The sequence below is a fragment of the Trachypithecus francoisi genome, unplaced genomic scaffold (assembly GCF_009764315.1).
Source record: "Trachypithecus francoisi isolate TF-2019V2 unplaced genomic scaffold, Tfra_2.0 Lachesis_group0, whole genome shotgun sequence".
Classification (NCBI taxonomy): Eukaryota; Metazoa; Chordata; class Mammalia; order Primates; family Cercopithecidae; genus Trachypithecus; species Trachypithecus francoisi.
This window is the reverse complement of record NW_022681453.1, coordinates 174616448-174688536: the sequence shown is the minus strand read 5'-3', so window position 1 is coordinate 174688536 and position 72089 is coordinate 174616448. Positions and strand designations below refer to the sequence as shown.

The following is a 72089-nucleotide window of genomic DNA, read 5'->3' as shown; positions in this document are numbered from 1 at the left end:
AACTAGGAAATAAAATGAGAACCAGGAAAACTCCCAGCACCAGGAACTACTCAAACATCTGCTGGGATAAATGGGCCTGGGCATTTTTATCAAGTCTTGCTCAAGATCCATATCCTAGGAGTGGGGTACTATCTTGCCTAGACTTATATTCCCACCAAGACTGACCACAAAATGGGCAAGATAACCCCCCCAAGGGAAGTCATACACTGTTGGGAAGGAGGGTGAACAAAATAGCACCTACATCCTTGATATTCCCAAGTGGCAGAAACAGGATTCAAACCCAGCTCCTTCTGATAGCATATCCAGAGCCCTTTTCCAGATGTTTGTGGAGGGAGTAGAAGGGAGGTCTAGGAAAACTAATAAAAGTTTCTGGAAGCTCAGCATCTTTAACTAAAGTGACAAGGAACAGAGCCATGCTGGACAGAGAATAGGAGCTTGATAAATTCTTGTTGTATAAATAAATCAAAAAGATGTATAAGAAAGTCAGAGGAGCTGATATTCTGACTCCTATTGTCCCTGCTTTCCATCCTTGGGGGAACAGGCACCTCTTTGTCATCCTCAAAGCTTATCTGGCTGAACCATGCATTGCCTAAGGATCTGAGCAAAATTTAAAACCTGAGCTTTTCTTTTCTTTATGAAACTAAGGCATTACCTGCATGTCCCCCATGGGACTGGACAGTGAGTGGCCTATCTGGTCAATGTGGGTCTAGGCAGACATACACAGAGGAATTTTCCTTTGTTCAGAGATAGAAGGTAAACCACAGCGCCCATCTACTGCCTCCTGCTTTCAGAGGCAATCTGAATGATTCCCTTAAAAGAAAGTGTCATAAATCTGGCATCCTTTGCTTTCTTGATAATTCAGAATCTCAGAACCCACTGAAATAAGCCGATGAAAAGGTGCATGCTGTTTTGGTGAAAGAGGGAAAGAAGAAGGATTATATAATTGGGGGTGAGAAGAAGGATGCCATTATCAAGACATGAGATTTCTCTGTTGGAGCTTACTTGGCTCTGAAAATATAAGAGGAGACTTTTCATCTTGAAGGGATTACTTGAGTTTAATGTAAAAAATAAAGATTGGAGGAGCTGTAGCTTTTCTGTCGACCCCACTGATCCTGTGACCAATGGTATTCACAAAGTCATACATCATTGAAATTGGAGCAACTTGATATTCATTTAGGTTCAAAACGAGGGCTCAGCCACGAGATTAACAGGCTGGGCAAACTGCTAAGTTCATTACTGTCATTTGCAAGGTCAAACTCAAACATGGGTAGTTCAAAATTGTTCATTGATGAAAGAATAAGGAAGCTGCCAAGATGAACAATCATCAGGGAGACCCTAGAACTCACCAGTCCCTGTTGAAAAAGCTGAATATCTTCCTAGGTGAGAATGGAACTTTAATAAGGACCAATCACATTATTGTAAGAAACTCAAAGCATAACTCATATGAAATATTTTATTTTTATGACTATCATTTCAGAGCTTATATATCTTGTTTTGTGTCTCTAGCACAGAGCCATGGAGAAACAATCTAGACTTCCTCTTCCTTGTGAATTAAAAAGTATATGATGAGTCTTCACAGAAGAGATAAGAGGTAATAGAACTCAGTAACCTTGAACTCAAATGATCTTAACCTTCAGAGACATCACAAGTCCTACAGATCTTTTTAAATAATGAAAACATTTTGTAGGGAGGACTTATAACTTGAGTTACACAGAGATGATTTTACTATTTTCAGTAATGCACTTTAGATAAAGACCACAGCCCAAGGGGTATTCCTGATGAACCAACTGTTATAGACATAACAATTAAGATTCATTATGAAGATCCAATTAGGGAAAAAGTAGAGAATTTCGCAGTTTCCCATAATTCATGAGGTGCTCAACTTCTTAACCTTTCTTACAACATGGGAGAAACAGACAAGGTTACAACTCGAAGTAATTCCAGACACGAAGTTTGGCAGAAATGCTGTCTCTCTTACACTTGCTATCAACTCTGTTTCCTTGGAAGTCTGGAAGGTCAGGAAAGTCAGTGAGTAATTTTCATTCAAAGGGAACCCTAGACTGCGTTCTTAAATACCTGATTTCTATTTTATAACTATGGACTATGGACATAATAAAAACTTGCTAAATTGTCATTTAAATAGAGAAAAAAGTAAATTTTGAACAAAGAAAAAAAAACCTGAGCTATTATTTAATAACTAATTATTTAACTATTATTTAACTAATGTAACAGTGGCTCCTTTAATCATTGAGCTGGTTAAGATATAAAATGATCTAGCTAGACAAGATTAAATTAATCCATTTATTCAATAGATGCTTAGTGAGCACACGCTGTGAGCCAGACTCTCTTCTCCCAGACACTGATGACACAGTAATAAACGAGACAGACAATGTCTGCCTTCATGGGCTTTCCCTTAAGAGGGGAAGACACAGTTGACATCTTACCAACCAACTACATCACTTTTTATATGTTTTGCAAAGGGCACTGGAGAAAAACAAAACAGATTAATCTGATAAAGCATACATTCTTTGGTGCCTATATACATTAATAAAATAAATCTTGGTATTTTATGCTTTAAAACTTCTTTACTAGATGTTTTCTTTCTACTCTCATTTCCCTTGCCATTTTAGGCATTCATTTTCATTTTCTGATTAAATAAATGTCAACAATAACTGTATTTCTTCTGGAATGGACTGTGCATCTAGGATAATCTCGAAGTACTTTAGTTCTTTTTATTCTTGAACTTATGTCTAAGTATGCTGAGCATTTAAGACTAGAGTCAACGATTCAATCCTGCAGCAGTTTGATTGAAAGCTTTGCTTTTACATATAACACAAGTAAAAATATTCACTTTCACTAGGTTACCTAGCAATATATAAATATATGTTTTTAAAACATTAATATATTTTGGCTATAGTACTTAAAGCACTTTATTCAAAGTCATGACAGTAGAATAGTAACAGAGAAATGAATTATAAATCTAACTTAAGAATTGGGTTTAGCTTTGGACACATCAAATGGCAAGGCTGTCTCTGAATTGTATCAGACTCCATTTCTTTCCCATTAGTGGTGATAACATTTCCTGATTGACAGTTTTTATAATAATTTCTGATACTGCCATAAACTCTTTAAGTTCCTTAATGTTCTTTATTTATTAAGAGTAACTCTTGACCATCCTCACAAATAGGAACAAAAATCTTCTGGCAAGGGAAAATGTAGTCATAATCCACAAACCTAAATCTAACCTGAGATTCAATCATTACCAACCCTTTGACCAAAACTGCTTAAAAAAAAAAAAAAGGCGGGGGGGAATGTACACTGAGTTTTCTTTCCTTTGATTTTTGATTTTTTCAGTCATGAAAATATTTCAGTCAGTAAAATGGCCTAGAAGCAAACAAGAAAATAAGAGAAGGAAAAACCTCTGCCTAATACACCGGCTGAATAACAAATTACAGTTGACTATACTGTCACAGCCTCCAAGACTATTATTTCACAAATTCACTAGAACCCTCAGAAAGGTGTGCAGGATTGCTGTGCTAGTAGAAAGAACATGCAACCCTATCTTTCTAAAATTCCCATCTCTAAGTGAAGCTATTTAATCTCATTTCCACAGCATCAGAGTACTGGGGGAATGGGAAAGAAGAGCAAAGCTAAAAAGACCTAGAGAAACACATCTGCAAGAACAAGAGGGAAGGCTACTTGCTGTGAGAAAATGGTTCCTAATGTCTTTAGCAGCACTCAGATTCTTGAGTTCAACAGAAAGCCATATTTTCCACTAAGATACAAAGAGGAATGAAAACACAGTATTTTCTCACCTGGGGAAACTGAACGCAGAATGTGTATTAGGTGGCCATAAGGAATTACTCTGGATTTTTTTTAGATGTTAGCATAGCATGATGGGTATGAGATAGTTTGTCCTTATAGTTGAGAGTTGTGGGCTGAGGTAGTTAGGGGTAAAATGTCATGTCTGACACATTTAAATAGGTCATCAAAAGCAACCTATAGCTACATAAAGTGAGTGTGACAGCATGACAACAATTTGAATAAAAGTAGTAGGTTTGTGGGTTGCATCTTTTCTTCTATTCCTTCAACTTCTCCACTTGTGTGAAAATTCTCAAGCTAAGGAGTTGGGGGAAATACAATAGAAAAAATGATATTATGGCTTCCAATTGAGTGAGAAGTACGAATATACAACTAATTATAAAACAAGGTAGAGGAAATAAGTATCAAAATATAACTTCACTTGTTTGTTTGAGTTTTAAAATATATATATTAAAATATGTCTTTCCTTGCATTGTCCCCTTTCCCTTTCTGAAGTCCAGCAGTCAGAGGAGTGCAGCAACAGGTTGGAAAGCAGAGATTGTGCAACACACTTCCTGCTTTGGCTTTTGTTTTCTAAAGTCTAAGCTGATTGAAGAGATTATTCTAAAGGCAAAAAGAGAGGAGAAGAAAAGCCTCAAAGAATGAAAAGGGCACAGGGGAGGGTCTCTTGAGTAGGAGGGCTGGCACTCTGCCTCTTTAAATGTCCCTGGCAGATGATAAAGCCTCTGAGGTATTATTGCTAGGAAGACCATATCCTAAGCTCTGAGGTTCACAGCATTGTCAAACATTCCTTAGATTAGTATCAATGGTATTCTTCCAAAGAATAATCTGAAAATTGCTCTGTTGGAGTGACCTCTCTACTATCGTTCTTCTTACATGCTCAACAGTTCCCTAAGTCCCAGAGGTAGCCATAAAACTATATGACCTAAAGCCTCCCTAACCAACCTCTAATATGTGTGGCCTGCCCCCAGCTAGTTTTGTGTTCTGTGTCAAATTTTCACTCCAGTTCTCTGCTGAGGGAGTCCAGATCTTAAATTCACTTGGTGTTGAACTTTGACAAACCACACTTGGTTTGGACCAGGCTTGGTATATCTCTACCTGCTGAATTATCAATGTATGTACCTCATTGGGAGGTCCCTGGGTATACATACAAAAGTAAGCATGGCCCAGGATCTGCTGCTAATGCATTATGCCCTTCCCACCCCTGTAGGAATCATCCTGGGGTTTATGATAGCATCCTGGGCCCCAAGTCTGACATTGACGCCATTATCAGATGAGGCTTTAGGATTTTTGATAGAAGAGTGAGTATGTAGAACGGGTATGTATTGCTGTGGCCAGAAAGTTGACTTACGTAGATTGTATTTCCAAAAATACCTACATCTATGTTTTGGATTCCAAATGTTCTGCCATTATCTTTACCATAAAAGGTAAATCTATTCCCCTCCTCCTTGAAATGAAGTTGGCCTTTGTAACTACCTCAATGAATAGAATGCTACGAAAGTGATACTATATCAGAGGGTAGATTTGAACAGGCAATACAACTTCCACTTGTCTCTCTATCTTGGAATGCTCACTCTCAGAACCCAGCCACCATGTGGAGAGAATACTCAGACTATGTGAAGAGGGAATGTGTAGATGTCACAGCCAACAGCCACCATTAACCACCACCAAGAATGTGAGTAATAGTGATTTCAGATTATCCTAGATCACAGCTGTCCATCACACCCACTTCTTGAGTCTTCAATCTTAAGCTTCAGACATTGTGGATCAGAAGCAAACCATCCCTGCTGTTCCCTGTCTGAGTTCTTGACCCACAGAATCCACAAGCATAATAAATGGTTGTTCTATGTCACTAGGTTTTAGGATCATTTGCTACACGGTAATAAATAACCACAACATCCAAAAAGCTGTAAATGTCCATGGTGTAAACTTCCTTATAATTCCAACATCTTTTTTTTCAAATAAGAGTTTAATAGAATACTAAGAAAAATCTTGAAGGATAACAGGTGCATCAAATGAGCATCCACATAGCATGGGCACATATCCAAGAGCTGGTTGCATATGTAATTCTGAACCTCGGCCTTCTCCAACATCAGATGTGAAGATCAGAAGAAAGTCACTTTCTTCCCTTTCCCACAGATGGAAAAGGTAACTCGGGGACCACTTCCCAGAGAAGCAGTTCTCCACGTATATATACATGCACAAACCAGAAACTTTGCTTTCCAAAGCCACCCAGAGCTTCTTTCCACAGCCACAATCTTATCCAAGGAACTTCACAAGCACTCCCAATGTGCAGGACAGATTGTAAGTGCTAGTGGTATACCACTGAAGAACTTGCTTGCTTGCCTTGCTTCTATTCTCCCTCTTGATATCACTCCTCCCTATCCTCTTTAGTAAATAACTTTGTGATACGTGGAATCACTGGCCACTATTATTTACCCCTTCCTGTATCTGTGCCCATTGGCTGTGAATTTGCTCTTCCTTCTGCTGGAAGAAAGAAATATTTCCCAGCTCCACGGTGTTAAGCTTGGCCATGTGACTTGCTTTGGCAAATAAATGTAAGTTAACGTGGCAGTCTGCCAGTCTGAGCTCAGGGTTTAAGACACAGCACATTTCCACTTACCTCGTATGTCTACCATCTCTGTGAGGTTACTTCAAATGGTATAAACTAACAACAGAGGACTGTTGGAGTTGATTTACTCTGTCACTAGTACCCTAGAAAGGATGTTTGTTTTCACTACCTAGATTCCCAGAAAACCTCTTGTTGCTGTCTCACACATGGCTACTCTGCTTTCCTTTAATTCTGTTGAGCACTCTGTATCCTTACAGTAAATTTCTTTTTTGCTCAAAGCTATGATTTGAATATTTGTGTCCCTCCGAAATTCATATTGAAGCTCAATGTCCAACTCATCAGTATTAAGAGGCCTTTGGGAAAGTGATAAGTCATGAAGGCTCCACCCTCATAAATGGCATCAGTGCCTTCACAAAAGGGCTTGAGAGAGGGAGGTCCTCCTTCATTCTCTTTCCTTCTCAGTCCCTCCCACTCCTTCCACCATGTGAAGACACAGCAACAAGGTGCTGTCTTTGCATCAGAGATAACAACCCTCACAGACACCAAATCTTCAGGGGCCTTGATTATGGACTTTTCTGCCTCCAAAACTGTCACAGGTACATTTCTACTATTTATAAATTACCTAATCTAAAGTATTTTGTTATAGCAGCAGGAACAGACCAAGAAATTCAAGTTAATTGGTATTGATGTCTATTGCTGGCAAAGAACCATTGCTTATACAATGAAAGGAACATGACTAGGATGCTTGGAAAAAAATGTTTATTGAAAGAAATCTAATCCTCTTCAAACAAAGGAGCCTAGCTCAGAAATAGGCAACTCGGGAGTGGAAAAAAAGAATAAAGAACTGGATGTTAAAAATTCAACCTTTGCAAACTCTCTGGAAGATGGGGGTAGGGCTATAAAAGGCACAAAATTTGACCTTAACCAAAAGACCCATTGTGCTTGACATTTATGCAAAAGCCTCTACGTTCACAAAAATGAGATTTGAACCATAGCTGGCCAATTAAGAGAAAGAAATCCTCTGTAAATCAGTTACAAGCTTTAGCTTTCTGCTTGCCAACCACAGTAACTGCTGAATCTCTAATAAGTACTCAAAGTACATGTACACATACACACACACACACACACACACACACACAGAGCAACCCTTCCTAGCAAATGCAGCCTCGGATCAAATTAATCAGAGAAACCTGAGTGATTTCACACAACGTGACCTGGGCTCAACACTGTGATTATTTCTGGGGCTGTTGTATGTTATGTTATTTTTATACTAGTTTCAACAAGCCTTGCTATGTTTCCCAAGTGTAATCAATCACATTTCATTATTTTCAAGTCTCTCTCAGCTGTTACCCTTGACTTTGGGGTAACTATATAGAATTTCACAGCCCAAGCAAACACGCAGGCTGTATGGCATTTTCATTTCATTTTCATTTCTTGGCAGGCTGTGGAAAATGGGGATCAGTGGCTATGTTCAATCATTCATCCTGCAAGAATAGCATTCTTCATCTGTTGCTTTTTTTCTTTGCCACAGAACTCTTCCCTTCTATTTTTCTGCAGTTTATAAGACATGAGATTTTACTAAATTTTAATGTTAAGACAAAGCACTCAAGTTTGACCTTACATTCTCATTTTTCATTTTATGAAAAACAGAGCAAAAGAAGCATAAAATGGATTCACATTTGGTTTGCCTCAAAATACCTCCAGTTCTGAGTTTCAGTATTCTATAATACATTAAATAGTTAAAGCTAACAGGAAAAATCATCCCAAACCTAAGCCTATAATGAAAAACACATTTTAATACTGTTATTCAACATTGTTCTTAAACCCTTTTCTTTCTCACCAGAAACTATACCATGAAAGGCAGAGAAATCTCTCTTTATAATTGTAAGTCTGAAAAAAATGGAAATTTCAAATATATGTTTCTCTATAGAGAGATCCAGAATCCAAGTGAGCTAGGAAAAAATTGCAGACCTGGGAAAAAATTAGCGTGAAGTATTTCCCTAAGTGGTAGAATTCCTATTTAGGGTGAAGGGGCATTCCCAGGGCTAAGGATGCATTAAAAACAAGTCAAAATATTGGTGGAGGAGCAAAGATTGGGAAGTGTATGTACATTTTTATTACCTAACATGTCTAGTCTGCCCCATTGGTGGCTCCTAATTATTAGGTGTGTATAATACAAGGTTACTACTATCTAGTACATTTTAAAATGTACCCACTAAAACATACTCAGTGTATGCAAAGCACTGTTTCAATTTCCAGAAGACTAAGACAGAACTGCGTAAGATCCATCTCAGTTTTCACAGAGGTTACATGGTAAGGAAAGCAATCACCCATATACGAAGCAGATAAGCGCCACACAGCAAGACATATAAAGGACTTTCTCGTGTCAAAGGAAGAAGGGAAGAGGCACATGATGGAGAATCAGGAAAGGAAAGCTTCATAGATGGCTAGATTCTGAGCTACCAATGGAAACCTGCTGGCTAAATGAGGCCCATGCATGGGTTTTGTTCAGCACATGTGGTATTTTAAAAATATTTTCTGTAAATTCATTGAAACTTCTGAATATTGCATTAAAATATCTAGAATTCTGGCTTCTCTTGCAAAATCTGAAAATTCTAGGTCTACATTCTAACCTGGTAGTAATTACCTAGATGAGAATAGTGGCTATCCCTTTAAACCAGATCCAGGTTTTCCAGTTGGCTTCAGTCCCCACCACTCCCTGTTGCACCCAACCCATGGCCCGCTTTATTCCTTTCTTTCATCTGCCTTACTCCTACATGAGTCTGTCTTAAAAGGAACATAGGATGTCAATACACAGAGCTAGAGAGGGGAGACCAGGGCAGAGATACAGGGGCAGGGCATTTTAGGTTACACTAGGAGAACTGTGAACAATCTGCTTGGGCTTAAGAAGGAGATAAATTTAAAAATAGACAAATGGTAGCTGGGACAGGAGAGGCAGCCAGGATAAAAAGAGTTGACTTAATTAGGTCAAAATGTGAAGTCAATTAAGAATGTTAGATCTGGGAATTGCCACCATCTTATGTCATTTCCAGAAGGATTAATCGTAGGTGAGCAGAACAGAGCTAGGATTATATTGCAGATGTTCAGGTAAAGCGACAGAAGGAATTGGAAAGAATGGCATGGACTTGGTGAACGCTGAGGAGATAAATAGGGCTTTGGAACTGCGTAGATACGGTGATTGGGAAGGAGTGAAGTGGGCAGGGAGAAAAAAACCAAAAACATCTCTAAGGCTGGGGTCACAAGTTCACGGGTCTTCAGGGAGAGTCAGGTAAAAGAAATATGCTAAGTGGCAGGTACAAAATGTCAGGGATTCCACGGTGGAAATTTTTATGAGCTGGGGAATGCATATTCAAAATCAATTTACAAAATCAAACAAACAAAAAACAGTGTGCCCATCAAACAAAACATATTAATACAACAGAATTAGCCAGCCCACAAGTCTCGAAACTGGTTAACAGAAAAGTCATGATTATACATCATTCTGATAGACTGTCCATCAGGCCAGAATAGACACCCAGCTAAAGTGTAGCAGGAAAGAAAGGCATGACTTTCAATTTGCAAATTAATGAATAAATGATAAAATCTTGGGATTTTGGATCATAGGATCATGAACTCATCCACATGTTGATGATAGCTGAGTCTACAGAAGATGAGAGAACCAAGGGGAGAGGTAGGAAGAGAATAGATGCATCCCAATGACTGGTTCTTAAGGAGCACTGTATGACAAGAAAAACGAGGCTGAGAAGTGAATGTAGAAGTGGGAAGTGAACTGAGGTAATACAACATTATGAAAAATATAGGAGGAAACATTTTCAAAAAAGAGAAAAAAATCCTTGATATAAAATGCCAGGTATATAACATTGTCCCTCTCCCAAAGACCCATTTAATTAAAATACCTTTTCCCAAAAAGCAATAATTTCTACAATAGCTTTCTGTAGTGTCAAGTAAATAAGGTTCCATCTGTTCTTAGGCCTTTGTTGCCTTACTCTTTGTCCCATGGCAGGTTCTAATGCCACATCATGATTCATAGGCAAAATGATGTTGTTGTTGTGTTTTTTACCACAAATTTGCCCTGTCATTGAGCAGATGCAGGTGAGATGGTCTTCTTTCTAAATGATCTCTTAAAATTTTATCCACTGCCGCCTTTGGTGGCATTTGGAATTGCTCAGAGGAGCTAAGTTTCCATGAGTATCACTCAACTTTCCCCAGGAAGCTGGGAAGTGAGGATTGAGGATGCAAAGATGCCATAATAAACAGGAAATCTTCCCTGGATGAAAGGGAGAGAAAAATCAGGACATATGACTGAGTATTCTGAAGCTCAAAGCTGTAAATCTGAATTGAACCCACTTTATGTTCTAACACCCTTACAGAAGCCAAAACTACTCCTAAATTACCTAGCTTATATCCCAGGTGACCACATGCAGGACTCGTTATTTTTGCCTTAAAGATAAACAAATAATTTTTCTTCCGGCTTCATTGAAAAGAAGGAAACCACAAATAGGCACAGCATACTATTTTTTCATTCCAGGAGCATCTGTCACCCAGAAATTGCAACATCTGCCTAGGAATTGCTTTAATTCTCCATGGCAGAAGAGGCATGTTTAGGTAACTGAGCTTGATCCAGTGGGCTTCAGAGCCCTTTTTGAGGCCCTGATTTGAAATATGGCAAGAGCTCCTGAGATATCCTTGATTTGGATGCTCCGACAGCTTTGACTTTGAGATATTCTATCGTTCCATCTGCAGTATGGAACTGATGTGAATGTTTATCTTCCTCCAAAATGTATATGTTGAAGTCTTCACCCCAAGGTGATAGCATGAGGAGGTGGAGCCTTTGGGAGGTGATTAGATCATGAGCACATCACACTCATGAATGAGATTGGTACCTTTATCAAAGAGGCCTTAACCCATTATGCATCATCTATAAACCAGGGAGTGAGACTTCCACAGACACTGAGTCTTCTGGTGTCTTGATCTTCAACTTCCCAGACTCCAGAATTGTGAGAAATAAATTTCTGTTGTTAACAGGCCACCCAGCCTATGGTATTTTTTGTAGCAGCCCAAATAGATTAAGACACTATCCTATACTGGGTGACCTCACTGCCTGAGCTAGTATCTCACGTAATTTCTTTAGAGATGGGGATTGAGAAAGCAGTTATCTTGCATTTTTCCACCAATGGTGGTAAAGTTCTAAAGTAAACATGGCTAATGGAGTCCGATGTCACAAAACTGAGACAAGAAAGCGTCCTTTGTAGGGACATGGATGCAGCTGGAAACCATCATTCTTAGCAAACTATCACAAGAACAGAAAACCAAACACCGCATGTTCTCACTCATAGGTGGGAACTGAACAATGAGATCACTTGGACTCGGGAAGGGGAACATCACACACTGGGGCCTATCATGGGGAGGGGGGAGGAGGGAGGGATTGCACTGGGGAGTTATACATGATATAAATGTTATGCACATGTACCCTAGAACTTAAAGTATAATAAAAAAAAAAAAAAAGAAAAAGCTCCGTCTACATCTAGAAAAGGGAAAGTCATGTGGTATACAGTGAGTAGCTTTGCTCAAGAAGAAATAATGTCTCAAACTAGAAATGTTCCAACTTAACCACAAAAGTTGAAAAGGAAATCAGATGGCAGGGTCCATTATGACATATAGTGTTTCCAAAGTGGACCAAGAGGCAATTGCCTCCACTCTAATGAGGAAGCCAAGGGCAGGGAAGCTTGATCTCCTGGTTCCTCAAAGACATTAGGCATTTTCACCTTTGCATATGATTCATACTATCCATCATCCCTATTTCTGTCAGCAGAATCTTACCTTTCCTTCACGGTATGGTACAAATACTATCTGCTTTACAAGGCTTTCTTACTTTTCTGGCCTACGTGCATCACTTTTGTCCTGAGAATCTCTCCAGTATTTTTAGAAGGCGGTCCTCATACTAGCTCTTAATCATACATGAACCGTCTTAGATGCTGCAAGTGAAAGTCTGGTTCAGACTATAAACTCCTAGAGAACATGAACTCTCCTTGGATGTCTTCATGTCCTCCATAGCACTGGCACAGTGCCACACCACCAGACCCTTCTAATAACCACCACTGAACAAAGGCTATGCAAAGATACTTGACCTGATAGAAGCAATAGAAAAACAAAAGGTTCAAAGAATTTTCTTTTATTATTTAAAGGAAATATGTAATTATCTCTACAATACTTTGCCAAATAAATTCACGCTGCTAATTCTCAGGTAGCAAGAAAATTCACTCAAGGAAAACATATTTTCTGAGTCTTCCACAAAATCCAAAAAAAGAGCCTCTTGATGTGCAACATACTTCCTTTTTCCCTTCATCACCAAAATTGCCATTATTTCAACCAGATGCTGTTTATCAAATCAGATCACCTGTTATTCTATGCAGGCTGAGGATTTGCAGTCTGCCTGCCTGCTTGCCTGCCTGCCTGCCTCCCTCCCTCCTTCCCTCCCTCCCTGCCTTCCTTCCTTCTCTTTCTTCCTTCTTTCTTTCCTTCCTTGCTTCCATTCATCCATCCTCTCCCCCCCTTTCCTCCCTTCCTTCCTTTCTCTTTCTTTTAATAAAACAGTGCAAGATACTTTTCTAGATTCTGAGAACACTGTGGTGAATAGGACAAAACCTCTACACTTAGGGGGCTTGCATTCTAATAGAAAAATAAACAATACATGTGTGAATAAGTAATAATTATCAGGTAGTGATCAGCACTATGGAAAAATATAAATTAGAAAAAGAAACTAGAGGGTAATGGGGATATAAAGAAACAGAGAGATTGGGGCGTCTGAAGAGGTAACATTTGAATGGAATTTTTTTTTTTAAACAGGGAGCAAACTAGGCTTCAGTAAAGAGCACCCAGGCAGAGGAAACAGCAAGTGCAAAGGTCCGGGGCATACCTAATTTGGAGCATTTAAAGATTAATAAGGAAGCCAGTGAGCCTAGAGGAAAATGAGGAAGGGAGGGGAGCAGTGTGAAACACAATTGATAAGGGTGGCAGGAGTCAGATTTATATAAAGGCAGTGGGACAAAAAGAGAAAGGAATTCCTCCATAAAGTAAAAAAAAAAACTTAAGTGACTCTTCTGTTTGTGATCTCAATTGAGTTCTCCAAGCCCATAGGTGTGGGAGTTTTTTGCTTGTGAATTTGTTAAACTTTCCCCAACAGAAAAAATCAAAAGGGCACTGAATCCTTTGTCTTTAGGACTCTTCCTTGTGAGTCAACATGGAAAAACTGATGGTTAATCTGCTAGGTTATTCCAGGCAAAAGGAAACCTTTAGGCCTGAAGTTATCTTTATTGGTTGTTCACAACTTTTGATGAAATGATTTTCAGATTTCTACTCTTTTTGTGGGACAAACAATAGTCACCTAGTTATGTAATAACCCACTCTTTATATCTTATTTGTCAGGAGAGGGGGAACCAGGAGTTATCTCTCCATCACTATTTATACAGAGCTTTGTAATACAATCTATCGCTTTATATTCACGTTGAGTTCATTTGAGCATTGAGTTAAAACCCTAGAATAAAATTTTGTTTATCAGTAACATTATTACAAATGCAGTGTTTTTATATTCACATTGAGTTCACTCTAGCATTGAGTTAAATCCCAGAATAAGATTTTATCAGTAACAGTATTCCAAAGGCACTATTTTTATATCAATGATCTACACACAAGTTTAAAACTATTGATTAGGCTGGTCGCGGTGGCTCAAGCCTGTAATCCCAGCACTTTGGGAGGCTGAGACGGGCGGATCATGAGGTTAGGAGATCGAGACCCTCCTGGCTAACATGGTGAAACCCCGTCTCTACTAAAAAATACAAAAAACTAGCCAGGCGAGGTGGCCGGGCGTCTGTAGTCCCAGCTACTCGGGAGGCTGAGGCAGGAGAATGGCGTAAACCCGGGAGGCGGAGCTGGCAGTGAGTTGAGATCCGGCCACTGCACTCCAGCCCGGGCAACAGAGCGAGACTCCGTCTCAAAAAAAAAAAAAAAAACTATTGATTAGTTCTACAGGGTCCTTAGAAATCCAAGGATTTTGAATTGTCCTGACAGATGTCATTAGCGTTTCACCAACATAAGCTGGTTTGCTCTAGCTCAATCCCCAGTTCAACTAAAGGAATTATTTTATCTGTTTAACATATTCAAAGAAAGGATTGAGCAGTTTAAAATTTTGAGAATTACAGTTAATCAACTCTTCTCATTTCACAGATAAGGGAAATAAGATCCAATATAAAAGTATTTTTTCTATAGTGACAGAGTTCTGAGCCCTGAATGAGGCATTTGGCAACAAGCCATGGCACCATTTATTTACTTATTCACCAATATTTTGCGCATTCAACTCTCCCAAGCACCATTCTCAGCAAAACAGGATATGGTAGAATCTCAGTCTTAGAGTATCACACTATCTAGTATAAGAAGCAGGTTAGTAAATTTTTAAAAATCCAGAAAAAATTACAAATAATATGATGAGAAGCATTAAGGAGATAAGCGCAAAATACCAAAGGTGCCCAGATGATGGTGTGACCATATAGAAGTGGAGAAAACTTCACAAAGAAGGTGACATTTAGCAGATCCTCTTAATCACTTTTACTTCTTAAATACATTTTTATCATTTTTATGTAATTACTGGCCAAGATTGTTTGGTGTGATAAAATTCATTGTTCTTCCAAGTGGTAACATTCTTATTTATGTATTTAACACAGTCTTTGCATGAATTTCCAGAATCTACACCACAGCTGGCTCCATCAAAATATTTTTGTATCTCTTTTCATTCACTAAATGGAATGGCACTTTTTTGAACTTAATTAATTCAGTGAGCATTGAATCTACCCCTTTTATATAAAGTGATAGTTATGTGAATATGTTCTTTGCAGGGAAAATTCAACATGAATATCCTTATGAAATATATTTATTCTTTGTTCATTTTTTTTCATTCTTCTTCTTAAACCCCATAAGCCATAACAATCCTAAGAAGGAAAAATTGGTCAAAAGTCCTTCTGTGAATGACATTTGTGTTTGGTTTCTCAGATTATGATTTGTATAGTGGAAGTCACATCTTTTTAACAAGATGCATACAGTCAATCCTACATAAGTCTCTGCATCATATGTTTTCAAAATATTTTCTCTACCTGAAACCCAATGGCCTTCTTAGACATTAAGACAGGCTTAAGCAAGAAAGAGAAATATATTTGCCTCCTCCAAAATGAAGCAGAGAATGAGTTTCTCAAGTGGGCTAAATTAAGGCTTTTGGAGCTGAAGTTTACATTGCATAGTTTTACAGATTTTGTTGGTAGAAACATGTTTGTTGTTTAGGGTTTCATTTTGCTATCTTGTTCCACAGTAAGAAAAGTCACACCACTTGCAAAACTGAGAAACTTATTAGAATCCTGTGGTGTTTGCCTGCTTTGATTTCACACAGTGGAACCAACATGAAATGAAGGATAACACTGCAAAGGGAAATGTGAAACACTTGCAAAAAATCACAGCTGGAGATGGCACCACCTAGGCTTCAAGGAAAGCATCTTCCAACTTAGCATCCTCCTCCTTCTCAAACAAAGGTAATTTCAAGTTTGGTTTTGCCTAAAAAATTGCAACTAATGCTGAGGCCGGTCTTCATTGTTGATTAGAACTGTACAATACAGTTAAGACAACTGCTTTAGAAAATACCAAGGAATTTTTACATCATTTTAATGGTTCCAGTTTACCTCAGAAGGGCTTTGAATCATCAGGTGGTTTTAAAATGTCAAGGAGGACTGCTGGGCAATTGAGTTGACATAAGGTTGAACTAAATCAATAAATATGTGGATTTTTTAAATTGAATTCATTGTGAAGCATCTTTGCCAATATTCCTAACAGGCACACTAAGAACACCTAGTGCAAGAATCTCACCAAGAATCTATTAGATAAATAAGCTTTGGGAAATGTATATCAGAACAGATGAAAACCATTGGATACAATTTCTGAGAGGCACTGTGGAAAACTACAGATGCAAGCCAAGGAGAGAAGCCAATGTGTAACCAGTAAACTAAACCAATAATTAAAGGAAAAATATTCTTAGAATAACATATTCACTTTCTCATTAAAAAATAAATAAATAAAAAATCTCTCCAGCATGAGTCTGTCCAAATGGCTCAAGCTAGGACACGGGCTTGTGAGAATTCCACAAATGAACATCATGAATTTCCTAATGACACTCATCTGTTCCACTGGGTTACAAAGTCTCCAAGGAGAAGAACATATGCTCATGATTGACAAATGCATATTCCTTTGGCAGAGGAAAACCTCCTTTTCTCCCACTGTCATTGATTGGCTATTCTAACCTATGAATGTAAGATTGGTATAGATTTCAAAGTGTCAACCTGATTCCTAAATAATTATTGCTAATGTAGATCCTAATGTCTCCCTGGTAAATATGATTATTAACAAAACTTTAACAAAGCCGGTATGTTCCTCCATATTATTTTAAATAAATAACAGTATATTTGAATAAATCTCTCTGCTAAAAATTTCCAATGTTATATAAATGTCTGAAGTTTTCTTTAACCTTTAGCCCCAAACCTGGCTCCTCCCACCTTGTACTAGTTTGCAATGAGTTCGCCACTCCTCTGTCTTGAGTACACACACATTAGAACATATTTTTTGTGATGTTTGTGTCTTATACATGGCATCATATTATACACACCCTTTGGAATTCGGTTATTGTTGTTGTTCCATTGATCAAGGTGGACATGAACTGCTTCCACCTTTATACAAACAGACCCACTTCGTTTTGTTTTCATCAGCTGCATGGTGCTCCTTAGAAATTTAACTATGTATTTTCTATTCTTCATTGATGAATAGTTGGTTGTTTTTAATTATTTGCTTTTTAAAAAACTCTTCAGTGATCATTTTTGTACATGCCTCACTGGGCATACCTCAAAGTTTATTTTCAGAGTATAGACAAGAGAAATGTGTTAACCTCTTTAATTCTTGTGCTAAAATAGTAAGAAATAAAGAATGGCATGAAATGACATTTTCTTTTATTCTATCAGAATAAAAAAATAAAATTAGAACTTTCTAATTAAAAAAAAAGATTACTGCTTTCTATTTTTAGGAGCAGATTCTTAAAAGTCAGCATTTCCTGAGTTCAAATCCCAGTCAAAGTTTCAAACTGAAAACAATCTAAGTCACATCAATAGGAATGGCAAAATACATAATAAAATACCTAAGCTACCTGTGTAGCTGATAAAAAAAAAAAATGCAGCAAGTCTAGATGTACCAACACAGAAGAGTGTAACTTTGTGTAACTTTAAACAAATTAAAATATCCTTGCCAAGCCTTAGCTTCTCCACCGAAATGTGAAAATAACAGTTTTAAAATATATATACAGCATATAGTTGTTACACAGATTAAATGACAGAATAGTTGTAAAGCACTTAGTACAACACCTGACATGGAGTAAGTGCTTAATAAATATAAACTTTCATTATAATTCTAGATGTATTCCAAGATGGCAGATAAATTTCAACAACTTGGGGCCATTTATTCATTTGGTAATCATTTACTAAGCACTGCCTATGAAAAAGGTTTTATGCTACCTGAGTTGAGGAAAATACAGATGAATGAAACAATCTCTGTCCTCAAGGATCTCAGGAATTTGTCCAAGAATATAAGTCATGTCAAGAGTAACGTTAATGCCAAAAGGAATGTAGTATTATAAGAGAGTGTCATAATAGACTGCTATTATTTTATCTGCTCAACACTACTCCCTCAGAAAGCAGCATCCTTCTTCTTTGAAAGCACTCTTCCTTGTCCAATTCTAACACTAAAGAGTGGACAGCCGTATATAAAATCTACAACCTGGCAGCCCACAGTTGTAGGTCAGGAAATGTGCACATGACTTAATCATATGATCCAAGCCAGGTCAATTAGAAGATGCTTCACCCTAAGAATGGAGGGAAGAGGGTGATTTTTCTTGAATGGGAAAGGCCTGACATGGAAGGCACAGATGCTCTTTGCAGCCAAATTCCCCAACATGTGGGGGATCTGGAAGAATAAGGGAGCACAATGACAAAAGTAGTGGGAAAAAGCAAAGACACTGGATTTGGGTACCCCAGAACCTCAGTCTTTGGTGATGACATAGGATATCATTAGTTCTATGACAGCAGGGATTTCTGTATGTTTTTGTTTACTAATATATCCCCAGGATCTAGAACAGTGCCTGGCACACAGTAGACAGTGACTGCATGTTTCATGAATGAATGAATTAAATCCTATAATATACCCCTCTTTTTTCTAAGAAAGTTCATATTTTAGTCTTTCCTCACAATCAAATCCAGAATTATTCTTGGTAAAGTGAGAATGTTTACATTCCTACCTCAGAAGGAGACAAGATGTAAGAAGATGTAACATCAGGAAACATTCCTGTGCCACTAGCATAATGTCCCCAGCACCATTCCAGACCAAGTCCTACTAGAGTCCTGTCCATCTCACCACAAACCCAGAGATATTTTGAGTTTTGGTTATAAAATCCCTCAGGTAGCATTTAGTCTGATTTAATAAAACACAGACTTATCTACTTAGTTTCCAAGACTGCAGACTTGAGAAACTGGAAATCATAGAGCAGTCTGTTATGTGCCTGCTTCCTTGAGAAACTGGAAATCATAGAGCGGTCTGTTATGTGCCTGCTTCCTTGAGAAACTGGAAATCATAGAGCGGTCTGTTATGTGCCTGCTTCCTTGAGAAACTGGAAATCATAGAGCGGTCTGTTATGTGCCTGCTTCCTTGAGAAACTGGAAATCATAGAGCGGTCTGTTATGTGCCTGCTTCCTTGAGAAACTGGAAATCATAGAGCAGTCTGTTATGTGCCTGCTTCCATCCCCTGATTTGTGTGTCTTTTTCTTTTCTTTCACAGATATGAATAAATGCCCAGTTAAGGACTGGCAGAAATCTAAGAGACTGGCATTGTGTTCAATGTCAACAAAAATTCACATGAATGAGCTCAAGTTGGCAGTTGTTGGATGTAACATACAGGGATTGAATAGCTAGCAAACACTCTAGTAGATCTGAAACACACAGCTGACTGAAATTCACATCACTATTGAAACATTGCACAATATAACTCTATGTTCATGGTAGGTCCTGACATCAATAAATTAAAACAAAATAAAAGATCGCCTCTCTGGCTGTCAGAACAGTAACAGTTTATAAAATTAGCCTATGAAGGTTCCTTGAATGGTATTTTGTATGTTTTACTCCAACATTTATTGACTACCTAATATATGCTGGAAAGCTTAGCAGTAGTTGTTGGGCAGAGAAGGAAACATCAGGTACAAATTTTGGTCTACAAACTTAGACTATATCAAGTGGCTAAGACATGTTCATCAGTTATCAGGTACAACTGGCCCAGGACAAAAGCAAACCCATATAGAATCTAGCCATGATGACAAGTGTCTGCTGAGAAAAAAGTCTTCATCAACAGTTAAAATAGCTACTTTTAAACTTTTTCTCATGTTACTCTGGCCATTGCTTCTGGTCCCTGTTCTATCTGTGACTTTTGATACTTTTTAGCTTAAGTTCCCTCATGCCTTCCATAAACAAGGTTTACTAGCCCCACCATGTAGACACTTGGCTCTTAACAGAACCTGCCCACCCTGTGTAGACTGTCCTCAGGCACATACCACCTCCTGGGACTATTCATTTGACCCATATTAACCACCAAAATTACTAGCTTTTACACAATCATAATACAGGGCAGAATGAAACATGACTGTGAACTGTAACAATCTAAGTCACCTGACTTAAACTGATTTTTGTTGCTGTTTTTAATAAGAAATTCTAAAATAATAGTATATTGTCAGTTATGTAGCATACATATGTATATTACATGTGTTCATTCATTATACTTGTATATTTTATGTATGCACTTATAATATTTATATTAAAATATAGAGTTTAGGTTAAACTTCCTGAATGCTGATCAGCACAATGGAGGGAAAATCATTTGATTGTGTTACTACACATCTGCTCTGCATTTATCAGCTTCCTCCTTATATATCAATAGCCCCAAAACATTACTTCCTATTTAGTTCCACTGAATGATCCAGTAGCAAGAGTGGGAAAAACAGTGCAATTATACTTCAATTGTCCCTTCCCTTTCTCAGCCCTACCCCTAAAACCTCTTCTGATTCTCCCCACCACATAAAAAGATACAACTGTCTTAGGTGGTCTCTGGAGGGTCTACTAAGGGTTAACAAAACATATGTTTGGAAGCATATTCTTCGACACTCTGATTCTTTGACCAAACATAGAATTCAGAGGCAAGCCAAATAAAAATTGAGAGAAAAAATTAACACATCTAGATATTGAAATCTACTGAAGAACTATACACAAGGGAAATCCTTGAATGTGTACTGTAAAATTAGGCCTGGCATTGAATTACTTTATTTGTTCAAGTGTGGATGCTTTGACCAAGTTTCCATTTTGCTTAATAATTCAATATCAAGGACATCTTATTTAGACAGCCCTGGCACAGTATTTGTGGTTACTACTCTCGGAGAGATTCTTATAAAAGATAATCAGCTGAATCACTTAATCCATGAGAAAAATTAAATGAAGCCATGCTACATTAGGATGTTGAAATTAAGTCAGTGAGTGGTTCAGTGAGTGGTTCTCAAAGTTTAGTCTTTGGACCAGCAGCATCAGTACCCCATAAATGTATACACTGATTATGTACTCACAAAACAAAAATAAACATTTTCTCCCATTCTGTGGGTTATCTGTTTACTTTGCTCATTATTTCTTTTGCTGTGCAGAAGCTTTTTAGTTTAATTAGGTCCCATTTATTTTGTTTTTGTTGAATTTGCTTTTGAATTCTTAGTCATGAATTTTTTGCCTACGCCAACATGTAGAAGAGTTTTTCTATGTGAAAGAAAATATTTGCAAACTATGCATCTAACAAAGGGCTAATTTCCAGAAGCTACAAGGTCAAACAAATAAGCAAAAAAAAAAAAAAAGCATCAAAAAGTGGGCAAAGGGCATGAATACACAATTCTCAGAAGAAGATATTCAAACCACCAACAAACATATGAAGAAATGCTCAATATCCCTAATTATCAGAGAAATGCAAACTAAAACCACAGTGAGATACCACCTTACTCCTGCAAGAAGCACCATAATTTAAAAATTTTAAAAACAGATGTTGCCATGGATGTGGTGAAAGGGAACACTTTTACACTGCATGTGGGAATGTAAACTGGTACAACCACTATGGAAAACAGTATGGAAATTCCTTAAAGAATGAAAAGTAGAACTACTACTTGATCCAGCAATCCTACTACTGGGTGTCTACCCAACAGAAAAGAAGTCATTATATGAAAAAGACACATGGGCACACATGTGTATAGCAACATCATTCACAATTGCGAAAATATGGAACCGACCTAAATGCCTATCAGCCAACAAGTGGATAAAGAAAGTGTGGTATATATACACCATGGAATACTATTCAGACATAAAACAAAATGAAATTATGGCATTTGCACTAACGTGGCTGGAGTTGAAGGCCATTATTCTAACTGAAGTAACTCAGGAATGGAAAACCAAACATCACATGTTCTCATTATAAGTGGGAGCTAAGTTATGAAAATTCAAAGGCATAAGAAGATAGAATATACCTCAGAGACTCAGGAGAAAGCATGGGAAAGGGGGTGAGAGTTAAAAGAATATATATTGGGTACAGTGCATACTGCTTGGTGATGGGTGCACCTAAATCTCAGAAGTTGCCCCTAAAGAACTTATCTATGTAACCAAAATCACCTGTTCCCCAAACACTATTGAAATAAATAAATAAATAGAAATATAAATTATTGGCCCAGATCTGTGGATTCAGAAAATTTGGGGGTAGAACTCAGCACTCAATGTTCACAAACCTTCCAGGTGATGCTGATGTACATTCATGTTTGAGAACCACTGATCCAGACAGTTTCATACTTTGGAGGTGAAAAAAACGAACCCCATAGGAATCAAACAAATTGCCCAGATAAATGGTGGAATAGACTATAACACTTGTAGGCCAAAAGGGGCAAGAGGATGGAGGAGAAAGCCACGTAGAGAAAGGAGCACCCAGCTAGCCTCCATCACCAAAGGACAGGGAGTAAGAGAAGGTGGAGAATGAGTTTGAAAGGGAAAATGGAAAACATTTGATACAATATATGGTCAAAAATGGCCAATATTTTACAAGTATCAGGAATTTATCTTCCTCTCCTCTGTCCTGTACCTAATTTCTCTTCAAGGAAAGGATCAAAACACTCTAAGCACATAGCAGTCAAAAATTTAGGTAAATATAATTGTGAGTTTTCTCCCTACTACTGTCCTTCCCTTCATTCTCAATAGTAGAACTCCAAGATTGTAGCTGGGGATTGTGGCCACCTTCCCTAAAAGATAATATGTTCTATTCTCACATGCAGTTAGGTATTCAATGTCACTAAGTTCTGGACAATGGTACATAGTGTGAAGGTTGTCTATAACTTCGGGAAATGATCTTAAAAGTCCTCCTTCCAACTGATTTGAGTTTAGGCAATCTTGAATCATGAGTCATCTTGGATCATGAGGTGAACTTGAAAAGGGATGTTATGCACTATGGGACAACAAGCTGGACGGAGGCTGGGTCAGTAATATGAAACACTAAAGCAGTCCCAGTTTGACTCTCTACATCTTAAATGGGAGACAGAAATAAACTTTTATCTTCTTTAGCCACAGTAATATGTGGGTTTCTATTATCAGCTGAACCTAATTATAACTAACAGACTCTAATATACTAACATGGTGAAATCAGCAAAGGCATATTACAGAATTAAAGAAAAAAAATCAGCAAAATACAGAATGATATTATGTATTATTTATGGTTAATGTTTTACAAAATGTATAGACTACCTTCTAGAAATAAACAACAAAAAGTGATAACCATAGTTAAAACCCAAGAGCTTATGGGGGACTAGGATTAGGGATGGGGAACAGAGGAGAATTTCACCTTATACATCATAGAAAAAAATATATTCAAGGTTAGATGTGAAATTAATATTTTTAAACATCTGAACTTATTCACTTCTTTGCCAGTGAATAAGTTAGTGGTTTTGGCAGACCTTTGACTTTGCTAAGCTCTTAGATTTAAAATCTGATGCCTCCATCCATGGTGGTAACACCCAGTGTAAAAAGAATCTAGGAGACTAGTAACATGTTTGGCTCCTACTGTGTTTTCTGTAACTGAACCACAGTATCCTGGGTTGCTCCTGATTCATGGATTAACTTGTACTTCAGCTACATGATCTGCAAAGTTGTGGAAGAGCCATCAGGGATTGATATTTACAGAGCTATGAAGTCATGTTCATATGGATTACATGATAGGTTGTCTAGGATCAAACACAGAAATATAAAGAAGTGGCAAGAGATCTCGTGGGATAAAATATAATCTGCGCTACCTGACTTCAAACTATACTACAAGGCTACAGTAACCAAAACAGCATGGTACTGGTACCAAAACAGAGATATAGACCAACGGAACAGAACAGAGCCCTCAGAAATAATACCACACATCTACAGCCATCTGATCTTTGACAAACCTGACAAAAACAAGAAATGGGGAAAGGATTCCCTATTTAATATAAGGTGCTGGGAAAATTGGCTAGCCATAAGTAGAAAGCTGAAACTGGATCCTTTCCTTACCCCTTATACGAAAATTAATTCAAGATGGATTAGAGACTTAAATGTTAGACCTAAAACCATAAAAACCCCAGAAAAAAACCTAGGTAATACCATTCAGGACATAGGCATGGGCAAGGACTTCATGTCTAAAACACCAAAAGCAACGGCAACAAAAGCCAAAATTGACAAATGGGATCTAATTAAACTAAAGAGCTTCTGCACAGCAAAAGAAACTACCATCCAGAGTGAACAGGCAACCTGCAGAATGGGAGAAAATTTTTGCAATCTACTCATCTGACAAGGGGCTAATATCCAGAACCTATAAAGAACTCAATCAAATTTACAAGAAAAAAACAACCCCATCAAAAAGTGGGCAAAGGATATGAACAGACACTTCTCAAAAGAAGACATTCATACAGCCAACAGACACCTGAAAAAATGCTCATCATCACTAACCATCAGAGAAATGCAAATCAAAACCACAATGAGATACCATCTCACACCAGTTAGAATGGCAATCATTAAAAAATCAGGAAACAACAGGTGCTGGAGAAGATGTGGAAAAATAGGAACACTTTTACACTGTTGGTGGGACTGTAAACTAGTTCAACGATTGTGGAAAACAGTGTGGCGATTCCTCAAGGATCTAGAACTAGGAATACCATTTGACCCAGCCATCCCATTACTGGAGATATACCCAAAGGATTATAAGTCATGCTGCTATAAAGACACATGCACACATATGTTTACTGCAGCACTATTCACAATAGCAAAGACTTGGAATCAACCCAAATGTCCATCCGTGACAGACTGGATTAAGAAAATGTGAAACATATATACCATGGAATACTATGCAGCCATAAAAAAGGATGAGTTTGTGTCCTTTGTAGGGACATGGATGCAGCTAGAAACCATCATTCTCAGCAAACTATCGCAAGAACAGAAAACCAAATACCGCATATTCTCACTCATAGGTGGGAATTGAACAATGAGATCACTTGGACACAGGAAGGGGAGCATCACACACCAGGTCCTATTGTGGGGAGGGGGGATGGGGAATACCATTGGGAGATATACCTAATGTAAATGACGAGTTAATGAGTGCAGCACACCAACATGGCACATGTATACATATGTAACAAAGCTGCACGTTGTGACATGTACCCTAGAACTTAAACTATAATAAAAAAAAAATCTGTAAAAACTGTCACAATGGTTGCAGGAAAAGAAAGCGAGTAATATCAATATTCAAAACTATTTTTTTCTTTTTATTTTTATTACATATTAGCTATCTGGTTACTTTGTATTTTTATTCTAACAAGGCCCCAGACAAATTAAAAACGAAAAGCCTCCTGAAAAATATATATATATATATATATATAATCTGGGTATGAGAGCAATGATCAGCAATGTGTTATAATGTGCCTTACATTGGTTAAGAAGTCTTTCTGTTGGGAATTTGAGTAGTGATTTTGAATGCAGGTCTTGTATTGCCCTAGGAGGGACACATTTGAAAACTGCACATGGAATTCTCTCAGTCTAGACATCTCTAGGATATGTGTCTCCACATCTGTGTTCCCACAAAAGGGAAATGGTGCTTGGTAAAAGAAATATCCAGGATGTGTCATATGGAGAACTAGCCTGAGCCTTGGTGCCTATTACAAGAGCAGTGGAGAGTGATGATTAGAGGAGGCAATGAATCAAAAAGGACCACAGTAACATGCAACCCTTAGAACAATGGGTTGAAGAACTAGGTCACAGCTCTATCTGAATATGAGACAATGTTATTTCTAAATCCAGCATCAGGGCATGGTTAAGAGGAGATTACCCTGGAAAGAGAGGATTAGAAGTTACACATTTACATGGTTTAGTGTGGCAAGTTTTAGTAATAAAGGATGTGGCTATTCTTGTGATAGTAATGTATAAAAGCAGCAAAGCAATACAAAGGAAAATGAAATAGGGAACAATCGGGAATGGGATCCTTTTTGTAAGGTCAAAGTTTAGGAGAACACTTGTAAAATGTGGGTAGATGTTGTGAGGGCAAATGTTGATCAGAAAGAAAATCTAGGGAAGGGCATAAATCTGGCCCAAAGAAATAAGAGTTAAACTACTAAATTTAGGAGAAATTGTTTAAATGAACCAGACCTTGTGGTGGAAGGGAGGCAAGACAGAGGAAGAACAGAGTCATCACCTTAACCACAAGAATAACCAGATAGAGTTAAAGGGCTTTATGTATATTCCATTTCTAGCTGCCATAACCATAGAATCCTCATTTTATGGACAGAGCATTATAATGGAAAAAAATACAAATAAATACATTTTTTAAGGGCAGGGTCACACAGTTAGCTTGCCTTTGGAGAAAGATCTGGGAGACTTTGTGCTGTAAGACAAATGATGTCAAAATGGGAAAGATCCTCCTGACCTGTGTATAAAAAGGGTCTCTTGCATCTGAGGCTGGGAAGAGCTTCCAGTATCTACATACCTCTTGCTTCTACTGACTAGTAGCTTCTCTGACTAGTGACTTCTCTGGCTTCACACACCCATGGCTACAAAGAAGACGCACTTCCACCTTCTACCCTAGTCCTGTAAGAACTGTACAGGCAGGGCTCGCCCCAACAAGAAGCAGAGGCTTAGACTGAGTTCACAGAGATAAAGATCTGAGCCAATGAGAAATAAACAATCCATGACACGCAGGTTACGTGCAGCCTGGCTACTTTTGAGATGTGACTCAAGATCTAATTTCAGAAGCAAAGATTTGAAGGCTGCCTCTGGGTTGTTACTTCTCAAATATGGACAAATATTAACATTTTATTAACTCAGAAGCAGTGCCAGAATTCAATTTTGATTTTTTTTTTTTGCCTCATACATTTTATATTTTCAAGATTAAAATGTATTAATTCAGTTGAATTATGCTTTGTGACTATCTAGATTTATTTCCCTCTGTCCCCCAAAAAAACACTCTTCTGAAGTAGGAGAGTAGCCATTAAGTCCATGTGTTTATGCTTTCGATTTGTATGTAAATCATATAAACAATACACAGGGGTTTTTTAATTAAATGTTATATAACTGGTATTGTAAGGTATCACTCTGTATTTTCATTTTTTTCTTTTTCTTTTTCTTTTGACTTATATTTTAAGTTCAGGAGTACAAGTGCAGGTTTGTTACATAAGTAAGCTTGTGTCATGGGGGTTTGTTGTACAGGCTATTTCATCACCCAGATATTAAGCCTAGTACCCCCAAGTTATTTTTTCTGATCCTCTCCCTCCTCCCACACTCCACCATCCAGTAGGCCCCAGTGTGTGTTGTTCCCTTCTATGTGTCCATATGTTCTCATCATTTCGCTCCCACTGATAAGCGAACCTTGCTTTTTTCACTCCAAATACAGTTTTGAAATGTATCCATGGAATTCATATTGTATACCAGCTTTTATTTGGTTGTTTGTATTTTTCTAATTGTTGGAGCTCTTTATACATTCTAGAATTGTTTCCTTTTTATACACATTTTCTCTTCTCTTAGTCTAGTGTTTATTGTAAAATTTGTGCTATCTTTTGTCATGTAGTTCTTTAATTTTGATGAAGTCAAATATATCAATATTTTCCTTTGTAATTTTTGCCTTTTGAAGTTCTGATTAAAGTACAATTCCCAACACTGTGTTCATAGCAATATCCTTCTTTTTTCAAAAGTTGTATTTTTTATATTAGAAATCTACCTTCCTTCATACAATTTACAGTACCATCTTTTTTTGTCAATGCTATGCAGTGGCTTCATTCTCACTACCAAGTTCCCAAACATACATGGACGTGCTTCTTGGCTTCTCTGTTCCATGATGATGATCTATTTCACTCTCATTTCACTAGTACCATATTGTCTTAATTACAAAATCTCTTTTATAAAACCTAAATATTTGGTGTATTAAGATACCTCTTGATCTTTTTTCCTTTAAAATTATATAGGCTATTCTTGGCCTTTTATTCATCCATAAGAACTACTTATCAGCCTCCATACACACACACACACACACACACACATTTATACACAAAATATGCTTAAATGTTTGTTGGAATTGCTTTGAACTCCAAATAAATTTTGCCTGTCTTCATGTATGAATGTATCTTCCCATATATTGAGGTCTTGCTTATTCTCTTTAATAAATTTTGTAGTTTTCTCCATCAAGATCTTGCACAACGTTATTAGAAGTATTTCTAGTTACTTTGCCACTATGAATGGGGTTGTTCTTAAATTTCATTATATTTTTGAATTATTTTAGTTATTCCTGGAGTATCAGAAAACTGTTGATTATTAAATGTTGATCTGAATCCAGAAAACTTGCTGAACTGTCTTAATATTGCAAATAAGTTATCAATAGATCCTGCTAGATCTTCTAAAATTTGATCAGGTGCACATTTGGCAATTTACTCTCTTCCTTTTCAAATCTTCCACTTCCAATTTCTTTTTCTCACTCTATTGTATTGGATAGGACCACCAGGACAAAAATGAAAGTAGCAATGATAGAGGCATCTTTATTTCATTTCTAATTTTAATAAAAAATTCCCTAAATTGTTGCCATTAATTGTGATGTATTCATATGTTTGAAGTTTTTGGTAGATAATCCTTTTTCAAGTAAAGTTTGTTCTCCTTGCTAAGAATTTTCAATCATGAATATCTGTGATTTTTTTACTTTAATGTATTATTTGAGGTATCCTACATTAATGGATTTCCTACAGTTAAGCATTTCATTCTTCGGATAAACTATTATTTGATCAAGATATGTCATCTATTACGAGAATTAATTATGTCATATATTACTAGAATTAATTACTAGAATTAGTCACTAGAATTAATATTTAGAATGTTTATCTCTGTAAATCAATTTCCTTTTTATACTGTCTGTGCAAGTTTGGTAAAAGTTTACATGAGTTTAAAATTGGTTGGAAAGTATTTTTTCTGGAAAAATTTATATTAACAGAGATTATTTCTGAAAGTTTCATAATATAAAACCCCCATTTGGTACCTTTAAACAAGGGTGAAAGAAGAAAGGAAATCAGACTACAATTCATGTCTTTAGTTGACATTTGATTAATTCAGCTTTATTTCCCTTTGAGTCAATCTTGGCAACTTATTTTTCTAAAAACTTATCAATTGCCTCTAAGTTATCCAAAATTTTATTATAAAATGATTGATTTGTTCACAGTTTTTTATGCCTCCTTTTTATTTCTAGTTATCTGTGCGTTATTTAAAGTATACTTTATTTACAAGAACTATTTATAAGTGCAGTTTAGTGTCCAAGTCATGGTTTTCTATTGCCTTTTTATTATTCATTTCTAATATTATTACGTTGTATTCAGGGAGAATGATGTTAATAGCATATATTCTTAGATTGTCACTAAGACTTCTTTTGTCGCCAATTATTAAAAACATATTCTGTTGGTTTTAAAATGTATATAATCTTTCTCTATATATATATCTATCTATATATATAGATGATAAAAAGTCATATATCTCTATTAGCAGGTTGTTAAATCTGTTACTGAATTCTTAAATATCCATCAAAAATTTTTGTCATTGTGACTTGTAAATTTCTGAATGAATGCATTATGATCTTGCTCTGGATAACAGAATTTTTAATTTCTTCTTGTGATTTTGTCAACTGCTGTTTATATGTTTCAAAGCTATGTTGTTTAGTGCACATAGATGGCTATGGCTTCCTGAGTAGATTATCATTAGGCTATGTTTCCACTACTTTTACAGTTTTGCATTAATTTATATTTTACATGACACAAAAATTGTTACTCTGGCTTTATTATTACTATTTTTCTAGTATACAATTTCTCATCTCTTTATTGTTAAACTTTCTGAATTGTAACACTATTCTAAATATTTATGATAAAACTATTCACACATACACAAAAGTATAGAGCCTGAGATAACTAATCCCATTGTGTCCATCAACCAAAGTTAACAATTAGCAAAACCACTTGCTTTATATATTCCTTTTTCTTTTGTGCTAAAATATTTTATAGCCAAAGCACACATCATATTATTATATCCCTGCATACTTCCAAGACATCTCAAAATATGTAACCTTTTCTTATGTAACTACCATACCTTTTGCACATCTGATAAAATTATCACCGGTTCCTTGATATTATCAGACTCCAGTTCACATTTGAAGTTCCCAATTATCTCTTAATAGTCCTTTTATAATTGGTTTGTTCAAAGGAGGATCTAAACACAGTCCACATATTACATTTTCTTATTGAACTTCTTAAAGCTAATCTCCCCTCGTTTTTTTCTATGCCCATCTTTCCCCAAGACCCAAGGTCAGTTTTCCAGTAGAATGCCATTTATTCTGTTTGCTTCCCTATTATGTCATTTTGCTTGTTTTCTGTCCCTGTATTTCCTGTAAGCTGGAAATTCAAAGGCATGATCATACATGGGTTCAACACTTTGTGTAACCTCACTTCACATATGATTCTGTGTACTTCATACACTTTACCTCTAGGGGCAGGCATATCCGCTTGACTCACTCTAAATAATGTTTCTGTCCTACCGTCTTATTCCCTTTTCATTCTTCTACTAGTGAGGAGCTTATTTCTATCTTTTTAGTGACTACCTTTAATTGTTCAATATGCTTATCTACTTAAGACTTAATTCTTCATTCTCTTCCCAAGAAAAACAAGACAATTAGAATACTTTAAATTTGAACTTCTGTCCCTAAGACCCATGATATTGCCTAGGAATTTGATTCTCCCTGGTTTTCAAACATCTCTCATAGAGTAATGTTATTATTTTTATAGCTAATATTTGTGTAGTATTATCAACATGTTTACTATTGCCTTGTTCATTCTTGCTTGTTGCATCATGTACCTTCCTCTGGGTTCCATTTTCTTCTTAGTAAAATAAAATACATGCATTAGTAGTTTTGTCTTGTTTTGTTTTGGTTTGGTTCAGGAGCACTCTGTAAGTGGTAATCTTTTCAATCTTCATACTTTGAAAATGACATTTTATCTTCTCCATGGAATGATAGTTTCACTCGTTCTAGAACTGTAGACAGACATTATTCTCCTTTATAACTCGAAAGCCATTTTATTTTCTTATGGAATATATCTTTGATAATGAGTAGTTTATTTTCAGTCTTATTATTGGGATTTCATAGATTATCTGTCCTTGTGAGTGCTTTTAAAATTCTCTGTCTTTGAAGTTTTGCATTTTCATTATGACATGTCTGGTTTTGAAATTGTTTTGTTTTTCTTCTTTAGGAATTACTATACTCCTTCAATCGCAACACTCATCTTCTTTAATTCTGAGACGTTTACCACCATTATGTCTTCAAATATTGCCTCTCTCATGTTCTTTCTAACCTATCCTTATGGAATTATCATATTAAAGTGTCTCATTTTATCTTTCCTATATCTCTGAGCTTCTCTTTCACATTTTACATTTTACATTTTTCCACTCTCTGTGCTGCATTCTGAGTGATTTCCAAGATATATCTTCTAATTCCATTTTTATCCCTATGTAACCCCCAATAATTTAACACATCTATGTAACTATTAATGGAGATTATGTCAAAGTGCATATTTTCCATTTCTAAAATTTTCTATTTGTCTTTCCCTAAGTTTTCTTTTTTCGGTTTTTATAATAGTAATTCCTTCTTTAGAATGTCTTTTTAAATGCTATATAAATTATGGTTATTGAGGTGTGCTTTTTGCAATTTCTCTGATTTGTTCTCATAACTGTTAACTTTTAAATATGGAATTAGAAATTGTTTTCCAGGAGTTTCCACGTGATTTGAGTTTCCTTATGTGGCAGTTTCATGTTTGTGTGTATTATTGTCCAAGATCCCTGTGTCCAATGATGCTATAAGTTATTTAGCTAAGAGTTCCCACACTACACAGAAAAGAGAAATTAGAGACCCACATCTGTAGGTGAAAGCTTCATGACCCATTTTCCCACATGTTCTGAACACTGGCGAACTTCCTTACTACTTCTCGCAAGCTGGTAATTGTAGACTTTACTTGTCTCCAATTCACAAATGGAGCAGACTTGAGAGACTCCCAGTTTACTCCAGTACCCTCCATTCTAGTTCTTTACTTTGCTGTGGACCTTATCAAACTTCATTGAAATCTTGGCTTTTTAAATGCATTCTTCCACCATTATTTACATTAAAAGGAATGAAAATATTATTTTTGACAACTGGGTAAATGAGAAATTAAAAATTAAATTAAGGGTTTTCTTTAAATACAAGAAATATTAATGTGGAAAGCACAGTTTTGACTTCACATTTTTCAAGGGGAAATTCTGTTGCTAGGAGTGTTCACAGTGTTCACAGAAAATAGGAAGGTGGACTAAAATGTTGCTGATGCCACATAAGAAGTTGGAAGACCTGGCAAACTGGTGTCAGAAGCCCCAAAATCTAACTTTGGGATTCTTTGAACTGTGAAGTTTACAAACTTGTCAGCTTCTCAGTGTTTTAGCTTTCTACGTGTCAAGTCGAAAAGGTAGGTAGGTAGATAGGAAAATAAATAATAAATTAATCTGAGGCATGAGGTCACCAACATGGCAGGATAGAAAGCTCCTGACTCTCCCTCCACCCACTGATGCTCCAGATGAACATCTATCTATGGGTCAATTCCATATGAGAGAAAGTCAGAGACCAGCGGAGAAACTCCTACCCACTGGGGAACTGAGAAAACATATATATCAAGTGGGTAGGAAAAGCCAAGGCATAGTCGGGTATAGACCCCCACCTTGGGCACTGTGTCACCAAATCAGAAAAGGAATCCCTGACACCCAGTTTCTCCCTGTGGAGAGGAGCATCTGGACTTCACATATCAGGCTCAAATCTGAAATTTCCCCACGTTTTGATTCTTAATTCACCAGCTCCAAGAGCAGAGGGGATTGACGCATGCATGTACCTTAGACTGTAAGAAAATTGGGTTTACACTGGCACACAAGTACTTCCAGGGACCTCATTCCCCTGGAGCAGTGCAGACAAGGGGCTTAGAAAACACAGCCCTCTGTTTTCTCCCCAGAAGGGGTTTATAAAACACTCTTACAGTGGTAATCTGACAGTCTGACGCTTAACTAACTTGAATTGGGGAGTTAAATGGACAGTCAATTAATAACTCACCACAAGCATGGGAAGAATTTACACTCACTACTGCAGCCCCTGCCTAAGGAACTGCATGCTAAATCTCTTGGCTCTGGGAGCAGAAGGGACTGACATACACAATTCTCTATAAACTGCAGGAAAAAGTAGCATTTTTAAATGGTACATAAACAACTATAGTGACTTTATCCCCCTGGAGCTGTACAGAGAAGGGGCCCCAAAACCCTAAGTCCCTATTTCTCCCCAGAAGGAGTTTAGGACACATATTCAGAAACCTGATTTTTAAAGCTACATCCCAATGGACTCCACCCGAAACCTAAAAGCTTTGAGGACAGAAGGGACTAGGCATAGGGGAGTCTCCCTTGATCCCAGAACAAAGAGGTGGTTTTAAATGGGCATCCAAACAGTTCCAGGGGCTGTAGTTCCTTGAAGCAATGCAGAAACGGGGCATGAACGTGTAGCTCTCACTTTCTCCCTGGAAAGAGATTATGACACACACTCTCATGGACTACCTGATACTACATATATCAAAGAGCTAACAGTACAAACAAAAAATAACACTTTGTTAATTAGAGCCAGAATTTGGCTCGTCATAAGACTTCCTCCCAGATCACCCCAGAAATAAGGACAAGCCTACCTATTATTTCTGAAAGGATTTTGGCTATGCACCAAGTGCTACAATTTTAATAGCTCCCACCTAAGGGACTGTCATCTCAATGACCTAGCTCTGGTAGTTAAGGGGGCTTTCCAATCCTGAGTGACACAAGATGACAGAAAACAAGTGAACATAGAATGGGCCCACACCCAGAAGCTATCCCTCAAGGATCAGAAGGTGTAGCCCAAATGTGAGTTCAGGCTTTTTCCAAAACTCCTCCCCCAGTTTAGTACAGAAAGAGTCGGAAGTAAACACCCATACCCAGTCCCACCATGAAGATAGAGAAAACTAGAACACATATTCAACACCCTCACCTTTCCAGCTATATCTAAAATGCCTTGCTTCTATCATATGAGACTTGGGGTACTGGCAATATGTAGTACAGCCTAAGATCCAGAAAACCACTAAAAACAAAGATAGTGGTCTGGACAAACACAAAAATTAGAGAGGCACCTTAAAATCTCCGGCCAGACAGATTAGTGAAAACGTTCTCTTACATAAGACTGGTCTAACAAGACATAAAGAGGTAAGTGTATTTCCTAATGTGTGGAAATCAACACAGACAATCAAGGAAAATGAAAAAAAAAAAAAATTCCAAGCAAAAGAACAAGATTAATGTCCAGAAAGCAACACAAGTGAAGTGGAGTTTTATGAATTCACCAATAGGAAATTCAAAACAATGGTCATAAAGATGCTCCACAGAGGTCAAGACAGCAGTGTAAGAGAGGTCAAGACAGCAATGTAAGGACAAGCTGAGAACTTCAACAAAGAGAAAGCATAAACAAATACCAAATGGAAACCATAGATCTGAAGAATGTTATCACTGAATTGAAAAAATGCAATAAAGGGGTTCAACAACGGACTAGATCAGGCAGAAGGAAAGATAGTTAACCTGAAGATAGTTCACTGGAAATCATCCAATCTGAGAAGCAAAAAGAAAAAGGAATGAAAAAGAGTATGGGAAACCATCAAGCATAATAACTTATGCATTATTGGCATGCCAGAAGAAGAAGAAAGACAGAAAGGGTCAGAAAATACATTCTAAGAAAGAATGGTAGAACACTCCTCAACTCTGGAGAGGGAATTAGAAATCCCATACAAATCCAGAAACCCATACAACACCAAATAAGTTAAATCCAAAGACACCCACAATGTAACACATCACAGTCAAATTGTCAAAAGTTAAAGACAAAGAAAGAATATTGAAAGAAGCAAGAGAAAAGCAAACCATCACATATAGGGATTACCACCAACCCCCGCGCCAGCCCCCCTACAGTCACACACACATAAGACTATCAGAGGACTTCTCAGTAGAAATCTTGCAAGCCAAAAGTGAGTGGGATGATATATGTAAAATCCTGAAAGAAAAAGATTGACAATGAAGAATACTATACTCAGCAATCCTTTATTTCAAAAACTAGGGAATGATAAAGACTTTCTTAGACAAACAAAAGCTGAGAAAGTTTACCACCAGTAGTCATGCATTACCAAAAAAAAAAAAAAAAAAAAAATGCTAAAGGAAGTTCTTCAAGCTGAAGGAAAAGGATGCTGATTAGTAACATAAAATTAAATGAAAGTATAAAACTCATTGGTAAAAGTAAATACATTGTCAAATACAAAACACCCTAATACTTAAACTGCAGTGAGTAAATCAATTATATCTCTAGTATAAATGTCAAAATACAAAACTATTAATAACAACTAAAGCCACAATAATTTGCTAAGGGATACATATTATTAAAAATGTGAAGTGTGGTATCAAAAACACGAAACATGAAAAGAAAGGAGGTAAATGTAGAGAATTTGTGTATGTGGTCAAAATTAAGCTGTTATAGCTTAAATTACCCTGCTGTAAAATGTTTTATGCAAACCTCGGGGCAATTGCAAAGCAAAAGCCTATGATAGATACACAAAAGATAAAAAGAAAAGATGCAAAGCATTCCACTACAGAAAGCCATCAAATCACAAAGAAAGGAAGAAGACTAAGACGGCAGATAGGAGGCAGGACTAGATTGCAGTTCCTGCTCGGATGGACACAGCAGTTGTGGAAATTCACATCATGAACTTTTGCTCCAAGAACTACCATGGGAACATTTCAGGAAAGCAGAGAGAAGCGATGAAGGAACTGGATCACCACTGCAGGCTCCCTGAGATGCCGAAAAACTGCAAGTCAGTTTGCATTCTCAATGGAGAGGCTGGTGGTCTGAAACAGGTTCTCAGCCCTGGTCACTGGTTGCCTGGAAACAGAATCAGTGCTGTTGAGAGGGGAGGCCGTGGTGGGAGAAAGACCAGCCTTTAGGACTGCAGGCTGCATGGGAGCAGGATGACTCCTGTGACTGCCAGCTTTCCCCCACTTCCCTGGTGACCTGTATGACTCAGCAGAGGCAGCCATAATCCTCTTGGGAATATAACTCCGCTGGACTTGGAACTCACCCCCATCCCCCACAATAGCCACAGCAAGCTCCGTCAAAGGAGAAGGTGAGCTCAGACATACCTATCCCTGCTGCCACGTGGTCTTTCTCTGCCCACACGGAGAGCCAAAGACATTGGAGCATTCTCCAAGACAGACCATATGACAGGCCATAAAACAAGTCTCGCTAAATTTAAGAAAATCAAAATTATATCAAGAACTTTCTAAGACCACAGTAGAATAAAATTGGAAATTAATTCCAAAAGGAACCCTCAAAACCATGCAAATACACGGAAATTAAATAACTTGCCCCTAATGATCATTGGGTAAACAACTAAATCAAGATGGAAATTTAAAAATTATTTGAACTGAATGATAATAGTGACAGAACCTATCAAATCCTCTGGAATACAGCAAAAGCAGTGCTGAGAAAAAAGTTCATAGCATTAAATGCCTACATCAAAACATCTGAAAGAGCACAAATAAACAATTTAATGTCACACCCCATAGAACTGGAAAAACAAGAACAATGCAAACCCAAGCTCAGTGAAGAAAAGAAATAACAAAGATCAGAGCAGAACTAAATGAAACTGAAACAAACAACAAAAAAAAAAATACAAAAGGCAAAACAAAAAGCTGGTTCTTTTAAAAGAGAGTTGATAGACCATTAGCAAGAATAGCCAAGAAAAGAAGAGAGAAGATTCAAATAAACTCAATTCTAAACAAAACAGAAGATATTACAACTGATACCACAGAAATACAAATGATTATTCAGGGATACTATGAACACCTTTACACACATAAACTAGAATACCTAGAAGAGATAAATAAATTCCTGGAAATATAAAACCCTCTTAGATTAAACCAGGAAGATACAGAATCCCTGAACAGACAAATAACAAGCAGCGAGATTGAAATGGTAATAAAAAAAAAAAACTTGCCAACAAAAAAAATTACAGGACCAGATGGATTCACACTGAATTCTATCAGACATTCAAAGAAGAATTGGTACCAATCCTATTGACACTACTCCAAAAGATAGAGAAGAAGGGAATCCTCCCTAAATCATTCTATGAAGCCAGTATCACCCTAATACCAAAACCAGGGAAGGACATAATACAAAAAGAAAACTACAGACCAATATCCCTGATGAACATAGATGCAAAAATCCTCAACAAATACTAGCAAACTGAATCCAACAGCATATCAAAAAGATAATCCACCATGATCAAGTGGGTGGATTCTTCATACTAGAGATTCGGGGGCAATTTAACATATGTAAGTCAGTAAATGATACATCATATAAACAGAATTAAAAACAAAAATCACATGATCATCTCAGCAGACATAAAGAAAGCATTTGAAAAAATCCAGCATGCCTTTATGCTTAAAACCCTCAGCAAAATCAGCTTAGAAGGGACATACCTTAAGGTAACAAAAGCCATCTATGACAAACCCACAGCCAACATTATATTGAACAGGGAAAAGTTTAAAGAATTCCTGCTGAGAATGGGAACAAGACAAGGATGCACACTTTCACCACTTCTGTTCAACATAGTACTGGAAGTCCTAGCCAGATCAATGAGACAAGAGAAGGAAATAAAGGACATCCACATTGATGTCAAAGTGTCGCTGTTTGCTTATGATATGATCATGTACCTAGAAAACCCTAAAGACTCATATAAAAAGCTCCTAGAATTGGTAAATGAATTCAGCAGTTTCAGGATATAAAATTAATGTACACAAATCATTAGCTCTAGTATACACCAACAGTGACCAAGGTGAGAATCAAATCAAGAACTCAACCCCTTTCACAATAGCTACAAAAAAAAGAATAATTATTATATACCTAACCAAGGATGTAAAACACGTCTACAAGGAAAACTACTAAACACTGCTGATAGAAATAAGAGATGGCATAAACAAATGGAAACACATCCCATGCTCATGGATGGGTAGAATCAATATTGCAAAAATGACCATATTGCCAAAAGCAATCTACAAACTAATGCAATTTCCACAAAAATACTACTATCATGCTTCAAAAAACTAGAAAAAACATCCTAAAACTCATATAAAACCAAAAAGAGAGCCTGCATAGCCAAAGCAAGACTGAGCTAAAAGAAGCAAATCTGGAGGCATCACGTTACCTGACTTCAAACCATACTATAAGGCCATAGTCATTGAAACAGTGTGGTACTGGTATAAAAATAGGCACATAGACCAATGGAACAGAATGGATAACCCAGAAATAAAGCCAAATACTTACAGCCAACTGGTTTTTGACAAAACAAACAAAACATAAAGTGGGGAAAAGACAACCTATTCCACAAATGGTGCTGGGATAACTGGCAAGGCACATGTAGAATGAAACTGGATCCTCATCTCTCACCTATAGAAAAGTCAATTTAAGATGGATCAAATGGATCAAAGACTTAAATCTAAGACCCAAAACCATAAAGATTCTAGAAGACAATGTTAGAAAACCCCTTCTAGACATTGGCTTAGGCAAAGATTTCATGACCAAGAACCCAAAAGCAAATGCAACAAAAACAAAGAAAAATAGATGGACCAAATTAAACCAAAAGACTTCTGCACAGCAAAGGAAATAATTAACAAAGTTAACAGACAACCCACAGAGTGGGAGAAAATCTTCACAATCTATACATCTGACAAATGACTAATGACCAGAATCTACAAAGAACTCAAACAAATCAGCAAGAAAAAAAACAAACAATCCCATCAAAAAGTAGGCTAAGGACATGAATAAACAATTCCCAAAAGAAGATATACAAATGGCCAATAAGTGTATGGTAAAATGCTCAACATCACTAATTATCAGGGAAATGCAAATCAAAACTACAATGCAATACCACCTGATTCCTGCAAGAATAGTCATAATCAAAAAATAATAGATGTTGGCATTGATGTGGGAAAAAGAGAACACTCTTACATGGTTGGTGGGAATGTAAACTAGTACAAACACTATGGAAAACAGTGTGGAGATTCCTTTAAGAACTAAAAGTAGATCTCCCATTTGATCCAACAATCCCACTCCTGGGTATCTACCCACAGGAGAAGAAGTCATTATACAAAAAAGATACTTGCACACGCATGTTTATAGCAGCACAATTTGCAATTGCAAAAATATGGAACCAGCCCAAATGCCCATCAATGAGTAAGTGGATAAAGAAAGTGTGATATATATGTAGATGACGGAATATTACTCAGTCATAAAAAAGAATAAAATAATGGCATTCACAGCAACCTGGATTGAATTGCAGACCATTATTCTAAGTGAAGTAACTCAAGAATGAAAAATCAAACACTGTGTGTATTCACTATGAGGACACAAAGGCATAATAATGATACAATGGACTTTGGGGACTTGGTGGAAAGAGTGAGAGGGCGCTAAGGGATAAAAGACTACACAGTGCATACACTGTGCATTGCTTGAGTGGTGGGTGCACCAAAATCTGATAAATCACCACTAAATAACTTCTTCATGTAGCCAAACCCCAACTGTTCCCCAAAAACCTATTGAAATAAAACATAAAAACAAAAAAAATCAAGATGGAAGAAAGGAAAAAAATGATCTACAAAACAACAGTAAACAATAAACAAAATGGCAGGAGTCAGTTTATACCTATCAATAATAATCTTGAATGTAAATGGATTAAAATCCCCAATTAAGAGATATAAAGTGGCTGAATGTATTTTTTTTTTTTTTTAAAGCAAGACACAACTACAGTTGTCTCTCAGTATCCATGGAGGATTGTTCCCAGGACCCCCACAGATACCAAAATTCATGTGATGGTCATGTACTTTATATAAAATGGTGTAGTATTTGCATATAACCTATGTACATCCTCCCGTATACTTTAAATTATCCCTAGATTACTTATAACAGTGGAAAAGCCTACAGAATGAAAGAATGAAATCCTGACATTTGTGGAAACATGAATGAGCCTGAAGGACATTATGTTAAGTGAAATAAGCCAGACACAGAAAGACAAACAACACATGTTCTCACTTATACGTGGGAACTAAAAACCTTGAGCCCACGAAAGTAGAAAGTGGAATAGTAGTTACCAGAGGCTTGTTGGGTACAAATTACAGTTAAATAGAAGGAAAAATGTATAGTGTTCTATAGCACAGCAGGGTGACTATAGTTAACAATAATTTATTGTATATTTCAAAATGGCTAGAAGAATTTTGAATGTTATCAACACAAAGAATTGATCAATGTTTGAGGTCATGGATATGCCAGTTACCCTTACTTGATCATTACACATTGTATACATTGTATATCAAAATATCGCATGTATCTCATAAACATGTACAATTATTATGTATCAATTAAAATTTTTTAAAAATTAAAATTTAAAAAGGCATCTAATTTCAGGATATTATATATAAAGAAATCTCTTTCTTTATATATAATATCAATGCCACAATCTTTTCTGTCATACTTCCTAATATAAGAATAAAAGTTTGGGGGACAGTAAGACCCATAAAATAAGGCCATACAAAGTGAGGCTGCTTTAGACCAAGCCTGCCCCTAAATTTTTGTTCTTAAAGTGCCTCTTACTTAACTGGAACCAGTCTGATAGGAAAACAGAATTTCCTAAACTTTGGGGGCTGCAGCATTCTATGATTAGGATTTCTCAAAGAGATACTACAAGAATACCATTTTGAATTTGTGGTCTTGCTTGCTCTGGTTCATAGGGTTAAAAAAAAAAAAAAATCTAAACTAGTTCCCCTAGTCAGCCTTAAAGAATCAACTTCCTACATATTTTCCTCTCTATATAAGACCAACTCCTTCATGAGACAGGAATAGCTTTGAGATTTTAGCATATATTTCCTATTCAGAAGAAACAGCAGATAAAATGCAGGCTCATTTTACCTAAGCAAAAACACTAATCAGCTTATAGATACCAGAGAAGCATCCACAACCTAACAGTGTGTGAAGATTCAAATGTAATAAATGGTGGGTCTTCTTTTGAAAAGCAATTAGGAGTCATCCAATACCTATGAGTTAATCTATATGAAGGGTTTAATTGGGGCAGCCTTCTATTCTGCCTTCCTTTCCTTCCTCTAATTGAGTAAACAAATGCATTAGTCAGCAAGGCTAAGTCTTCTAAGGTGAAATGTCTTGTAGTTCTAACCATTCTGCCTCATTTCCAGGATATTAACAGGACATTTGAAGATGATTTTAAAGATAATAAGATATAGTCCTTTGGAAGAAAAGCAGATTAGGGGCTTCCAGCCAGTGCATTGCTAAACGTACTCACTGAAACTTAATGTCTTAAAAGCATTTCCTTCCTAAGGTGTGCTCATCTTAAAAAAAAAGCTTTTCAGGGAAACACTCGTGTTTGGGGCCCACGTAAAGAGCCTAGTACTGAAGCCAATTCTAATTTCCAGTGGGTGAAAGGAGTCCAGGAATTCTCTATGCATAGAGGGAAAAGTCAATCATTATCTGCTGACTGAATCATACATTCAGCAGGGATGAAGATGTAATTTGCAGTAAACGACATGGACAATTTTTAAATATTTTGATAGTTACCCCTGTTGTCAGCTGGATTTTTCACCTGCAGATGTTGTTACTTGACAATACCATCTGCTTTGAGTATAAGTGCTTTGTTATTTTCTGTGGTCAGGCCAGTTTTCCAGATGCTTCCTCTTCCTTAAAAGTTAGCAAGGAAAAAAAAATGAACACAGCCAGGCACAAAGAAGACTGCTAGCCCAGCAACAGCTGCTGTAGCAGTCTGACCTCCTAGAACACTGATGCTTTAATTTCTCTCCTGCCCAGTAAAGGTGGGGTAACCTGTCTGTCAAAAGAATGCCATTCTAAAACACATGGAAACAGGGAAGGCCTCTGTCTTCCTGGAACTTAAGTTCTAGTGGGAGAAAGATGGACAATAAGTAGGTAAATAAATCATGTCAGATAATAATAAGTATTATGAAGAATAAAAGTAGTTGTAATAAGACACAGTAACTGAGGGATGGAGGTGGATGGCTATTTTAGATAGAAAGATCAAGAAAATCCTCTTATAGGAAGTATGACATTTGAGATGAAAGCTGAAGGATAAACAGTAGCCAAACTAGTTTTAACACTTTAGAATGTTTTTTTACACTTTTTAGATGTGCTTATATAATTTATTTTTGATAGTTTTACTGTACATTTATTTTTAAAGAAAAACAAAAGACAAATCCAAGTTTTCCAGGCAAATAAACTCATAACTTTATCACATCTGATACTATCATCTTCTATATAAGCTTTTAATTAAATTGTTTCTACATACTTCATGTTGTTCGATTTGATTAAATGTCTCCTATTATTCATTGTGCAAATATTTACTAAGCTAAAATAAAAACAAACATTAAGAAACAAATTTTTACCTTGTAATGTAAAACAAAAGAAAGAAAGGGTTTCTTAATACTATTCTATGCTTGAATGTTGGCACTCTTGTTTTTCAAGCCTTATTTATCAAAACTGATAGTAGCCTCAAGAAGTTTAATGATACTGGTCCTGGTATTTTTTTGCCATATTTATTACATAGCAATAGTATTTGCAAGGCTGAAGTAGCTGACACATATTGGTAGTCACTGTAGAATTTTGATTACAGTTATAAAAATTTAGTTGATGGATTAACTGGGTACCCTGTCATCTTTTAGCCTGCCTGTTCTTTCTTGGAATAAAATACATATCCCTTAGGGTTAAGATCCATAGTTCCAGAATATTCTCAGCCATCTGGTTCAGGTACAGGGTAAAGTTAAGCTGGAAATAATAATTATTAGCTAAAAGAAGCTTCTTTTGTCTTACCTACTTCCCAAGGACTCTGTTTGTAAAAAGAGTACAGACCAGAAATCCTGTGCCTTGCTGAATTCTTTCCACGTGCCATCCTATTGCTGAGCTTTCGTTCCCTCATTTTTTAAATGAGAAACAAAATATCTGCCCTATCACCCCTTACAGGTGTGATTTATAGATTTAATGAGAATATATCAAAATACTTTATAACCTACAAAACATAAATTTATATAATGCTAGCCACTTTGAATTGAACATCCTCTAAATTCTAGAAATAGTACTGGAAGCTTTGCATATATAGTGTTACCTCTTAATTCTCAATACAAGCCCTCAGTTTTTATAATTACTTTCAGTATATAAATGAGTTAAGAGAAGTGCAAAAAAAGTTAGGTAATTTGACAAAGGTCAAATAGCTAGAGAGGGCAAAGTTGGGATTCAACACAATAGTGCTTCCAAATAGAGGCTTTACTTTTCCCTTCTACTCAGAGCTAACACAACAGCCTTATTTAATATCCTTAAGAATGATGGGTGAGACTAAGAAAACTTGGGATGGGGAGGAATCAATGAATAGCCTACTTTGACAAAGAAAACACCCTGATAAAATCTATGCTGTATTTTAGAATCCCTGGGCTTCATATATTGTTTCACAGTTTTTATTAATCAACTATAAGATGAAAAGTGAAAAATAAAATTCAGATGCAAAAATACGATATGCCATCCCACCCAAGATTATATTTTAAAATTCTACTTTACTCATGTTATCAGGCATATGAATAAATCACAAATAACGTGAAATAAGAAAAACAAAGACTTCGTTGCTTTTGGAAAACAGCTGAGAAACAACAGAAAATTATTTTTAGAAATACAGAAAACAAAGTTGCTTTTATAGTAGCCAGTATGACCTCATTAGGCTTTAAGACACATCTCTGTTTGTAACCTTAATACAGCTATAGTATTACTATTTATAAAAATCAAGGCTTCCAGTAAAAACTGAGTATTTTGCCACACTAATCTTCAAATTGCATCACTAAAAATATAGTTTTACACACCAATTCCTAATCTCAGAACATTCTACACAATAGATTTTAATCATTGGAATAAATAATGGCTCAGAAAAGCAGTACTGCTTCAATTACAATATGATTTGCCAGTCAATATTCCTGTTTTCCAGTAAAAAGATTTCATGAGCAGAAACATTGAGCTCCTTGTGTTTTCATCAATCAAGAGAACATTCCTGGGCCAGGCACAGTGGCTCACGCCTATAATCCCAGCACTTTGGGAGGCCAAGGTGGGCGAATCACTTGAGGTCAGAGCTCGAGACTGGCCTAGCCAACATGGTGAAACCCCATCTCTATTAAAAATACAAAAAATTAGCCAGATGTGATGACAGGTTCCTGTCATCCCACCTACTCAGGAGGCGGAAGCAGGAGAATCGCTTGAACTTAGGAGGCGGAGGTTGCAGTGAGCTGAGACTGCGCCACTGCACTCCAGCCTGGACAACAGAGCGAGACTTTATCTCAAAAAAATAAAAAAAGAGAGAGAACATTTCTGAACAGCTTCCATACAAACATTTTTAACAGGTTGACACAGATCTGTAATCTTTGCCCCTCATAATGGCACTGCCAGACATAGGCATGTGAACTCCTACCTCTGCACCCTTATGGACAGTGTCAGGACCTACTCCACTATCACCTCTATATCCAAAGACAGGAGCTGGGTCCTCAACCAGTGAACCTTTGGCATCATATCTTTCATAAATTTCTGTTCTCCAAATCCAGGTTCCATTGTCATTACCAAGGCCATATCTATTTTATTAGCGCATGGTGCCAAATACTCAACTGTAGTTCCCAGTTTAATGGCAAGGCCAACATTCAGCTCAGTCTCCCAAATGTCTTTAATCAAAGCCCTTGGGTTCTCAGTAGCCTCGAGATGAAAGGTGTACTGATTGGCACCTGCTCCAGCCATTGGCTTTACCCACTGTTTACGGCCTGAACCCTCTCATGTGCATGTCAAAGAAAGAGTCCTGACCTAGCTGCTCTTGAAGGCTTTCTACCACAGAGTCGATTATCTAGAGGCACTTGTCCCCAAATTGGCCGGGCCACTTTGAGGAGAGGTGGGCCAATCTTGCAGTCTGACACTATAGTCTGGGCTTATATAATTTATAATATAGTGTTTTCTTGATCTATTATAGAAGTATCTTTAAATATTCTTCCACAGTAAAAGCAATCATATAATGAAGTTAAGGTTCCCCATTCTTCTGCCTATTTTGTCTTTCCAGTCCCTGTGCCCCTGTTCCTAACTCTCATTGCTGTGCCAGAGGAATTGCTAGTAATAATCTGCTTGATGACTGAATTACTTACAAGCATTCTGTATTGACATATTTAATTCAAATGTGGTAGATAATTTGAAAAGTCTTAAGAGTTCTCTCCTTGTTATTTTCCCTGGATATGATTTTACCTTTCCTGTGCAAAAACCAATGCAAGTCCCAAAGGCTGAAGACTGTCCTCAGTTCCCTTTTAATTGTGTAACTAAATGGCAAGCACCAAATAAATAGTGGCTCCCCGCACCACAGCAACAATGAGAAATGATAGACTATGAGCTATGTGCCCAATAGTCAGCAAAATATTTTACGTATATCCTTATTTCATCCTCACAAAACAAACACTCTACCCTATACTGTCGATACTGTCTCTGTAAATGTCCCTATTTTAGAAGTGAGGCTCGTAGATTAAATAAATTGCCCAACATCACATAGTAAGAGACATGCAAAAGTTTATGTTCAGGTCTGGCTGATTTCATCAGCCCTGCTCTAGATGAAGGGTTGGCAAACTATGGCCCAAACCAGCTTACCACTTGTTCTTGTACAGCCTGAGAGCTAAGAATAAATTTTACATTTCCTAATGGTAAGAAAAAAAAGAATAGTCTCTTGTGACATATAAAAATTATATAAAATTAAAATTTCAGTGTCCATAGTTTTATTGGACCACAGCTACACTCATTTGTTATGTGTTATCTAGAGCTGCTTTCACACTACAACAACAGAGCTAAGTAGTTGAATAGTTGTAACAGGGATGCAATATCCTGCAAAAACTAAAATATTTAACATCATAATTTAAGGAAAAGTTTTCCAACCCCTCCTCTAGATAGCCAAGAACCACATGGGCAGCAAATGAGTAACGGGCTTCATTATTCTCAGTTTAATCAGAAAAACTGAGTTACTACAATATCATGGTATTAGATGGTTTGATATAGGAATCAGGACTTACAGAAAAGTGGAAGAAGCTAGAAGAGTGAAGATCTGGAGGCTTCAGCTGGAGGATCAGGAAAACTGCCACTATAATTTCAACTTGAAGTGCCAGAGTGGGTGAAGAAGGCAGGGCTCGTGAGGAACTCCAAGGAACCACTACCCCTGGTTTCACAATCCGAAAAGGGAGTTCAGGAAGAGCTTTGCAAAGCAACCATGTCTGGCAGTCAAGAGCTCCCCAAAATGATGGCTTCTTTTCACTTTTGCTTTCCAAATCTCTGCAAGTTCCTCCCAGTGGTAAACACTAACTCTGACCTATAGAGGGAAAGGAATTCTGGGAAACAGGCCCAGTCTTAGAACTAAATGATGATTGTGTAGGTTTGACAACATAACCCAGCATATGTCCCAAACAGTGTTTGGCAATACCATAGGCACTACTTCTGCAGTAGTAGCCAGTACCTGCAAAGAGCCTGCCATCTTGCCTGTGGTGGAGATGTAAATTGGGGCCCTAGGATACCCATGGCAGGTCAGGATGTAACCTTCTCAGCCTGTATCTTCTAGGTGTGACAGGTTTGCTTGCCTAACCTTCTATTATACCCCTTATTCACAGTACTTATGCTGTTTCTCCTTTGGAATTGGATCCAGACTTGAACCCCAAACTACTCAACTGGGTATCCAGTATTTTATTATCTTCATTGTCAGATTGTGTTCATTGTCAATAAAAGGGACTTCCCTGGTGCTCACTTCTGCCTTCAAGCTAGGCTGGGTGCCTTATAAACTTCATCTCATTTAATACACTCAATAACCCCTCCAGGTAGGGAGGTTTAACCTCTTTTTACAGATGAGGAAACTAAAGTTTGAAGAGATTAAGAAAATTGCCCAAATTCACAGTGTAGATGGTGAAGCCAGGTTTGAGCCTCTGTTCCATATGATTCCCAAACCCAGTACAGCAGACTACTATGCTCTGTGCCACAGCCAAGTTCTCCTCAGACTCTGCTTCCAGAACGCTCCCCTTCACTGTGGCTTACAAATTGGAGAGCTTTTATTTGCTGGTAATCTAATTGCCCACAACCATGTTCCAATTCTCCCTCCCTTAAAGCAGACCCTTGAAAACTTCCAGATTCAACTAGATTTCACTAAACGTCTTATATTAACTACTGAATTTATCCTAGATAGGTATGGGGATCAGATATATTGTCTTTCTGGTTCTTTTTTAGCAACCCTCAATCAGTCAACACATCTGCCCTACTTGTTCTCAACACACAGTGTGTTCCTGACTATGACAGCTCTTTGTTGTAATAAGTAATCTCCTCTCCTAAGATAGGCAAGTATAGGGTAAGAACTCAAGTGTGGACTCATGAGACTGCCTGTTTTAATCTAGGCCCTGTCAATTACCACCTGTGCATGACCTAACCCCTGTGCCTCAGTGTTCTCCTCTATAAAATAGAGACAGTAATCGTACCTACTTTATACAATTACTGTGAGGATTAAGTAAATTAAGACATTCAAATAACTTACTGCAATGGGGTATTTAATATAAGCATACGCTATTGGCTATGTTTATGATGATTATCTTCATAAATCAAAAACATCAGAAAACACTTGCTTTTCAAAATGATGCACAGACACTTTCTACCTAAGCCAACTTGAACAATGGCTTCTAGTCTGATGAAATGGTTTCTCAGTATAATAATGATAAAAATAATTAATAGTAGTTAGCCAGTATGGTGCCTTGTAATTTTGAAATAGCTTTCTCATTAATCATAAGCATGCACAATTATTTTTGTTCATGGCCTAAATCTCCAGTTAATGGATTCTGAATCGAGGCTGTGTCAGATCAGCCAGAAGGTGTGTGGATTTGTGAAGAAGCAGAAAAGGGTTTAGAAAGCTAGTGTTCAATTGCTAATGCATGTGGGACCCTGTGCAGCTGATCTGCATGCTAATTGCCTTGCTAGAAACTAGATTATGCAGAACAGACACAAGCAATATTACAGTATCAGTGACATTCTCTTTCCTTCTCCCTCTTTCCCTCTCTCCCTTTCCCCATCTCTCTTCTTGCTGCCTATCTCCATCATGCAATCTCTTTGTCACTAGAGAAGGGATACACTCCACCCTGTCCCCAAAATGAAGGAAGAAATCTGAAAATGGTCTTTTATGGAGTCTCCACAGCTGGAAAGTAATTGTCAAAATAACACTTGGGATCCAGGCACACTAAAATGGCTTTAGGCATGAGAGTGACATGGTCAAATTTACATTATAGAAAGATCCGCCTGGAAACAGAGAGAAAGGGATTGAAGAGAGACTAACCTGAAAGCAGGGAGTATCTGTTACAGTAATCTAGGGCGATATTATAGTGGTCTGAATAAGGTGCTGTTAAATGGAAAGAAATGGGTACTTGTGGGAGGCATTTAAGAATTAGTTCTAAAGACTAATTGCATAAGGGATTGAGAAAAAAGGAGAAGTCAAAGTTGATCGCCAGGGGTTTGTAACAGGCAACTGGATCCTCTGGGCCTAGAGATAATTAGTAATACAAATTATTTGATTAAATGGCCTCACACACCCAATTCATTAATATAATGAGCTAATATATTCCTATTAGTACAGGAATATATAAGCTAATATATTCCTATTAATATTGAGACTGCCAACCCATAAAACATCCTAATATGAGAGAACCATTGACAGGAGTATTCAGGAAACAATCATCAGCTGTGCCAGGAACCAGGGACGATGCAGAGATGACTAAGACATGTAACACAACATATGCAAAGCACAATTTATAAGTATTATACTAATGTAAAAATTTGATTAATTCTATATAGAAATATAGGGAGACAGAAAATAAATTTCAACCTGCCAAAATAAACAGTGGCTTCAGAAAAAAAAGTGTGGAATTTAAACTGTTCCTTGAAGAATGAGCAGAATTTCAACAGCAAAGACATTTCATATGATGAAATGGTTTGAGCAAAAACTCACAAGTGTGTAAATGTGCTCACCATATCCCAGGAATGTTGAGTACTATTTTTCTTCTAATGTTTGACATACGATGCACTATCAGCATAATAAGATCTGGGAGATGTTGCAGAGAGAAATACATTAAATTACATTTCAGTTTTGAAATGCATCTTATTTGAGTACATAAAGGAAAAAAGTGTATCTTGGTATCAGTGGAACCTAAGTGTGACACAGGAAACACACTGTTCAGAGGAAGTTAAAGCAGGAGAAAGTCTGGAAGCAGGAGTTTATATTTGATGTTAGGGATAATGGTGGCACATTCAAAAGTTTTTGAGCAAAAGAGTGTCGCTATTAGATTTGTATTTTAAGATGAGGTCTTGACTGCAAAAAGTCAAGAAAAAGAAACAAAAGTTCAGAAAGAGAGAGGTAAAATTGTCTCTATTTGCAGATGACAAGAATATATATAATAAGTACTAAAGAATCTACGATGTAACTCATAGAAGTAATACATGAATTTATCAATGTTACAAGTTTAATATTACATAGTATGCATCAAGATTTGGAAAATGAACATTTTTAAGATACCTTTGAAATATACTTAGGAATAAATTTAACAAAAGACCTCTACACTGAAACTACAAAATACTGCTGTATTAGTCCATTTTCACACTGCTATAAGAAATATTATCTGATATTGGGTAATTTATAAAGAAAGAAGTTTAATTGACTCACAGTTCCATACAGCTGAGGAGGCTTCAGGAAACTTACAATCGTGGCAGAAGGGGAAGCAGGCACATCTTACATGGTGACAAGTGAGAGAGAGCGTGTGTGCAGGAGGAACTGTCAAACACTTATAAAACCATCAGATCTCGTGAGAACTCACTTCCCATCATGAGAACAGCATGAGGGAAACTGCCCCCATGATCCAATCACCTCCCACCAAGTCCCACACTTGACATGTGGGATTTATGGGAATTACAATTCAAGATGAGGGCTGGGCACAGTGGCTTACACCTGTAATCCTGACACTTTGGGAGGCTGAGGCAAGTGGGTTGATTGAGCTCAGAAGTTCAAGACCAGCCTGGGCAACATAGTGAAACCCCAACTCTGCAAAAAAGACAAGAATTAAAAAAATAAAAAACAATTCAAGATGAGATCTAGGTGGGGGGCCAGAGCTAAACCACATTAACTGCTGAGAGAAAGTAAAGAAGACAGACCTAAATACCATGCTCATAGATTGAAAGGGTCAATATTGTTAAGATGTTACTTCCCCCAGAATAAATCTATACATTTATTAATCCCAAATCATAATGGCAGTAGACCTTTTTTGTAGAAATTGACATAACAATGCTAAAATTTATATACAATTGCCAATGACCTTTAGGTAATATCTGAAGTAATCTTGAAAAGGAAAAACACTTATATTTATACTACATAATTTCAACACTTATTATAAAGCCACAGTAATCAAACTATTTGTAACTGGTATAAGGGTAGACAAATAGATCGATAGAACAGATTCAAGAGCCCAGATAAAGCTTCACAAGTATACTGTCATTTGACTTTTGACAATAGAAGCTAATCAATCTGATGAAGGAAGGAAAATCTTTTAATAAATAGTGTTTGTACCACTACATAACCAGGTGGAAAAAATAAACCTCAGCTCTTACCTTACACTATACTCAAAATTAACTCAAAATGGCTCATAAATCTAGATGCAAACATTAAAACTATAAAAGTTTTAGATTACATAGAAGCTTACTTGCCTGATAGGTTAAGTTTTCTCAGATAGGACACAGAAAGCAATAATGATTTTTTTAAATGCTAAATTAGATTTCATTGTAATGAAAAACTTTGGCCTCAAAATACACCATTACAAAACAATAGACAAGTCACAGGAGAAAATATTTGAAAAATGTATCTGACAAAGGATATGTATCTAGAAATATTTTTTAAACTTCAAAAGCTCAATAATAAAAATATAAACAATCTAATCTTTTAGATAGGCAAGAGATTCATAAATGTCTCAGAAAAAGATATAAGCTGGCTAATAAGCACATGAAAAAGTACTCTATGTCAGTCACCATCAGGGAACACACAAATAAAAAATCACACTACCAGAATGGCTAAAATAAAAAAGGTAACAACACTAACTGTTAGTGACGATGTGGAGCGCCAAAATATTCGTACATTGTCAGTGAGAGTGGAAAATGAAACAAATATTTTAGAAGAGTCTGGCAGTTTCTTTTAGTTTTATAAGCAATATACTCTATGGCTGATCAATTTCATGTCTAAGTACTTTCTCAAGCAAAATGAAAACACACATGAGAAAGCGAAGGAAGGAGAGAGAGGGAGAGAGAGAAGAAAAGAAATTGTACACAAATGTCTATAGCAGTCTATTCATAATTGTCATAAACTAGAAACAATCCAAATGCCCTCAAACATGTACATATGAACATGAGTAAACAAACTGTAGGATACCACTGAGTAATTATCTTTTTATTGAGAAGTAGTCTCGCTCTGTCGCCCAGGCTGGAGTGCAGTGGGACAATCTTGGCTCACTGCAAGCTCCACCTCCTGGGTTCACACCATTCTCCTGCCTCAGCCTCCCAAGTAGCTGGTACTACAGGTCCCGCCACCACGCCCAGCTAATTATTTGTATTTTTAGTAGAGACGGGGTTTCACCGTGTTAGCCAAGATGGTCTCGATCTCCTGACCTTGTGATCTGCTCGCCTCGGTCTCCCAGAGTGCTGGGATTACAGGTGTGAGCCACTGGTGTGGCCACTACTGAGCAATTCTTAAAAACATACTACTGATACATGTAACAACATGAATGACTCTCGAAAGTTTCTATGTTGGATTACTGACTGACTAAGCAAATAATGACTTTCACAATAGAGATAAAGAATGTCAAATAAGTAATTTTGAAGGAAAATACATCGGATTCAGTTTGAACAAATTATGTTTGGTATACCAAGAGCATATATATGTGGAAATGGAGGTCTGGTATTAAGGAGAAAAACAGGCTTAAAGATAGCTATTTGGAAACCAATCACTCCAAGGAAGTAGATGTGTCAGCTTAGAGAAAGAGTGCACAGAATGGTTAAAAGAACAAGAGTTTTGAAAATACCCAAATCTAAAAGCACATAATAGGAACAGGAAAAAAGGAGGCTAAAAATGATGCAAAAGTGAAGGGCTATCCGTATATAAAGTACGGCCCTCTAACAAAGGTGCATTCACATAACATTTATCCTAGACTAGGGAAAAATATTGGAATAGATAGCTTCTGTTGCAAATGACATAAAAATCTAAAACTAGCTTAAGCTTCAAAAGCAAATAAATGTCCTGGCTTATATAAGTAATTCTCGGTCATAGATTTAGCATCAGATAAGCCAATATCAGAAATCAAGTCAGGTCATTAGGACTCAGCTTTTCCCTGTCTCCTGGCAGGTGAGCCATGGTGAGAAAGAAGATGGCTATGACCACTCCAACCTCACAATATCTCAGATGTAAGACCAGTGAGAAGAAAGCAACCTCACCTCCCCAGAAGTTTAAACAACCCACCCAGAATTGAGCCAAATTTATTCTAAATAATCTACCATGAATTATGAAGTCATTCATGAACAAATATTGTTCTCAGGATAACACAGTACAAAGCCTGGCTCAGTTTCTTCCCTTGGAACTGGAAGGGAAGTCACTTCTGCTGGAACCCAATGTACTGAGGATGATCTGGGTGGAGAGAGGGAAGAAGAGTAGGGAAGCAGGGACAGTGGATCACCAAAAGAAAATCAGGGCTGCTACCAGGAGTAACGAAAATGAGTAAACAGGTGCTGGTGTGTGTAAACAAACAAACAAACAAATGATAACCTCTGTAAAACACAATACAGTAGAGTAGAAATAGACACTTACATTTCAAATATCAGCTCTGCAATTTAGCAGCCATGAAAAGTTGAGAATGTCACCTAAATTTTCTCAATCTTGGTTTTCTTATTTTTAAAAGAAATAGGAATAACAATATACAACACAGGATTATTGAAGAACTAAATTAAATCATGTATGTGAAAATATTTAGCATACACACTTACCGGAATCACAAAAATCAAAAACACTGAAAATACCAAATGCTGGTGAGGATGTGGAGCAACAGGGACTCTCACTTGTTCCTGATGAGAATGCAAAATGGTACAGCCACTATGGAAGACAGTTGGCAGCTTTTTGCAAAACTAAGTATACTCTTACTATATGAGTCAGAAATCATACTCCTTTGTGTTCACCCAAAGGAGTTGAATGTCTCTTAGTTGAAATCAGACAGTTGTATCTAATAGCTTTTATAGATTGACTTATCTCACTTAAATATGCATTTAATTTCCCCCATGTCTTTTTGTGGCTTGATAACAAATATTTTATTTCATCGGATCATTGACCAAAAAAACTTAGATCAACTCCACATAGTATTCCCTTTCATAAACTTTTCATTAGAAGTACCAAATATGTCCTCGGGTATGAGGGAGTGTGGGTGGATTACCATATCAATCTTTAGTCAGTCACCATAACTTGGGAATCTTGGGACAAATTAAGGGTAGACAGGATTTGGAGACGGTCATGAAGCTAGACCTATTCTAGAGCAAGATGAGTTCTGGGTCTTTAAAGAACCTAGTTAACAAGGAATACTAGTTTCATCTTTAATATCTCCCAGGATTGAGGTTTTGGACCTTTCCACCTGGCATTATCTCAGTAGACATCTCTTTGCCTGAGCACCTAATCTTTAAAAAACAACACACACACACACACATCCATATGTTCTTACATTTAATATATATATTATGTATATATAGTATGTATGTATTAAAACACATATGCATTATACACAAATATACATATATACTATATGTACACACATTTACTGTATATGTAAATATGTATTGCAATAGAGTATGTGTCTATCTATATCTATACATATCTATTACCAGTTTATCTTCAAGGCAAAGAGAGTAGGTCTGGTGTGATTTCAAACTGCCAATTAATAAATTAATTTATATTTCTCCATATTCTTAATATTATCTGGCATGGGAGAAGGTGAAATTGTAATCCATTTAATACAAATACAAATAATCCACTTAATACAAATACCTGAAATCACTTTTTAGACAGAATATATTTCCCAGAAGAAGAGAAAAACAAATAAATTGATCAACCACAGGACTGGTTTATCAGATAATTTTCTATTCTTGTGAGAAAACAAAAGTGAGCAAGAGGGCATCATAATGGATTCATTGGCACTTGGCCTTAAATGAAATTATATTGCACATCATATTAGGACATAATGATGTGCTTAATTTTATACTTGGACTTTTTGAATCTCTCAACCAGAACCTGATGTTCTCCAAAATCACACAGTCACTGTTCAGAGTTTTACCTTTATAATAACCCCCACAGAAATCTGATTGTTTGGGTGATATCTAAAAAATCAGAAGTGGAAAATAATGTTTCCTTTGTAGAGTGGATGCAAGAACATCTTTTAAAGAAGAAAATGTCTTTATTTGCAATGCCCCACTTAGAGAGGGAGGTGAAATCTAACAGCATGAATGTTTGGAGGGTTCAAGGTGGCTGAACTGCTGTGTTTGAGATAAAACAAGACTAATTTTGCTCCTGCAGGGATGGGACAGAGAAGAAATGGGGGAAAAGAAAGGAAGAGGAGGAAGAAAAACTGGTTAATGTGCAGTGTTCAACTTGAAGTTGTGTTACTGGAAAATAAATGCCAATTCTGTCTCCCCAAGGCCACCGCTACTCCCAAATCTTCAGTTAAATCTACCAGGCACATAAGTTGCCTGGTGGAAACCTTTTGAGGAAATTAAGAAAAGCACAAAAATTTACATCTATGTCTACATTGTGAAGAACTGAGATAGCACTTAACAGGATTATGCACTGGGTCACAAATACAGGGACAAAAACTTTCCATGCCAGAATTTCTACAAAACAAAAGATCCTCTGGAAATTTGCAGAGATCTTAGAGATTGCCACAGGATAAGATATTTGAGGTTTGAACCAACCTTTCCTAGATCTGAAGGAAGAGAAACACTACAGCTGATATCTGACTGCTGCACACATAAGCATCTTGGGCAACAGAAGCTAAGGAACCCTTTGAGAGATCCTTTAGCTTGCAGGAATATGGTTTGAAGCTGGATTTTGCTGGTGTAAATTATTGATTTAGGTCCATCTGAAGGACAAACTATAAAAATATCCATAATAAACATGCTGGCTACTCCTATGAGTGAAAATCTACTGCTTGACTTTTTTAACAGATGACATAAAGGGGAATAAAGGCAGCAGCAAGGCATGAATTTATAGAATAAGATTCTAAAAATAAATACAGTTGTGAAGATTGACAGAATAACAGAAGAAAGGGTAAGAGAAATAGGCCTTACCACTCCTTTGAGTTAAGCATCGCAGTTCCCCAGGGTATTTAACTTTTCTTTTCCCTTTTGTATATGTCATTTGGAGAGCTTTTAGGTAGAGCTATTTTAAACTGACATATTTCATGATAGGCTGAGAGCACCATTCCTAATACAGAGCATATCCCTGGTGTAGTTTCGTACCATTGTACATGACCTCAAAGGATTCAGCAACTGTAGCTTTCCACAAAGGAAAACATGCAGCACTGTATTTTCCTAAAGGTTACAAACATTAAACTTGGTTGAATACTAGTTAGAAAATCAAGTATGATGATCAATCCACTTTAATGAATCTGTTTCAAGCTTCTCTAATGTTTAATTATGTGAAAACTTGCCATAAATCCATATTCCTTCTGATAGTATTCTAAACCTGGAAAAGAGTCAGGGTAAGTCCATATCAATAAATAGACTAAAAAATAGTTACAAGTACTTTAAAAGATTTGTGCAAAAACTTCACCTCCCACTCATAGGTCTATGTAAAATCACTATGTCCTTAAAATGTCCTATCATTCCCACAGTAGCATTTGCCATGAATTTCCTTCCCAGAAAACCTCTAGAAACAACAAAAGAACAAAAGACCTTATCACTGGCCTTTAGTAAAGATAAAATTGCACCCTGTGTTTTTCACTACACAATCATAGGTCTTTGCTCAAGGTCAGGCGTTTCCTTCTGCTCTTGATGAGTTTGCTGTAATTGCAGTTGGCACCGCAAAAGCAGGTGCCCTAAGAGCGCCAATGTTTTTCAGCTGGGAGAAAGGAAAAAGAGGCTGAGGCTCCTTTGTTGTGTGACAGCCCTCTGATTTTAAAATATCTGCAATTTGTCAAAAGAAAGGACAAATGTAGAAAAAAAAAAAGAATACTCTCCCAAAATCTTAATGCCATCTGATTCATCATGCCTTGGCCAGCTAAAGTGGTTTCTACGCATGCTACACATGAACTCAAATGGTACATCTGGCCCTCTGACAACATGAGAAAGACTGGGAACAACCTGGAAACAGAATGACAACCAAGGAACATAGGAGTTGGACCAGAAATGACTCCCTCACCAGATCCTGCACAACTGCCTCAACTAATTTAAATAAAACATCATGATGATAAATCTGAAATATATGAACATCATATTATGATGCCATTTATTACCATGTGCAAATGTACCATTTAGTAGACTGAAGATTTCTAGGCAGAAAATATATTAATATTCTACCCTCTCTCAATCTTTCAGCTCTGTTCTCTGCAATCCCTATGAACTAATTTATCACCCTGGAGTACACATAGGACAACATAAACTCCCACCTGCCTTATTATCAGAAGTGCAAATTCCTTTCTTGGAGTCCCCATCACCATGCAGAATTATCTAAGTACCTAAATTATCTAAGTAATCTCCTTTACAATGCTATGAGTACAAAAAAATAGAAATTCCCATCAGTCCACTACCTCTGGTACATATAGTGATGTCACATCCTCACCAACACTTGCTATTGTCTGTTTTTTGGTAATAGCCAACCTATTGTTGTGTGTGAAGCCGCATCTTGTTTTGTTTTCCATTTGCATTTCCCTAATAGTAAATGACGTTGAGCATCTCCTTGTGTGCATAATGGCCATTTGTAAATGTTCTTAGGTTAATACATATTTAAATCCTTTGCTCAAATTTTAATTTTTGGCCTTTTTATTGTTGAGTTATTAAGAGTTATACATTCTGGATGCTAGTCCCTCATAGATACATAATTTGCACATATCTTTTCCTATTCTGTGGGTTGCCATTCCACTTTCTTGATGTTGTTCTTTTAAGCACAAAGCTTTTAATTATTGCTACAGACTGAATGTTTGTGTTCTCCCAAAATTCATGTGTTTAAATCCTAATCAAATGTGATGGTATTAAATGGTGGGGTCTTTGATAAGTGATTAGGTCATGAGGATAGAGCCTTCATGAATGAAATTAGTGACCTTATAGAAGAGACCCCAGAGAGCTCTCTCAACCGTCCCATTATGTGAGGACACAGTGAGAAGAGAGCTGTCTATGAAATAAGAAACATGCCCTCACAAGACAGTGAATCTGCTGGTGCCATGATCTTGGACTTCCCAGCCTCTAGCACTGTGAGAAATATATATCTGTTATTTATAAACCATCTAGTCTATGGTATTTGGTGATAGCAGCCCAAATAGACAAAGACAATTATGATGAAGTCAATTTTATATTTTTTATTTGTTGCTTGTGCTTTTCGCTGGTACTTTGTTGAGGATTTTTACTTCCATGTTCATAAATAATATTGATCTGTAATTGTCTTTTTTTTTTTTTTTTTTTGAGATGGAGTTTCATTCTTGTTGCCCAGGCTGGTATGCAATGGTGCGATCTTAGCTCACTGCAACCTCTGCCTCCCAGGTTCAAGTGATTCTCCTGCCTCAGCCTCCCAAGTAGCTGGGATTACAGGTATGCACCACCACACCTGGCTGATTTTGCATTTTTAGTAAATACAAGGTTTCTCCATGTTGGTCAGGCTGGTCTCGAACTCCCAACCTCAGGTAATCTGCCTGCCTCGGTCTCCCAAAGTGCTGGGATTACAGGCATGAGCCACCGTGCTCAGCTGTAATTTTCTCTTTTTGTGATGTCTTTGTTTGATTTTAGTATGAGGGTAATATTGACTTCATAGAACAAGTGGAAAAGTATTATCTCCTCTTCTATATTTTGGAAGAGTTTACAAACATTCTGCAAAATTCACCAGTGAATCCATCAGGCCCTACTCTTTTCTTCATAACAAGATTTTGATCACTAAGTCTCTTGTAGACAAAACATTGTTGGATTTTGTAACATTTATCTGGCCAAATTATGCCTTTTGATTGAAATATTCAATCCATTCACATTTAACATAATTACTAATAAAGTAGAATTTATATCGGATATTTTGCCATTTGTTTTTTATGTGTTTTATGTCCTTTGTTCCTCTATTTCTCCATTTTTGCCTCCTTTTGTATTACATATTTTCTAGTGTACTATTTCAATTCCCTTGTTTCTTTTGCTATTTTTTAATTATTTTTAGTGATTCTCAGGGGATGGCAATTAATATCATAAATTATAGAAATCTATTCAGATTAATACAAACTTATAAAAATGTTATTCCTTTTAGCACAATTCTCTCCCATCCCATAGTGACATTATACATAAAATACATTTTTATGCATTGTAGGACCACGAAAACAGATTTATTGTTTTATAAAGTTGTCTTTTACCAACTCACAGCCAATATCATACTGAATCAGCAAAAGTTGGAAGCATTCCCCTTGAAAACCAACACAAGACTCCTATTAACACACTATTGGAAGTTCTAGCCAGGGCAATCAGGCAAGAGAAAGAAATAAATGATATTCAAATAGGAAGAGAGGAAGTCAAATTGTCTTTGTCTGCAGATGATATGATCCGACATCTAGAAACCCCATTGTCTCACCCAAAAGCTTTTAAGCTGATAAGCAACTACTGTTAAATCTCAGGATACAAAATCAATGTGCAAAAGTCACAAGAATTCCTATACAACAACAGGCAAACAGAGAGCCAAATCATGACTGAACTCCCATTCACAACTGCTACAAAGAGAATAAAATACCTAGGAATCCAACTAACAAGGAAAGTGAAAGACCTCTTCAAGGAGAACTACAAACCACTGCTCAAGGAAAGCAGAGAGGACACAAACAAATGGAAAAACATTCCATGCTCATGGATAGGAATAATCAATACCATGAAAATGGCCATACTGCCCAAAGTAATTTATAGATTCAATGCTATTTCCATTAAACTACCATTTACATTATTCACAGAATTAGAATAAATTATTTAAAAATTCATGTTGAACCAAAAAAGAGGTTGTATAGCCAAGACAATCCTAAGCAAAAAGAACAAAGCTGGAGGCATCACGTTACTGGACTTGAAACTATACTACAAGGCTACAATAACCAAAACAACATGGTACTAGTACGAAAACAGACACATAGACCAATGGAACAGAATAGAAAACTCAGAAAAAAGACTGCACATCTACAACCATCTGATTTTTTACAAACCTGACAAAAACAAGCAATGGGGAAAGGATTCCCTATTTAATAAATGGTGCTTGGAAAACTGGCTAGCCATATGCAGAAAATTGACACTGGACCTCTTCCTTACACGTTGTACACAAATTAACTCAAGACAGATTAAAGACTTCAATGAAAAACCCCAAACTATAAAAAACCTAGAAGAAAACATAGGCAACAACTTTCAAGACATAGGCACAGGCAAAGATTTCATGTTGAAATTGCCAAAAGCAATTGCAACACAAGCAAAAATTGACAAATGGAACCTAATTAAACTAAAGAGCTTCCGCACAGCAAAAGAAACTATCATCAGAGACAATAGGCAACCTACAGAGTGGGAGAAAATTTTTGCAAGCTACCCACCTGCAATGGGTTAATATTCAGAATCTACAAGGAATTTAAACAAATAAATGTACAAGAAAATGATGGTGAGAATGGTTTCCAGCTTCATCCACGTCCCGGCAAAGGACATGAACTCATTCTCAGCAAACTATCCCAAGAACAGAAAACCAAACACCGCATGTTCTCACTCATAGGTGGGAATTGAACAATGAGGACACTTGGACACAGGAAGGGGAACATCACACACCAGGGCCTGTCATGGGGTTGGGGGAGTGGGGAGGGATAGCATTAGAAGATATACCTAATGTAAATGATGAGTTAATGGGTGCAACACACCAACATGGCATATGTATACATATGTAACAAACCTGCACGTTGTGCACATGTACCCTAGAACTTAAAGTACAATAATAAAAAAAAAGTAAAAAAAAAAAAACAAAAAAAACACACAAATGTACAAGAAAAAAAAAACAAACTCAATTAAAAAGTGAGCAAAGGACCTGAACAGACACTTCTCAAAAGAAGACATTCATGTGGCCAAAAAACATGGGGAAAAAAAAGCTCAACATCATAGATCATTAGAGAAACGCAAATGAAAACCACAATTAGATAACATCTCACATCAGTCAGAACAGTGATTACTAAAAAGTCAATGGATGCTGGTGAGGTTGCAGAGAAATAGGAATGCTTTTACACTGTTGATGAGGAATGTAAATTATTTCAATCATTGTGGAAGATGACGTTACAATTCCTCAAAGATCTAGAACCAAAAACACCATCTGATCTGGCAATCTCAATACTGAGTATATTTCAAAGAAATATAAATCATTCTATTACAAAGATGCATGCAGATATAAGTTTATTGCAGCACTATTCACAATAGCAAAGACATGGAATCAGCCCAAATGCCCATCAATGATAGACTGGATAAAGAAAACATGTTACCTATACACTGTGGAATACTATGCAGCCACAAAAAGGAATAGGATCATGTCCTTTATTGGGACATGGATGAAGCTGGAAGCCATTCTCCTCATCAAACTAACACAGGAACACAAAAACAAATACCACATGTTCTCCCTTTTAAGTGGGAGTTTAGCAATGAGAACACATGAACCCCGGGGAGGGGAATAACACACACTGGGGCCTGTTAAGGAGTGGGGTAGGGGGAGGGAGAGCATTAGGAACAATAGCTTATGCATACTGGGTTTAATACCTGGGTGATGGCTTGATAGGTGAGCATTAGGAAGAATAGCTTATGCATACTGGGATTAACACCTGGGTGATGGCTTGATAGGTGAGCATTAGGAAGAAAAGCTTATGCATACTGGGATTAACACCTAGGTGATGGGTTGATAGGTGCAGCAAAAAGCCATGACACACGTTTACCTATGTAACAAATCTGCACATCCTGCACATGTACCCCAGAACTTAATATTAAAATTTAAATTTTAAAAAAGTTGTCTTTTGGGGATTCCGTTCCAAGATGGCCGAATAGGAACAGCTCCGGTCTGCAGCTCCCAGGGTGATCAATGCAGAAGATGGGTGATTTCTGCATTTCCAACTGAGGTACCTGGTTCATCTCATTGGGACTAGCTGGACAGTAGGTGCAGCCCACAGAGGGTAATCCAAAGCAGGGTGGGGCAAGCTGAAGCTGGGTGGGGCATGGCCTCACCCAGGAAGCACAAGGGGTCAGGGGATTTCCCTTTCCTAGCCAAGGGAAGCTGTGACAGACAGTACCTGGAAAAATGGGAGACTCCCCACCCAAATACTGTGCTTTTCCAATGCTCTTAGCAAACGGCACACCAGGAGATTATATCGCACACCTGGCTTGGCGGATATCATGCCCACAGAGCCTTGCTCACTGCTAGATCAGCAGTCTGAGATCGACCTGCGAGGCAGCAACCTGGCAGGGGGAGGGGTGCCCGCCATTGCTGAGGCTTGAGTAGGTAACCAAAGCACCTGAGAAGCTCAAACTGGGCAGAGCCCACCACAACTCAGGCAGGCTGACTGTCTTATAGTCTCCACCTCTGGGGGCAGGACATAGCTGAACAAAGGCAGCAGAAACTTCTGCAGACTTAAACACCCTGTCTGACAGCTCTGAAGAGAGCAGTGGTTCTCCCAGCACATGTGTTTGAGCTCAGAGAATGGACAGACTGCCTCCCCAAGTGGGTCTCTGACCCCATGTAGTCTAACTGGGAGATACTTCCCAGTAGGGGCCAACTGACACTTCATACAGGTGGGTGACCCTCTGGGACGAAGCTTCCAGAGGAAGGATCAGGCAGCAATATTTTCTTTTCTGCAATATTTGCTGTTCTGCAGCCTCTGCTGGTGATACCCAGGCAAAAAGGGCCTGGAGAGGACCTCCAGCAAACTCCAACAGACCTGCAGCTGAGAGATATGACAGTTAGAAGGAAAACTAACAAACAGAAAGGAATAGCATCAACATCAACAAAAAGGACATCCACACCAAAACCCCATCAGTAGGTCATCAACATCAAAGACCAAAGGTAGATAAATCCACAAAGATGGAGAGAAACCAGAGCAGAAAAGCTGAAAATTCTGAAAACCAGAGCACCTCTTCGCCTCCAAAGGATCACAGCTCCTCACCAGCAATGGAACAAAGCTGGATGGAGAATGACTGACAAGCTGACAGAACTAGGCTTCAAAGAGTCAATAATAACAAACTTGTCCAAGCTAAAGGAGGATGTTTGAACCCATTGCAAGGAAGCTGAAAACCTTGATAAAAGATTAGACAAATGGCTAACTAGAACAAACAGTGTAGAGAAGACCTTAAATGACCTGATGGAGCTGAAAACCATGACAGGAGAACTCCGTGACACATGCACAAACTTCAATAGCCAATTCTATCAAGTGGAAGAAAGTGTATTAGTGATTGAAGTTCAAATTAATGAAATAAAAGGAGAACACAAGGTTAGAAAAAAAAAAAGTGAAAAGAACAAAGCCTCTAAGGAATATGGGACTATGTGAAAAGACCAAATCTACATTTGGTTGTTGTACCTGAAAGTGACAGGGAGAATGGAACCAAGCTGGAAAACACTCTTCAGGATATTACCTGGCAGAACTTCCCCAACCTAGCAACACAGGACAACATTCAAATTCAGGAAATACAGAGAACACCACAAAGATACTCCTCAAAAAGAGCAACCCCAAAACACATAATTGTCAGATTCACCAAGGTTGAAATGAAGGAAAAAATGTTAAGGGCAACCAGAGAGAAAGGTCGCATTACCCATAAAGGGAAGCCCATCAGACTAACAGCAGATCTCTCAGCAGAAACTCTCCAAGCCAGAAGAGAGTGGGGGCCAATATTCAACATTATATAAGAAAAGAATTTTCAACCTGGAATTTCATATCCAGCCAAACTAAGCTTCATAAGTGAAGGAGAAAATCGTTTACAGACAAGCAAATTCTGAGAGATTTTGTCACCACCAGGCCTGCCCTACAAGAGTTCCTGAAGGAAGCACTAAACATGGAAAGGAACAACCAGTACCAGCCACTGCAAAAACATGCCAAATTGTAAAGACTACTGATGCTAGGAAGAAACTGCTAATGGGCAAAATAACCAGCTAACATCATAATGACAGGATCAAATTCACACATAACAATATTAACCTTAAACGTAAACGGGCTAAATGCCCCAATTAAAAGACACAGACTGGCAAATTGGATAAAGAGTCAAGACTCATCAGTGTGCTGTGTTCAGGAGACCCATCTCACATGCAAAGACACACATAGGCTCAAAACAAAGGGATGGAGGAAGATCTACCAAGCAAATGGAAAAAAAAAAAAAAAAAAAAAAAGCAAGGGTGGCAATCCTAATCTCTGATAAAACAGATTTTAAACCAACAAGATCAAAAGAGACAAAGAAAGCCACTGCATAATGGTAAAGGGATTAATTCAACAAGAAGAGATAACTATCCTAAATATACATGCACTCAATACAGGAGCAACCAGATTCATAAAGCAAGTCCTTAGAGACCTACAAAGAAACTTAGACTCCCACACAATAATAATGGGAGACTTTAACACCCCACTGTCAATATTAGAAAGATCACTGAGACAGAAGGTTAACAAGGATATCCAGGACTTGAACTCAGCTCTGGACCAAGCAGACCTAATAGACGTCTACAGAACTCTCTACCTCAAATCAACAGAATATACATTCTTCTCACCACAACATTGCACTTATTCCAAAACTGACCACATAGTTGGAAGTAAAGTACTCCTCAGCAAATGTAAAAGAATCGAAATCACAACAAACTGTCTCTCAGACCACAGTGTAACTAAATTAGAACTCAGAATTAAGAAACTCACTCAAAACCACTCAACTACATGGAAACTGAACAACCTGCTCCTGAATGACTACTAGGTACATAATGAAATGAAGGCAGAAATAAAGATGTTCTTTGAAACCAATGAGAACAAAGACACAACATACCAGAATCTCTGAGACACATTTAAAGCAGTGTTTAGAGGGAAACTTACAGCACTAAATGCCCACAAGAGAAAGCAGGAAAGATCTAAAATCGACAATCTAACAATACAATTAAAAGAACTAGAGAAGCAAGAGCAAACAAATTCAAAAGCTAGCAGAAGACAAGAAATAACTAAGATCAGAGCAGAATTGAAGGAGAAAAAAATCAATGAATTCAAAAAATCAATGAATCCAGGAGCTGGTTTTTTGGAAAGATCAACAAAATAGATAGACTACCAGCAAAACTAATAAAGAAGAAAAGAGAGAAGAATCAAATAGACACAATAAAAAATGATAAAGGGGATATCACCACCGATCCCACAAATACAAACTACCATCAGAGAATACTATAAACACATCTATACAAATAAACTAGAAAATCTAGAAGAAATGGATAAATTCCTGGACACATACACCCTCCCAAGACTAAACCAGGAAGATGAATCCCTGAATAGACCAATAAAAGGCTATGAAATTGAAGCAATAATTAATACCATACTAACCAAAAAAAGTCTAGTACCAGGCCAGGTACGATAGCTCATGCCTGTAATCCCAGCACTTTGGGAGACTGAGGCGAGCAGATCACCTGAGGTCAGAAGTTCAAGACCAGCCTGGTCCACATGGTGAAACCCCATCTCTACTAAATATACAAAAACTAGCCAGGCATGGTGGCAGTAGCCTGTAATCCCAGCTACTCGGGAGACTGAGGCAGGAGAATTGCTTGAACCCCAGGAGGTGGAGGTTGCAGTGAGCCGAGATCACACCATTGCCCTCCAGATTGGGCAACAAGAGCAGAAACTTCGTGTCAAAAAAAAAAAAAAAAAAAGTCCAGTAACAGACACATTCGCAGCCAAATTCTACCAGAGGTACAAAAAGGAGCTGGTTGGTACCATTCCGTCTGAAACTATTCCAATCAATAGAAAAAGAGGGAATCCTCCCTAACTAATTTTATGAAGCCAGCATCATCCTGATACCCAAAGCCTGGCAGAGACACACACACAGAGATAATTTTAGACCAATATCCCTGAAGAACATAAATGGGAAAATCCTTAATAAAACACTGGCAAACCAAATCCAGCAGCACATCAAAAAGCTTATCCACCACAATCAAGTTGGTTTCATCCCTGGGATGCAAGGCTGGTTCAACATACGCAAATCAATAAATGTAATCCATCACATAAACAGAACCAAGACAAACCACATGATTATCTCAATAGATGCAGAAAAGGCCTTGACAAAACTCAATAGCCCTTCATGTTAAAAACTCTCAATATACTAGTTATTGATGGAACGTATCACAACATAATAAGAGCTATTTATGACAAACCCACAGCCAATATCATAAAGAATGGACAAAACCTGGAAGTATCCCCTTTGAAAACTGGCACAAGACAGGGATGCCCTCTCTCACCACTCCTATTCAACATAGTGTTGGAAGTTCTGGCCAGGGTAATCAGGCAAGAGAAAGAAATAACAGGTATTCAATCAGAAAATGAGGAAGTCAAATTGTCCCTGTTTGCAGATGACATGATTATATATTTAGAAAACCCCATCATCTCAGTCTAAAATCTCCTTAAGCTGATAAGCAACTTCGGCAGTCTCAGAATAAAGAAATCAATGTGCAAAAATCACAAGCATTCCTATACACCAATAACAGACAAATCATGAGTGAACTCCCTTTAACAATTGCTTCAAAGAGAATAAAATACCTAGGAATCCAACTTACAAGGGATGCAAAGGGCCTCTTCAAGGAGAACTACAAACCACTGCTCAAGGAAATAAGAGCGGTCACAAACAAATGGAAAACATTCCATGCCCATGGATAGGAAGAATCAATGTCGTACAAATGGCCATACTACCCAAGGTAATTTACAGATTTAATGGCATCCCCATCAAGCTACCAATGACTTTCTTCACAGAATTGGAAAAAAACTACTTTAAAGTTCATATGGAACCAGAAAAGAGCCCGCATTGCCAAGACAATCCTAAGCAAAAGGAACAAAGCTGGAGGTATCACACTACCTGATGTCAAACTATACTAAAAGGCTACTACAGTAACCAAAACAGCATGGTACTGATACCAAAACAGATATATAGACCAATGGAACAGAACAGAGGCCTCAGAAATAACACCACATATCAACAACCATCTGATCTTTGACAACCGTGACAAAAACAAGAAATGGGGAAAGAATTCCTATTTAATAAACAGCATTGGGAAAACTGACTAGCCATATGTAGAAAGCTGAAACTGGATCCCTTCCTTACACCTTATACAAAAATTAATTCAAGATGGATTAAACACTTAAATGTTAGACCTAAAACTATAAAAACCCTAGAAGAAAACCTAGGCAATACCATTCAGGACATAGGCATGGGCAACGACTTCGTGTCTAAAACACCAAAAGCAATAGCAACAAAAGCCAAAGTTGACAAATGGGATCTAATTAAACTAAAGAGCTTCTGCACAGCAAAAGAAACTATCATCAGAGTGAACACGCAACCTACAGAATGGGAGAAAATTTTTGCAATCTACATATCTGACAAAGGGCTAATATCCAGAATTTACAAAGAACTTAAACAAATTTATAAGAAAAAAACAAATAACCCATCAAAAAGTGGGCAAAGGATATGAACAGACACTTCTCAAAAGGAGACATTTATGCAGCCAACTGACACATGAAAAAATGCTTATCATCACTGGTCATCAGAGAAATGCATATCAAAACCACAGTGAGATACCATCTCACACCAGTTAGAATGGAGATCACTAAAAAGGCAGGAAACAACTGCTGCTGGAGAGGATGTGGAGAAATAGGAATGCTTTTACACTTTTGGTGGGACTGTAAACTTGTTCAACCATTGTGGAAGACAGTGTGGTGATTCCTCAAGGATCTAGAACTAGAAGTACCATTTGACCCAGCAATCCCATTACTGGGTATATATCCAAAGGATTATAAATCATGCTACTATAAAGACACATGCACACGTATGTTTATTTATAGCACTATTCACAATAGCAAAGACTTGGAACCAACCCAAATGTCCATCAATGATAGACTGGATTAAGAAAATGTGGCGCATACACACAATGGAATATTATGCAGCAATAAAAAAGGATGAGTTCATGTCCTTTGCAAGAACATGGATGCAGCTGGAAACCATCATTCTGAGCAAACTATCACAAGGACAGAAAACCAAACACCGCATGTTCTCACTCATAGGTGGCAATTGAACTATGAAAACAATTGGACACAGGGCAAGGAACATCATACCCCAGGCCGTGTCATGGGGCGGGGTGCAGGGGGAGGGATAACGTTAGGAGAAATACCTAATGTAAATGACGAGTTGATGGGTGCAGCAAACCAACATGGCACGTGTATACCTATGTAACAAACCTGCACGTTGTGCACATGTACCCTAGAACTTAAAGTATAATTTTTTTTAAAAAGTTGTCTTTTAAATTAGATAGGAGGTAAAAAAGAATTACAAACAAGAAATATATTATCTTGACTTTGAAATTTACCTACATAGTTACCTTTATTAGTGCTCTTTATTTCTTCATGTGGATTCAAGTCACTACCTAGTGTCCTTTCATTTTATTATTTCTTGTACGGCATGCCTGCTACCAACAAATTCTCTGTGTTTATCTAGAAATGTCTTAATATCATCTTTATTTTTAAAACATTTTATTGTTTTGCTGTAAATAGAATTCTTGCATGAAATACTTTTCCTCTCAACACATTAAATATATAATCCCACTGCCTTCTGGTTTCATCGTTTCTGACGAAAAGGCCGTTGTTAAACTTATTGAGGATCCCTGTTACATGATGAGTAATTTTTCTCTTCCTACTTTTAAGATTCTCTTTGTCTTTGGCTTTTGACTATGATATGTCTAGGTGTGGATCTCCTTGAATTTATCCTATCTGAAGTTTATTAAGCTTCTTAAATATATGAATTTATGGTTTTCATCAAATTTTAGTGTGCTCTATATGTTGATGGCTGTTGTGATACCTTGTTTCTTGTCTTCTTAGTCTAAAACAATTTAAACAAGAGACACAGCAAGAGAGATGCAGCACAGGGTTATTTATTGCAAAGGAAAAAGAATATTTTGAAAGTTAAGTGAAGAATAGACATTACACCCTGAGAGAGAGAAAGAGACAGTTCAAGGTGGGCTGTTCATAAGGGTGAGACAGCAAAACCTGGCTCCAGGGAGACTCCCTTTATGGAAGTCTTACTTGATTATTCATAAAGGGGTGGGAAGAGATGTACGTATGTTCTTGGTGGTCCTCTGGGTGCATATGCACAGTAGCTGTACATACTTGTTCATACATCACATGTCTCAATAGCATCTTAAATCTCTATCCAAGGGTGTGTTTTTTACTATTATAATGAGCAAAGGGTCAGTCTAAGGACAGGTAAAATTAAAATGCACATGCTCTCTACAGGGGAAATTTCATACTGAAGATAGCTTTGCTTGAATCTGCTCCGTTACAATGCAAATGCCAAGGCTTATTGTGTTGACTGCATGGTTACCACAGTTGCTGTGTTCCAAGGACATGGTCATTACCTCAACTACCTATCCCGCCTCATATATACAAGACATGTCATCTGTAAAAAGAGGGAGTTTTACTTCTTTCTTTCCTATCTGGATGCCTTTTATTTATCTAATTTTTTTGTCAAAAACTATTATTTCTTCAAATACTTTCTTTTTTCCTCTTCTCTTCTTCTGGAATTCCCATTATGTGTATGTTGTTACACTCGATGATGTCCACAGAGTCTCTAAGACTCTTTATTTTCCTTTATTCTTTCTTTTACACAGACTGGATAATCCCAATTAACTTATCTTGAAGTTCACTTATTCTTTATTCTGCCAGCTCAGATCTGCTGTTGAGCCCTTCTGGTGAATTTTTTATTTCACTTATATTTTTTCAACTCCAGAATTTCTATTTGTTTCTTTATTTATAATTTTTACCTCTTTACTGATATTCTCTATTTGATGAGACATCATTCTCATACTTTCTTTTAGTTGGCTAGACATGGTTTATTTTCTAAATTTTCTTTCTACCTGTGTTCTTTAAACAGCTAATTTAAACCTTTAATAAGTACAATGTCTGGGCTTCTTCAAAGACAATTTCTAATTACTTATTTTTTTCTCCCTATGTATGGGTTATACTTTATTGTTTCTTTGTATGTCTCATCATTTTTTGTTGAAAAATGGACATTTAAGTAATATAATTCTGAAAATCAGACCACCTCCTCTCAGAATTTGTCATTGCTCTGTTTTTATTGTTGCTGCAATGTGTTTATTTAAGGACTTTCTTGAGCTAATTCTGTCAATTAGTCTGTATTCTAATTCTATTTGTACTATTTGTTGTGTGTGGCCATTGCACTCTTTCCCCAGTTAGCTTAATGGTCATATTATAATTGGACAAAGATTTTTTTAAATGTATAGAACCAATAATTCTCCTAAACTTTATGAAGATCTCAGTGTATATGCTTTGTCACATCTTTAATACTCAGGCAAGTAGTTTACAAGTCTGTCTTAGTCTTTGCTTCCTACTTGCACACAGCCTCAAAGTTAGCTGAAGGTGAGTTTAAAGCTTTCTCAGGTCTTTCCTGGGCAGGTGTACAGTCCTAAGCATGTGCAAAGTCCTACGTATATGTTTGTCTTTCTATATTCCTAGAAATATGTTGAAGCCTTTCAAAGTACCCCATGTACATCTCATTCCTTAGATTTTTCTTTTAAATTTTTTGGGTGGGTTGTTGCTTGCCCCAACTGCTATCACCACCTCAGGTAGCTGCAATGTTTAATAAGAGCCACGACTGCTTTAGATAAATGCCCATTGGGAAAAGGCTGTTTGCACTGGGCCAACTTTCAGTCAGGTTAAATAAAGACAAGTCTTGTGAGTGGATTTTCTAAGTAATTTCCAGGCAGGTCAAATAACGGCAGTTAGATGAATACTGGGTTTGGAGGAGCTCCTATCCCATTCTATGCTTCAGAAGCTACTACACTCCCAGTTTTTGCCATAAGTGTAAGGCTACTCATCTTTTTTTTTTTTGAGACGGAGTCTCGCTCTGTCACCCGGGCTGGAGTGCTGTGGCCGGATCTCAGCTCACTGCAAGCTCCGCCTCCCGGGTTCACGCCATTCTCCTCCTGCCTCAGCCTCCCGAGTAGCTGGGACTACAGGAGCCGCTACCTCGCCCGGCTAGTTTTTTGCAGTTTTTAGTAGAGACGGGGTTTCACCGTGTTAGCCAGAATGGTCTCGATCTCCTGACCTCGTGATCCGCCCGCCTCGGCCTCCCAAAGTGCTGGGATTACAGGCTTGAGCCACCGCGCCCGGCCAAGTCTACTCATCTTTAAGGGTACCACTGAGCTGTCAAGAAGGGTATAGGACTAGGGGCAAGTTAAAATTCCACAAAGTTTGCTGTCCTTTAAAAGATTCAGACATTTTCTTGAGTAAATACTCCCTGAGTTATTTTATCATTTGGTTAATTTTCAGCATTTCGATAAAATTGATTTTTACTATTTTTGGCAGCAATCTCTGCTTTTTGGAGGAGAGGATCTTTTAAAGTCCTTACTCCATTCCTGATGATCTCACTTCTTCCCATCATTTTAAAGTAGTGGGTTTAACATCTGACTTAATATGTACCTGGTTATACATAATTTCTTATCCTATGACTAAAAAGCTATCAAGACCAAACTGAAAGGACAAACATTCCATACAGATCAATAAAAGAATCCATCTGATCAGCACTCTCCACTCTGTGTAGACCATGAAAGGAGTCATGCTTCATTATCAGAGTAACACAGCAAATGGTCACAGAGCAAGCAACTTATCCCAGGCCAGGAAACCTGGCTTATCCATTACTCTCTCATCACTTCTTCATTCTTTTAAAAAATATTTTTTAAATTTTTTAGCATGAAGTTAAAATATTAAATACACCCCAAAGGTGAATGACAAAAAAGCAAGAGTTTACTGCCCCACTCTTTGGAGTGAACCACAATCAACCATCTATGTCTTGAGTTCTTCAAAGGATTATCTCTGTTTTAAATAACATGTTTATACCATGAATCCTCATTTATCAAATCTAGATATCATTTATTTCCTTATTGCTATGATAGATGAAGATTTATTTCATTATTCAACTCTAAACCTAAAAAATCTTGATGCTTATGTTATTATTTTTAGTTTTTCTATTGGTTACCTTTATAAGTTTAGATCATTAATACAGTATATTATTTTTCCACCAACTAGAGATGGAATATCTTTATTCCCCATATATGTAAGATAAAGATCTTAATAATCCTACCATCCCTCCATGTTTCTTTCCTCTTTCTCATTCGCTACCTCAATCAGGATACTTTTACTTTTCCATCACCAAGTTTGAGAATATTTACATTCCAGTCTAAAACATTTATATTTTGCATCTAATCTA

At 37.2% G+C, this 72089-nt stretch overlaps 1 pseudogene; it reads right to left on the bottom strand.

Annotated features, from left to right (window-relative positions):
- Positions 1-44609: 44609 nt before the first annotated feature.
- On the bottom strand, positions 44610-46818 carry LOC117078847 (annotated as a pseudogene).
- Positions 46819-72089: the final 25271 nt, after the last annotated feature.